The following is a 72,089-nucleotide window of genomic DNA, read 5'->3' on the forward strand; positions in this document are numbered from 1 at the left end:
TCACTAAATTGGTGGTGATTTATTACAGCCCTGCTCCCTCCTCCCCCTTTCTCCCTCTCATTCTTTTATCTCTCAGTCTATATAGAGAAACCTCAAATGGTGAGAACCTCTAGCCTCCTGTCAAAAAACTTGTGAGTGAGCTTGAAAGAGGAATTTCCAGATCCTCCCACTTAATCCTCCCGTCTGCAGTCCTGCCCAACAGGACAACAGTCTGACCACAAACTTGTAAGAGACCCGAGCCAGTAACACAGCTAATATTTGTTGTTTTAAGTGGTTATATTTGGGGATAATTTATTATGTGGTTCTGGATAACTAATTCAATCTTCTTTGGGATAGTAATTTTAGAAGTGCATTATAGCTTCTCAACATATTTTACATGTCACTTTACATCTCCTCGTCTGTTTGGTTAATTCAGCTTCGTTTTCCCGTTTACTCTTCACTTGTATCTATTTTACTCATCCATTAATTTTTTATTTCAAAAAGTATGTGTTTTTAAATTCATTGATTAATATTTGATTCATTTTCTAATTAGCTTTGTCTTTAAAATAGAATCACATTTTCTAATTTTAGTTATTTAAATATACGTGTGTGTGTATATACATATTTGATATCCAATATTCTGCATTTGATTTTTAAATATATGGACTAAATAGGCACTTATCTGGTAATTATTACTGCTGTCTCTCAAACATGGTGGTTTATTTCTTGTTTGTTAGGAATCTTTGTTTGCTGTCTCATTTTTTCTTTACCATAATCATAGGAATCCTAAAGGTCTATGTTGGGGATTTTCTATTCTAGAAAAGATTTTTATTTGCTTGTGATGGGAATCAAGGGTAGTGCCAACCTGGGACCAGCTTAGCCTCCTTTGAAAATCATAGACTTATTGTAAAAACCTCAGACTTAATTCTGCCACTTGCAGATGGTCCTGTTGTCGTGCTGACGTTTCCATTGTCCCTTGAGGTCCCACCACATACATAGTTTATGTGTAGGCGTGTGTGAGGATGGTGATCCTGTACAGATTTCCCTAACTTCTTGAGAGTTCACAAATAGATGAACAGGAATGGTTTATTAAAGATCGACTTGTTTTGTAGCGGGAGGCAGTTCACAGTACATAGTCCACCAAATTGCTGAAAGCAGACATTTTCATGTTCTTAATTACCTCATATTATTCTATCATATGATTTTTGTTGTGTAATTTACATAACAACTCCCCATAGCTGGACACTCAAGTTATTTCTTTTCTTTTTCACTTTTAGGATAACATGAGGTACTCATTTTTGTGCATAACGTAAAATAGATCTCTGATTATTTCCTTGGGCTAGAGCTCTACAAAGTTAATTACTGGATCAAAGTATTCATAATATTTAAAGGTTTGAAAATACGTTGTCAGATTGTATTCCAGAAAGCGCCTACAATTTGTACCCACCATCACCAGCAGTGTATAAGAGTTCATATATTGAATTTTAGCATTATTAATTTATCCAAATTATTTTTCTTTGGTATGTGAACTCTAGTACATAGAATTAATTAATTGCATTGATGACTATGACAAAGAGAAGTTAGGAGGTGTTATTGTACTTCATAAGTAAAACTCTTCAAGGGTGCCTTTTGTTTGATCAGTCTGAGAAGATAATGCAGCACCTGACACAAGGTATATAAAAGAATATGAAAAAAAAATGAGGTCATGAAATTAACTGCAATGAATGAACCATACCAATTTTGAAGATTTGCTGAGAGGTGATTCAGTTTATAAGATAAGAAATCTTAATAAATTAAACATCCTCTAGATCACATACACTTTTTTAAAAAAGGAATGTTATTTTCTTAGTTTCCTAAGAAAAATAATCTATACAGGAATTAATTAAATAACGTAAAAGGGACAAAAAATAGTTTTATTAAGAAAACTACTTTTACGTAACATTTCTGCTGACAAGGCCAAAACCAGTAAAACAAACATGCTAGATTTCAGCTGGCTAAATGATTAACTTGGCAAAAGTCAAAGCTGCTGACACACTAATAAGAAAAGATTTATTTGCAAAAGATTGTTGTTGCCTCTGCAGAAGATTGTGTAACTATATGCCATATTTTTTTTTTCTAAAACAAATCTGTTAACTCTGAAATATCTCCAGAAGATTGGAAGCTTTTAAAAGGACTGAGGGATATGCAAGGAAAATATGTAAGGCAATATTTGTATCTTCTTTCCACCTGCTTTTCTCTAAGCTGTCTATTAAAATGAGATAGTATTCACTTCAAAATCTTTATAAGTGTAAAAACAGTATGTTCCTCATTTCAAATTGGTTTTGACCCACGCACACGTATAAAATGTAGCCTAAACAAATACTCAATATTCTAGAACATATTTCTGATTCTTCTAACTTATTCATGTGATGAGAATCTTCCTTTATTTTTATGCTCTTACAATCTTTGAATTTCAAAGTACTATCATGTCATGAAACAAGTCATAAAGGCACTGATATCTAGCCCAGAATTTAGATGTTTGCTTTACCATCTTTATCTATGATTTTAAAAGTGTATCCTAAGATTAACTGCCTCTAGAAGTAAAGTTCAATTGATAAAAAGTTTGATCCATACTTTTGAAAGTGTCACATATTCCTGCTTTGAAGAAGAATTTTATATCTTAGAGACTCATATTTCCTTGACTGCTATCACCCAACAAAGTTGTTCCCCCTAGATTTTTATCTGAACACACGGCCTAGACACATTGTAAGTGTTTTTTCCTTTGTACCATTTATAGTACTTTAAAAGTACTTTATTATTTTAAAATAAAAAACAAACTAAGCAAGTTGAAAGATCCTAAACAATAAATGCAATTCTTATACCGTGAGTCATGTGACTACATTTGACATTATATTAAAAAACATGAATCTTTCTTAATCTGGGATATTAAAGAGGCATTCTACATTAAGAAAGGAAGAAGAAAAACACAATAAAATATAGTTGTAACCCTGTTGACTAACAAATAGAGCACTTGTTTACAATGTTCCTGAAATCTTCAATTGAATCAAAGTGTGTTGAAATAAGTTTTAAAATGAAAGCTAGAGTAGAGGTCATAATGGAGATTTTTACATACATTTAAGTATATACTGCCTAGAAAAATTTTATTCATACTGTTTGAAAATATCCCTCAGAAAGAAAAGAATCTTCTAAGGTAAAATAATTTTGATATTTTAAACAATAAACTCACTTTTTAGAATGCTCTAACCAACAATTACTTCAATCAGGTAATTGATTACCAGTGTATGGAAAAATAATATTTTATTATATCTCAGTATGAGATATATAAAACAATAGAAGCCATGGGGATTAAAACATCAACAGAAGTAGCAGTACGACTTCGTTATTCCTCTTGGATATATTCCCAGTCTCTCTTCAAATAAAGTTCTCTTGTCCTTTAGGTTTGAAAATAGGTTTGCCTCTATCTCTATCATGGGTCTTAATTAGAATGTCTCACTTTTTTGTATGTATTAACTAAGAATCATAAAGAACAATTTTCCATGAGATTCCATAGTTGATATCAGGTTCTAATTGGTAGACATCTTTTTTTTTTTTTTCACTTGGATCATTTTGTTCAACTACATTGAACAAAAGTTCTGAGAATTTATCACAACCACAGTATATCGCAGTTTTTTAAAAAATAATGACTTAAACCCTAATAAACAAGTTTTTTAGAAAAACGTAAGTCTTATTATATAAATACACAGAGTCTATCAGAGATACAGGTGTCATTGTTTATTATTACATATGTTGAAAGGAGAGAGATATTTGGGTTTTTCATTCCAATTGCTGTATTTTCTACTGAGATCCATGAATTAATAGGAAACAATATAGCTATTGATACACTGTATTATTAAGTTAGAGGCAATTAATCTAACTTTAGTGGACAGAAAATGTTTATATTCACCATATCAAAAAACAATTATCTTTGATGTTCTTCAAGTAAGTATTACAGTATGATTAAAATCATTTAAGTTTCAAGGAATATCTATTGTATCTATTGGATCTGATCTTACGAACAAGTCTACTTCTCATCTTCTGTCTTTAATAACAGTATACAAGTAGATTCTAATTATTTTCTTTCTCTTTACCGTTCAAGATTGAAAGGTACTAATCCTTTATATCATTCTCATAATGCCACCTTCATGATTTCAAATTACTTGTATTACTTAAGCTGCCATTTTCCATAGTTTCTCAAACTCCTAAAATCAATCTTTGAATTATGCAAAATATTCAATTTGTGAATGTAGAACAATCATGTGCAAGAATCACATGAAGATCACTTTTTTCCCCTGAAACGCACTTTTATTTTAATGACCCAAATTATCTTTTCTACACAGAAGCACAAACATCAACAGCTTCAGGGAGTGGTCTAAAAGTTCTTCTATATGTATTTCTTTGATTATGAATGACGCAGATTCCATCAACCTCTCCAAGTATATTTTGGATTATTTTCTCCTAAGTATTCACTTTCACATATCGAAGCCCTTCTGTCTCTTCACTACAAATAAAGCAATTTATTTCTTGATTTGTTGATGGTGGCATTCTCATAGTGGCACATGGACTCAGTCTACCTCTCCTGATAGAATGCTTTCTACACAGTTGAGATAATTACTGTATTATGTTAAGAAGGAAAATGAAAACTGAAAATGACCAAGCAGACTTCACTAGAAAATCAGATTTTGTAATACTTCTTTAAAAGCAGCCTACATGTCACTTGGGGCATCTTTCCTGTGGTATATTGACTTCAGAAGATACAATTGCTCCATTGCCAAAAGTCTGACTGGGTGTATTAGTCAGTTAGGGCTGCCATAACAAAATACACTAGACTGGATGCCTTACAACAGAAACTTATTTTCTCACAGTTCTGGATGCTAGTAGTTCAAGACCAATGTGCTGGAAGGTTTAGTTTCTCTTGAGGCCTTTATTTTTATCTTGCAGAGTGACCTCTTTCTCAGTGTGTCCTCAATGGCCTTTTCTCTGTGTGGCTGTCCCCCACCCCCATGTATCTCTTTCTCCTCTCATAAAGACACTAGTCTTATTCAATTAGAGCCCCATTCTTATGACCACATTTAACCTTAATTATCTCTTAAAGGCCTTATTTCCAAATATAGTCCTATTGTTTTTTTAGTGCTTCAAAATGTAAATTTGGGAGGAACACAAGTTTATAACACTGGGCTTTATCTTCTTTAAAAACAAGAAAGAGAAGGACTCCCAAAGTCCACAGCTATGAGCCATTGCAGGGGAGAAAACCAATATGGCAGAGTAGATAAAAACTGTGCCTGCATCCTTCCATGAACACATTAAAATTACAATTAAATTGCAGAACAATCAACCTAGAGAACCATCTGAGGTCTAGTCAAACAAAAGTCCTATAACTAAAGATGTAAAGAAGCCACGTCGAAAATGGTAGGAGGGGCAGAGATGTGGAACAGGCCCCAAACCTCCCTGTAGTGGCTGAAAATCAGGAGGGATACTTTGGCAATGGAGATTGCCCCCAGAGGAGCAAAGGACTGCTGTCCCCCATACCAAGCTCCCCAGCCCAGAGTATCTGTGTTGTGAAGAGAAACTCCCACAACATCTGGCTGTCAAAAGCAGTAGGAATTTCAACCATTCAGGTGGGCCGGAAGCCTATGGGAAACTCAGACGTTCTCTTAAATGGCTGGCGCTCAGACTCACTCGCTTGCAGGCACTCACCTTGGGCTCCAGCAGAGGGACGGGGTCTCAGGGGCTTTGGAGACATACCGGGGACAAACCGAAGATTGTGGCTCCAAGGGGAGGACTGAAGGATAATCAGAATTTTCCCTTTGAGAGGTCCTTCTCCCATGCAGCTGGCTGGCAAGTGCCAACTTGTCTATGTTGAGCTCAGCCCCACAGGCCAAATCTCAATCTGATTGGTCTGGTGAGCTCCACAGCTCTGTCCTGCTGACTCAGCTGTAACCCAACCTCACCCAACTGGAGCACAGCTGGAGGCACTTTCTCTGGGAGCAGCCAGCCCCTCTCACATTTCACTCTTTCTAGGAAAGCTATCCGATTCCATGGACCACAGGTGGGTGGTAACTAGCCTTGGTGTGCTCTGAGACTTTTGCTGAATCACTCCAGGCTCAGCATTGACACCAAACCAGAGTCTATATTAACCTGGTGACCACAACTCTTCCCACTGTAATGACTCCCTGAGACTCTGACTCACTTAACTTTAGTACTACATGAGGCTTTACCAGTGGCTGAACCTTAAGGGAGCCAGCAGGTGGCAGCAGGCTTCTGGGTGTCCTGGCTTTTTAGGGAGGTATCCCAGGCTTGGTACTAGTGGAAGCCATTCTCGGTAGGCAGCATGGCCTCTCCCAAGCACCTCCACGTTTAGCACAGGCAGCAAACAACTGCAGATCACTTGGTGGCTCTAAGCAGTTAGTCCCCAGGCAGTCACAAGCAGTATGGCTGACCTGGGCCTGCACTGCAGCCCCTCCTAAGAGGCCCCAGAACTAACATACTTGGAGGTTGGCTTCAGACTGTAACAGAGCACTGGCCAATTAGCCCCAGAAGTGGCACACACAGATGATGGACTCAACAGGTACCAGAGCCCACTGGGGCAAATCCCACTCAAAGGAGTAAGCCTTCAGCACAATAGCCCATAAGCTGTGGATGTGGCCAAATTCCACAGTCAGTTAGGCTGAGGGTCAATTCCACCCACTGAGTGCCAATAGCAATCAAGGCTAAACTATAAGAGAAGAGCACACACAACCCACACAAGGGACATTCCTGAAACACCTGGCTCAGGTGATCAGGGAGACTGTGTCACTGGGCCCCCCAGGACACTTACTACCACCCACCAAGACTGGTAGATATAGCAGATCTACCTAATACATAGAAACAAACACAGAGAAGCAGCCAAAATTAGAAAACAAAGAAATGAATCCCAAATGAAAGAACAGGAGGAGAAAAAAGCAGAAAAATGAACTAAACAAAATAGAAGCAATCAACCTACCAGAGACAGAGTTCAAAACAATGGTTATAAGGATACTCAAGGAGCTTAGTGAGAATGTCAACAAAGAAATTGCAAGCATGAAAAAGGACATAGAAGCCATAAAAAGAACCACTCAGAAGTGAAGAATGCAATGACTGAAATGAAGAATGCACTAGAAGGAATCACCAGCAGACTAGATGAAGAAGGAGATAGAATCAGCAATTTGGAAGATAAGGTAGCAGAAAACACCCAATTGGAACAGCACAAAGAAAAAAGAATTAGAAAAAAAAAAAAATGAGGATAGTTTAAGAGATCTCTGGACCTTGATGGATAAACCTGGAACGTGTTGTGCTGAATGAAGTATGTCAGACAGAGAAAGACAGATGCAATGTGATTTCACTTATATGTAGAATCTAAGAACAAAATTTACAAACAAAACACAAACAAATTCAGATACAGAAAACATTTTTATGGTTGCCAGATAGGAGGGTAAATGGGGGTGTGGATGAAAAAAAGGAAGGAATTAAGAAGTACAAATTGGTTGTCACAAAGTATTTATGGGGATGTAGAATATAACATAAGGGATATAGTCAATAATGTTGTAATAACTATGTATGGTGTCAGATGGATACTAGATTTGTTGAGGTGATAGGTGAGAGGGAATTGGAGGCAGGGTGAAAATGTGAAAGGATTAAGAAATACCAGTTGGTTGTTACAAAATAGTCATGGGGATGTAAATTAAAGCATATTGTGATAGCATGGTATGGTGTCAGATGGTTGCTGGACTTATCATGGTTATCACTTCTTAATTGTATAAATGTTGAATTACTATGGTGTACACCTGAAACTAATATAATATTGTATGTTAGCAATATTTTTAATAAAAAAACTTAAAATAAAAAGACCACAGCTATGAAAAAAATTTGACACCAACAATAGCATTGAGACTGGCTCATACTCCCAAGATATATCACTATGTGGCCAACCAACCTATTTCTCTTAAATGCCATTAGAGGACATTTTCCTTATTTCCAGTACATCAGAAATTAATGTAGAAAAGAAGGAAATACTTACTTCTGGAAAAACTTATTTTTTTCTTTGCAATTGAATAATTTATTAGAGCAAGACTGCAGAAGAAAAGAGATGTCACCAGGGTATGCTTTATACAATTGCTTTATTAAGTTTCCTGGGTTAATGGATACCCAAATATATATATATACATATATATATATATATATATATTTGTAAACTCAAGAACTCAAGGTTGCTTTTTCTTCTCAAATACCTCATATGTGTCTTTCTTCCAAGTACTTAAGGGTCATTCTGTATTTACAGAATGGAGATCCACCTTAAAATTTAATTCAGTTGATATTGGCATTTCTAAGAAAAAAAGTCCACAGAATCTCAATTTAAAATATGTTTTCAAATTATTAATATTGGGCTTTGGTGTAGTGAGATCTTATGTTGTCTGTTCTTCAGGAATAGGGCAAAGCAGGTGAATCAGAACAGAGCTTTATAACATGCCTTTCTCATGGTGCCTTGTCTCCTCTAGCATTTTGATTTCATACACAATATAACTTAGTCTGCAAAGCCTAGCAGGAAAATGTAAGTATATGCAGAACTGTCACTCCAAGTTTACTGTGAATTATCAGGGATAAAGAAAGAGAACAGGCAGGTTTTGTTCTATGTGGTTGACCTATATTGGTTTCAAATTTTGTTATTGAAAAAATGATTTGGGGCAAAATTAATAAGCTTCTTTCTGTAACATAAATTAATTGTTTCAAGCATTCATTGTTTTAGAGTGACCAAAAATCTCTTCTAACCTACCAAATGAATTATTACTTTCTCCCTCTCTTTTTACTCCTCCTACTTCCTTCTCTTTCATCTTATTTTGTTTTTATATGTTTATATATTAGACTGTTACCAACATCACTAAAACCATTCAGTGAACAAATTTTCACTATGACTGAGAAGTTCACTGGTTTAGCAAAGCATAAGTGACCTATCTGAGCTATGTGAATTAGAAAAGAATAAACAGTTTGTCTTCAAAATGAAAAGGAGAATTACAAATGGGGACTTTCAAATTATTTTTTTGAAACTAATTCAGGTTCCCAACATAAGCTTTTAATTTTAAAAATCTTCTTAATAAAAGTATTCTGTTAGATTATAAACAATCAAATAATCAAAACTTGCTGTGCAGTGGCAAATAATATAGTTGAATAGGGGATAGAATAAAAATATTATGTTCAAAAAGTATTTTAAACATTTCAACAGAAGTTCAAATCCCTTTCAGAAATACTCTAGTAAGAAAGATTTAGAGCTGATGAAGAAAACAAGGCGGGAAAAGGTGTTAACAGGGCTTTATAAGCTCTTTTGAATAGTAATAAATTATTTTTCCCCCTTGGAGCGTGAGGATGGTCATTCTGTTGAGTCATTGGAAGAAAATAAAGTAAGAAGCTATGCACCCCTGGGAAAGACAAGATAGAAATAAATCATGTACAGGCATCACAAAAGCTAAAAGGATCCATGTTTCACTAAGTCTGGGTTCTTGATAGGTTTTTTTTAAAATGGCCATAGCTTAGTTATTGCTGTGGAAGGGAAGTGGTTAGGAGGAATTTGCAGGCTCATTTTGAAAAGCCAAGCAACTATTTCTTGGTTGTCTTAGGGTTTTCCAAGGATTAGAAACTTTCTTGGGAAGATAAAGAAAAATAGAAGCAAATTGAGAGAGATGAAATCCAGTCAGTGTGAACCAAATATCGCATTCTCTGGTGCTGAATTGACTTTGTACCGTGCATATTATGTCATATTTATGTATGCAATTTTTTTTCATGGAGTAAAGTTCATCCACATTATTCAATATGTTGTTTGTTAATTACTCAATTTTCCATTCAAATTTTGAAGTACTTACTATATGTTTTACCGTAACCAAAAATGCCAGGGAGATAAGCTCTATTTTCATCATTCACCTGCTCAAAAAAATGTTTATGACTTTAGTAGTATTTACAATATCAAGTCATCCTGCGTAACATGGCATTCCACTATTTCTATAATATATGCTTAATCTAGTTCTTAAAATAGTATCTCCTGGGATTACATTCTTAGTCCCCAAATGTTAGTGTCTCAATTGTGCTGCTCCTAATGACAAATTGAAGTTCTAACCCCCAGGAACTCAGAATGTGACTATAATGGAGATAGGGCGCTTAAAAAGTTGATTAAATTAAAATGGAGTCATTCAGATAGGCCTTAATCCAAAAAATTAAGAATTTAGGACACAAACAACACAGATAGAGGAAAGATCATATGAAGACACAGAAAGAAATCAGCCATCTGCAAGCCAAGCAGAGACCTTTGGAAAAAACCAAGTCCGCCAACAGTTTGATCTTGGACTTCTAGCCTCCAAAATTGTGAGAAAATAAATTTATGTTGCTTAAACAACCCAGTCTGTGATACTTTCTAATGGGAGTCCTAGCTGACAAATACATTCAGTTTTAGTTAAATTTCATTAAAATTTTTCCAAAAGAAAGTCTATCGTTTATTGACAATTTATTGAACATTTACTAAATAAATGCCAAATAAATATATGAGGTCAGACAATTAAGTTCGTGAACTCACCCTAGAAAACGTGCCACATATCCCATGGCTGACTATCACTATGGTCTCCTTCAAAGTACTCCCTTTGAGAAACTATGGACTGACGCCAACACCTAGTACACCCTTCAAATTATTTTTGGAACTCTTTTTCTGGAATGGCCATCAGAGCTGTCATATTATCCTTGATGTCCTGAATGTCAGCAAAATGTCTTCCTTTCAATATTTCCTTTATCTTCAAGTAAAGACAGAAGTCATTGGGAGCCAGATCCGGTGAGTAGGGAGGGTATTCCAATACAGTTATTTGTTTAATGGCTAAAAACTCCCTCACAGACAGTGTCGTATGAGCTGGTGCGTTGTCATGATGCAAGAGCCATGAATTGTTGGCGACAAGTTCAGGTAGTCTAACTTTTTTATGCAGCCTTTTCAGCACTTCCAAATAATAAACTTGGTTAAACTGTTTGTCCAGTTGGTACAAATTCATAATGCATAATCCCTCTGATATCAAAAGAGGTTAGCAACATTGTTGCAACAAATTTACGAACTTAATTGTCAGACTTTCATATATATTTATTTCATTTACAGCACAAATAAAAACTGAAAGTGGATTAGTATTACCCTCATTTTAAAGATATTAGTACTTTTCCCCAAACTATATAGTTTCTTACCACTCGTTGCACCATTTGAATTTTGCTCTTACACATTATAATATTCTAATCTCCCCAGTATAAATTTCTTACATCTCTTACTCACACCAGCTTAATTTCATATCTTTTCTGGAGCCCTGGTTTTTGGACTCCTGTTTTTCAGGATTTTGTTCACTATACCAAATTTTCTCTATCTGACAATCCCAATGTCAAAATTGCGATAAATTTAACTGTTAAGTTCAGTACAATGGAATGAGAACAGACATGGATAGGAATCTTGACTCTACCAATAAATAGTTGTATGACGCAAACCCATCTTTCTTTTGTGACACTTATACCTTCATCTGAGGAATGGAGTTACACTTAACATGAGGGCTCGTGTGAGGTTTGATGTAAAGTCTATGCACAAGTGCCTGGCTTATAATAGACTTGTGTGCATCACTCAGATCATAAATAGCCTTTAACATAAAATCTGTGGCTCTGTCATAAGATTTTTTATTTTGTGTGGTCCTATATAACTAGAATTTAAGGTTCTTTTTAAAAATTTAGTACTGCTAAACCTTGACAATTATAAATACATTATTTGCATAGTGATTTCAACTACAGCAAAACAAATGATTCTTTGGATCAGTATTCTCAGCTAAGAATTGTTTTCTCATTAGGTGCTCCTACATAGATAATCATTCATGAAATTACTGAGAGCAAGAGTTGTTGCTAATTTGAGTCAGTAGACAGCATAAGCCAAAGTAAAGAATTATTAAGAAAAAAATTCTACTCTTCATTATTATTTCATTTATTGATTCATGCACTCAACAAATAACTAATGAATGGCTACTGCATGCGAACAGAGATGATACCGAATTTACAAAGATAAATCACGAAGAACATAATTAATAAAAAATACATAAATATGATTAAAACAGGATAAAAAATGAAAATATTTATAATAGAAATGCACAGAAAATCCCAACAGTTTCTAGGTCGAAGACATTATTTTTAACTGATTTGATCAGGGCAGACACTGTAGAAGACATATTGTTTAAACTGGGTTGTAAAAAATGAGTAATATTTAGTGCTTAAGGAAAAAGGAATGTAGAAGAAAAAAACATGTTTCAAGAGAGCTGAGAAATCACAGACACATGCACAAGAACTCAATAGTTCCATTTCACTATAATGTAACTATCCCAATGAAAACTAGTCGAAAATTAGCTTCTAAATCATGAGTGTCTTGAATGACAAATTATGGAATTTTTATTTATTCTGAATGAAAGAGGGATTAATTACAAATTTTTGAGTAAGGCATTACTCAATAAAAGCAGTGACATTTCTTCAAGTTAGCCCCATTCTCCAGTTGACTCCAGCAAGGGGCAATACTGACTTCTTTATCTGTTACAAATCACTATCGCTCTGATCCTGTACCCACTTTGGTAAATGTAGACCTATTAAAATTCCTTTACATCAGGATTTTTAATCTTTTACTTATGCATAGTATTTAAGAATTCCACGAACTAGACATAACCCAAAAAAGTACATCACACACACACACACACACACACACACACACACACAAACACTTTTTTTTTTAATTACTTTTCTATTATTCTGAAAAAAATGTCTATTTGTCTACGGAGAAAATGTTTCAATGCTTTTATAGCTTGGTTGTAAATGGCACAATACACTACTGTTCATACATAACATAATTATAGTTTTTACACCATATTTCAATTAGAATAGTTTCTGGTTGATACAAAGTAATAAAAACACATCTTTTTGCCATTGTTTACCTTGGGAAAAAGTTAAGTTGAAAACTATCAAAAAAAAAGATTAAATGAAAATTAAATTACACCTCCCCACCCCCGGCTACAGACTTGAGACATGCAGTCTGTTTCTGTAATTACTGATTTCAGAAGGCTTCCTCAGTCTTATCAGGCAAACCAAAAAAAGAACTTCTATGAAAATATGTAAATACTATAATTGAATATTATAGAACGTTTTACATCAACTACAGATGTCTTAAGATAGAATTCTCAGAGCTGATCAAAATGGTGGTGTGAGGTGAGCCTCTCTAAGCGCCCCTGAAATTTACAACTAATCAAACAACAATAATTCCACAAAGGACTCGCTGCACAGCACACATCTTCACAGGCAAGATGAAGAGGCCCACTACTGAATTCACCTAAAGGTGGGTGAATTGCGCGAGGGGGGTGCAGGGGGGGAGAAGGGAGAACTGCAGGGATGGAGCCGCGCGGGTGCAGGACACAACCTACCTCAGTGCTCCGAGCTTGCTGCATCCTGGAACTACTGCAGCTGTGGGAGAGGGAAGAATTCAGACTGCTAGGGCTCTGGTTATGGCCCACAGGGCTAAGGGACAGCATATAACATGGCTGAAGCCAATGCTCATGGCAGAGACCTCAGAGAAAAGACTGAGGGAAGAAGGTAAAAATGGTGGTTTAAGCCCTCACTGCCAAGCAGAGAACGGAAGCCTTAGGCACTGAGATTAGCCACACCCTTCTTACCCTCCCAGAACTCGCCCTGCCCCCATCTGCCCAGGGCTAGAAGTGGAACAGTAGCAGTGTCAGATCAAAAGAACAGAATATTTGTTGTTCTGAGAACTGTGGACCGCAGACACAGATTCACAGCCCTAATAGTTCCGGCAAAGGGGAGGGAGCTGAGGAAGCAGGACCTGCTGTGGTGGTGATCTCCGCCATTGCTCTGGGCCACCTCTCACAACATACCCCGCCCCTGGCCCCACCTATCTGCGCGATCCCTGCAGGAGTAAACAGAACTGCTGAAACATATGGGCACTGAATCTGGTGTAGGAAGAGCTTTGCAACTTCAAAAGCTCTCCGCATACCCACATGGACACTATGCCCTGTGACCCAGGAGAACTATTAACAGAGGAGAAGCGTGTATCCCAGGGAATACCCTCTTTGTGTGAGAAGCTGGAATAGTGCAGATAAAACATAGCACTACAGTGTGAGAGAGAAAAAAAAGTCTGCAGTCCGAGAGAAAATAAAACATTCTACAAACAAGTACTGGTAAACAAAAGAAAGACTTCTTCCTATCAACCTGTTGCAGAAGCCACTCCTGTAGACGTCTAGGAAGAGAAATAGTAAATCATCAATTGCCATGAATAACCAAGGCAACAAGACAGCTCGGAAAGAAAGTGAAAAGTCTCCAAAAAAGGAACTTAAAGATATGGAAACATGTGACTTAAATGACAGATATTTCAAGATTGCAGTTCTGAAAAAACACAACGAGATGCAAGAAACACAGAAAGGCAGTTTAATGAACTCAGAAACACAATCAGAGAACAACATGAGAATTTTGCGAAAGAGATTGAAATTTAAAAAAAGAACCAGATAGAATTTCTCGAGATTAAGAACCCAATAGAAGAAATCAAGAATGAAATAACCAGCTTAGGTAATAGAGTTGACCAGATGGAGGAAAGAATCAGTGACATCAAAGATAGAAACCTGGAAATTACACAGATGGAAGAAGAAAGACCTGAGACTTAAAAGAAATGAAAGAACTCTACAAGAACTTTCTGACTCCATCAGAAAGAGCAATATAAGAATAATAGGCAAACCAGAAGGAGAAGAGACAAGGGAACAGAGAATATATTCAAACAAATTGTTGATGAGAACTACCCAAACTTATGGACAGAACTGGATCCTTGAATCCAAGAAGCAAATAGAACACCTAATTACCTCAATCCCAACAGGCCTTCTCCAAGGCACATTGTATTGAAGCTGTCTAAAATCAATGACAAAGAAAGAATCCTCAAGTCAGCCAGGGAAAAGAAGACGGTGACCTACAAAGGAAAGTCCATGAGATTATCATCAGATTTTCCAGCAGAACCTCTACAAGCCAGGAGGGAGTGGAACCAAATATTCAAATTATTGAAAGAGAGAAATTATGAGCCAAGAATAATATATCCAGCAAAAATATCCTTTAGATATAAAGGAGGAATAAAGACCTTTCCAGACATACAGAAGCTGGGGGAATTTTCTAATACACGACCTGCACTACAAGAAATACGAAAGTAAGCTATTTGACTACCATCAACAGGGACAATTTGTGGCAAGCAAAACATAAAAAGGGGGAGAGTAAAGGCTTGAACCAGAATATGGGAATGGAGAAAGTGACCGTGCTGAAGAAAATGGAATATTCTAAATATCAAAATTTCTTTTACCTAAATTTAAGGGTAACCACTCAAAAAAATCCAGAACTGAAATATATACTGTAATAAAAGAAGAAACAGAGGGAAATATCATAGAATACCACCACAGAAATAAAAGACAACAACAAAAAGGCAAAGAAACACTGGAGACACAGCCTTACCAGAAAACTAAAGATAGAATGACAAGAAATTGTCACATATCAATAATTACCGTAATTGTAAATAGACTGAACTTACCAATAAAAAGGCATACAGTAGCACATTGGATCAAAAAACTAAAGCCAACCATATGCTGTCTCCAAGATACACATCTCAGCTACAAGGACAAACATAGACTCAAAGTGAAAGGGTGGAAATTGACACTCCAAGCAAATGGTACCCAGAGAAAATCTGATGTAGCCATAATGATATCAGATGAAACAGACTTCAGGGTGAAAAAGATAACAAGAGACAAAGATGCACATTTCATAATGGTAAAGGGGACTATACAACAAGAAGACATAACAGTCATCAATATTTATGCCCCCAATCAGGGAGCACCAAAATATACCAAGCAATTACTAACTGACCTAAAGAGAGAAATTGACCAAAACACAATTATACTAGGGGACTTAAATACATCATTGACAGCTATGGATAGATCATCCAAACAGAAAATAAATAACGAAATAGCAGCCCTAAATGACACATGAGATGAAATGGACATAGTTGACATATATAGAGCACTTCATCCTAAAACATCAGACTGTACATTCTTTTCTATTGTATATGGAATATTCTCAAGGATAGACCATATATTGGGACATAAAATCAGCATCAGCAAATTTTAGAAGATTGAAATCATACCAACCATATTCTCTGATCACAAGACTTTCAAATAGGATATCAACGGCAAAAAGAAAGCAGAAAAAAACACAAATACATGAACATTAAACAACATACTTTTAAAGAACAACCAGGTCAAAGAAGAAATTAGAGGAGAGATCAAAAGATACATAGAAACAAATGACAATGAAAATACATCCTACCAAAATTTTCGGGATGCAGCGAAAGCAGTTTTAAGAGGGAAATTTATATCATTACAGGCCTATCTCAAGAAATAAGAAAAATCCCAAATAAATAACCTCATGATACACCTTAAAGAACTAGAAAAAGAAGAACAAGTGAAACCCAAGGTCAGCAGAAGAAAGGAAATAACAAAAATCAGAGCAGAGCTAAATGAAATAGAGAACAAAAAGACAATAGAAAAAATTAATGTGACAAAGAGCTGGTTCTTTGAAAAGATTAACAAAATTGAAAAACCCTTGGCTAGACTCACTAAGAGAAGAAGAGAGAAGACACTAATTAACAAAATCAGAAATGAAAAAGGGGAAGTCCTCACGGGCACCACAGAAATACAAAGGATCATGCAAGAATACTATGAAGAACTATATGCCACCAAGTTCAATAACTTAGAAGAAATGGGCAAGTTCTTAGAAACATATAGCCTTCCAAGGCTGAACCATGAAGAACTGGAAAATCTAAACGACCAATCACCAGTAACGAAATGGAATCAGTCATCCAAAACCTTCCCAAAAGCAAAAGTCCGGGACCAGATGGCTTCACCAGTGAATTCTACCAAACCTTCAAAGAGGATCTAATACCAATCCTGCTCAAATTCTTCAAAAAATTGAAGAAGAGACAGTACTCCCTAACACATTTTTTGAGGCCAACATTACCCTGATACCAAAACCTGGTAGGGACAACACAAATAAAGAAATCTACAGACCAATATCTCTGATGAATACAGATGCAAAAATCCTAAACAAAATTCTAGCAAATCAAATACAACAATGCATTAAAAGATTATTAATCACCACCAAGTGGGGTTTATCTTCAGGGCACAAGGGTGGTTCAACATCCACAAATCCATCAATGTGATATATCACATAAACAAAATAAAGAACAAAAATCGTATGATTATATCAATTGATGCAGAAAAAGCATTTGACAAGATACAACATCTATTTATGATAAAAACGCTTAATAAAATACGTATAGAAGGAAAATACCTTAACACAATAAAGGCCATATATATATCTTTGTGATGCTATATATAGAAAACCCTAAAGACTCCACCAAAAAGCTATTATAAACAATCAACGAATACAGTAAAGTTCCTGCCTACAAAATCAACGTACAAAATTCCATTGCATTCCTATATACTAACAATAAAATATCAGAAAAAGAAATACAAAAAACAATTCCTTTTGCAATTACAGCAAAAATAATAAAATACCTAGGAAGGAATAAACTTAACCAAGGTTGCGAAAGACCTATATGCTGGAAACTGTAAGACATTTTTTAAAAAATTGAAGAAGACACAAAGAAATGGAAAGACATTTCGTGCTCATGGATTGGGAGAATCAACATAGTTAAAATGGCCATATTACCAAAAACAATATACAGATTTAATGCAATCCCCATCAAAATCCCAATGGCATTTTTTAAAGAAATAGAACAAAAAATCATCAGATTTGTTTGGAACCACAAAAGACCCTGAATAGCCAAAGCAATCTTAAGAAAAAAGAACAATACTGGAGGTATCACACCCCCTGAATTTAGCTTGTACTACAGGGCTACAATAATCAAAACAGCATGGTATTGGCAGAAAAACAGATACATAGACCAATGGAATAGAATTGAGAACCCAGAAATAAAAACACATAAATATGGACAGATAATTGTTGACAAAGAAGCTGAAAACATACAATGGAGGAAAGACAGCCTCTTCAATAAATGGTGCTGGGAGAATTGGATAGCCCCCTGCAAAAGAATGAAACTGGACTGCTATCTGTCACCATGTACCAAAATTAATTCAAAATGGATCAAAGACTTAAGCATAAGACCTGACACAATAAACTGCATAGAAGAAAACATAGGTACTAAACTTCTGGACCTTGGGTTCAAAGAGCATTTTATGAATTTGACTCCAAAGGCAATGAAAGTAAAAGCTAAAATAAATGAATGGGACTACATGAAACTTAAAAGCTTTTGCACAGCAGAAGAAACCATCGACAAAATAAAGAGGCAACCAACTGAATGGGAGAAAGGTATTGCAAACAGTTCCTCCGATAAGGGGCTAATATTCAAAATATACAAGGAACTCATGAAACTCAACAACAACAAAAAAACAAACAACCCAATTGAAAACTGGGCAGAGGACCTGAAGAGACATTTCTCCAAAGAGGACATACAAATGGCAAATAAACATATTAAAAATCGCTCAACATCACTAATCATCAGAGAAATGCAAATTAAAACCACGATGAAATATCACTTCACCCCAGTCAGAATGGCTATCATCAACAAGACAAATAATAACAAGTGTTGGAGAGGCTGTGGAGAAAAAGGAACCTTCATACACTGTTGGTGGGAATGCAGACTGGTGCAGCCTTTATGGAAGGCAGTGTGGAGGTTCCTCAAAAAATTACGAATAGAATTACCATACGACCCAGCAATCCTCTGCTGGGTATCTACCCAAAAAATCTGAAAATATTTATCCATAAAGACACGTGTGCTCCAATGTTCACTGCAGCTTTGTTTACAGTGGCCAAGACATGGAAACAACCAAAATGTCCTTTGATAGATGAATGGATAAAGAAGTTGTGGTATATATACACAATGGAATAATATTCCGTGGTAAGAAAAGATGATATAGGAACATTTGTGACAACATGGATGGATCTTGAGAGTATAATGCTAAGCAAAATAATTCAGACAGAAAAAGCAGAGAACCATATGATTTCACTGATATGTGGTATATAAACCAAAAACAACAAAAGAACAAGACAAACAAATGAGAAACAAAAACTCATAAACACAGACAATAGTTCAGTGGTTATCAGAGGGTCAGGGGGGTGGGGGTGGGAGATGAGTGTAAGGGGGATCAAACATATGATGATGGAATGAGAACTGACTCTGGGTGGTGAACACACAATGGGATTTATAGATGATGTAATACACTATTGTACACCTGAAATCTATGTCATTTTACTAACAATTGTCCCCCCAATACATTTTTTTAAAAGTAGTTCCTTTTAATTTTAATTGTATTAAAAAACCTGATTTGCCATAGAATAATATCAGCATTAGAGTGGCAAACTTTTTGCCAATAGTACCTAAAGCAATTAAGACTGAAAAAAAATCCCTCCTTAGGTGTGTCCGGCCTGAGAATGTGTCACACACTGTTGGCATTTCTCATGATAAGGTAACTTCATTTAAAGAACCTGGATATTAAGGCTATCCTGAGTTAAACTTTCTCCATGAAGCATCCTATAAAATAAGAGTATTCCCTTTTCCAATTAGGAAATAGACGGGAGAAACTTTGATAGAACCACGTTTCTTCGTCATGAATAAGCTGGTATATAGCTTATAGCTTAGGAAGAAAGTGAAGCAGTACCTGTGACAAATGATACTAGCTATTCTAGAAACATGCATTTGTTTTCTAATATATTAGCGGAGGTTATGAAGAATTAGTGATGCTGTTTCTTCTCATCAGCATGCAGCTACATGAAACTAATTACTTCTCTCTGTGCAACCAACTCCTAGATTTCACCTTATGTGCACTTGGATGACATAGAAAAGAATTATTTTTGGTGAGCTCTTTTTAGAATCCTCAAAATCCCCTGAATTTCCTCCACTACTAAAATCTTTTTAAAAAGTAAATTATTGATCTTCTATTCAGAAATTGGATATCTGCAATGCTTGGTAACACTGTTTTTGCTGTTTGGGTAAAGAATATATGTAAATGAGTCACGATTCATAAAACAGTTGTAAAAAAGCAACCAAAGATTCTGGAAGCAGGCTTGAATTTTTGCTATGAGACACTAACTTCAATGAAACTGCTGAACCCCACTCTTTCTTTAAACATGAGAAAATAACCAAATTTAATTTCATATATATGAATGGAAACCCCACACATATGAGAGTGTCAGAGATATCCCCCCATACATAAGAAGGCCAGAGATAGAAAGGGAAAATGAGGTATATATGACATTCTGAGCTAAGGATGAGATAAAACACCTTGAGGATTCAGAGGGCAAGAAGTTCATTTGCAGGAAGGTAAGAAGAGCAGAAGTATGAGGCCTAAGGCCACTCAGCAAGCATCACAGAGCACATCAAGACCAGCTGCCACCTTCCTGGGGCCTGCCACTGAAACAGTTTTTGGCAGTGTATGAGTTGGGTGGGGTTGGGTCTCAGGGAGTCATCAGGCTGGAAAGATTGGCATTCACCAGATTAATGAAGATTCAGATTTGGCATCAACCTGCACCTGCAGGCCATGTGTAGAGGGGGCTCAACACAGAAAAAATGTTCACCTGTTGGCTGTGTGAGAGGAGCACTCAACACAGGAACAATGGTGGCTGTCTCTCCCGTCCTCACCGTGAAGCCACAGAATTCAGTTTCTCCCTGTATGTCTCTGGTGCCTTTGGAGCTGCTGTCCCTTTGCTGAAGCTTAGGGTGAGTGTTTGTGAGTGAGTGAGCCTGTGCATAGGCCCTTTAAGAGGACATCTGTGTTTTCAGTAACCCTTCATTTAACCCAGCCCAAATCCTTAATAGTTTTCACAGCCAGATGTTACAGAGTCTTCTTCCAGGTACTGGTGCTCCAAGCTGGGGAGCCCAATGTGGGGTTGGGACCCCTTGCTACTCAGAGGGGAATACCACAGCTGAGATATTCCTCCCAATTCTCAACTGCCACACAAGGGTGTGGGCCAAGCCCATTTTGCATTTCCGCCCCTCCTACCAGTCTTGATGTAGCTTCTTCTTTATATCCTTAGTTATAGGACTTATGTTCAGCTAGTCTTCAGATGGTTCTCCAGGTTGACTATTCTATAAATTATTTATAATTTTGATGTAATGCAAGGAGACGTGCACAGTACTTACGTATTCTACAATCTTGATCCAGAGTTCCAGTTGTTTGTCTCATCCACACTCTTTTAAATGTTTTGGACAAGAATTGAAGGTAGAAGATGAGGTTGTTTCCTTATGACCGAAGATTGTTTTCACCTCTCAATAAATAGTTCCTGAAATGCTTAAATGAAATTTATGCACATGTTTTACTATTTCTTGAATGAACAGGGAAGAAAAATAATTGGATAGGAATCTGTTCAATCTAGGATTCCTTCATCTTTAGCAAAATTTTGATATACAATCAGGTCTATTTTTGACTGCTTGATCTCAATGTTCCTGAAAGGAGTATATTGAAATTTTCAATTATATGCAGATGTGGGAGCCATTCCATGTCTCTGCCCCCCTACCAGTCTTGATGTGGTTTCTTCTGTATATTTTTAGTTAGATATGACTCCTGTTCAGCTAGAATTTGAGCAATACTCAATTATGGTTGTTCTGTAGTTTACTTGTAATTCTGATGTGGTCATGGGAAGAGGGAAGCACAGTGTTAACTTACTCTGCCATCTTCACCATAAGCCTCTTCCCACTCTTTGGGGTTTCTCAGCTACTGATTAAAATCTAGTTGAAGACAACTCAAGTAGACAACTCTTAGAGTAGTTGATTGATTCTATAATGTAATTATCTTTGTTTTACATATATATTCTATAGTATATATGTATATATAGGACTTCATGAAGAACAAGTATGAACTTATTTCATGGCTTAAAAAAATGACAGCTTGGGGGAGAAAAATGTTTAGTAAATACATAAATACAAAATTCTTTGAATAACAATGATTGGGTGTATAAGCCAATAGATGGTTTTAAAAAGTGATAAGATATATGAGTGTACTGTGTAATCTGACTATAACTAGCTACATGATGGTCTGGTATAAGTTACTAACCACTCTAACTTTTAATTTTCTTATCTGTAACATAAAGATAATATTAACAATCTTAGATGGCAGGTGGGAATTAGTGAGATAATTTATGTAAGGTGTTTGGCAGTAGTAATACTCAGTAATGTTAGTCATTCTATTCAGTAATTTTACTCATTTCTTGCTCTTGATTTAAATATAGTCTTTATAATAATGTAAGTAGTGGATATATTTAAAAAGTGTGAGGAGATTATTTCTTTCTTCATATCTTTTCAGGAGTCAGCTTTGTTTTCTGTCTTATTACCTTAATTAGAAGAATTGAATCTGTAACCTCTATTATTCTTCCAACACAGTTTACAGTTAATGAATATTGGTATAAAAAGGCATCCAACCAGCTTAACCAAAAATATTGTTTCAGCAGAGGCTCTCAAATGTCAAAAACATCATCCATGAAATCTTTTTCATGGAATTTTTTTCTTTTATTGAGTTATAATTGATATATGACATTGTGTAAATTTAAAGTGTACAATGTGTCAAATTAATACATTTATATATCATAGTATGATTACCAATGATAGATGTGTTAGCTAACACATCTATCACATCACATAATTATCATTTCTTGTTGTGAGAACAATTAAGATCTACTCTCTTAGCAATTTTGAAGTTTATAATACATTATTGTTGACTATAATCACTATGCTTGCTGTGCATTAGATCTCCATGACTTAATTATCTTCAAGTTGCAAGTTTGGACCCTTAATCCACATGTGTTTAATTCTCACTGCTCCCACACCACACAGCCTTGGACGTCCTAGACTCTGGTAATCACCATTCTATTCTCTTTTTATAAGTTAGCTTTTTTTAAGGGTCTACAGATAAGTGAGATCATACAGTATTTGTCTTTCTCTGACTGGCTTATTTCACTAAGCATAATGTCCTCCAGTCTATCCATGTTGTCACAATGTCAAGATTTTCTTCTTTCCCATGACTTAATAATAATCTCTCTCTCTCTCTCTCTCTCTCTCTCTCTCTCTCTCTCCCTCCCTCTTTCTCTGTGTGTGTGTGTGTGTTCTTCATCTATTCATTTGTTGAGAGATACTCAGGTTGTTTCCATATCTTGACTATTGTGAATGAACATGGTGCAATGAACATGGGAATACAGATATCTCTTCAAGATCCTGTTTTCATATTTGCATATACATCCAGAAGTAGAATTTCTGGATCATATGGTAATTCTATTTCTAATTTTTTAAGGAACAGCCATACTGTTTTTTTCATAATGGTGAAACCAACAGTGTGGAGTGTTCCCTTTTATCCACATCATGGAAATATTTTTGTTCTCCAAGAATCTTTTAGAATAATGACAAGATTTAACAAGAGCTTCCTGGATATTTCTAAAAGAGAAATGGTAAAGTATGAAATAAAATGCACCACAGACACTAAACACTGAAAGGCACAGTGAGAATCCCCGGTCAGTGTTTCTAATTCAGATACCAGTAGTAGGCAGACAGGTCAAACAATTGAGTACGTGAGGTAGCAGAAAAGAAGAAAACTAAGGCAAATTTAAAAAAGCACAATCCTTCTAAGAGAGTCAGCTTTTTACTGCTCCATCCAATTGCTGCCACGTGATGTACTGGACCCAACATTGTCATATGTTCATATTTTTTCAAGATAAATGGGGTACTTCAATATTTATGTATATTTTCTCATATTTTAAATGATGTCAACTCATATAGAAATTTCAAGAGTACATCTTTAGCTAGTAATAACCCTTAGACAGCTAGTTTGTGAATTCAGAGCTATCCAACCAGTAAATCTGACAAATGAGAAAGGTGATACTAGGAGAGGTCTCTGATAAATTTCAGTATATATATCAAAAAATGTATGTGTAACAAAAAGTTTAATCTAATAGTTAGAGAAAGGCAAATTTCTTTATTCTATATTAAAATACAAACATGATTTTCTTATACTCTTCCTGTATAAGCCCACGATTCTTATCCTTCTTTATCTATCTTATTATATATTCTGGTCTACTATGCTCTTTCTCATACTATTCCCTTTCTTACACATAAAATCTACCACTCACACCTCTGTGTTTTAAAACCTAGTTGTTCAAGGTCACACACAATGTAAGTTTTCTGAGGGCAGAGACCATGAATCACTTATTCATCATTTTATCCTTCGCACTTTTCACAGTGCCTGAGGCACTAGAAGTGTTCATTAAATGTTTATGGAATGAATGAGTGTATGACTGATTGACTGAGTGAATAATCATTGCAGTCAGAACTGATGTTTGATTCTCTTTAAACTTATAGAATTTTCTATGTTTATAATAACGCTTGTCTTAAATGCCTAGTTATACTCTCTTTTAGTAAACCCAAGAAACTGTTGCCAGCTTTAAAGAGAGTGAGTCTCTTTAAAAAGTAGGATACTTAGGGCTAGTCTACTTAGGATTTGGGCCCTCAGGATTGAATTGTGGGACATCCAGAAAAGTCTCATCCAAATATATATGTATGTATTTGTTTCTTATTTACTCTCTTTACAAGATTTTAAGAAGTTTGCAAGCAGCTGTTATGTTTTACTTTGTCCTCTGTCACCCTTAAACCAATGACTTCCCACATAGTAATCCCTCCATAAAGTGAAATGAATCAAACTTGATAAAGAAATATTTTAACTCCACATTTGCCATTATTTTTCAGTGGTTAATTTTCATCCCACTCTTCATGTGATATATCCAAAATAGTGGAAGGAAGTAGAATACACTTGACAAAATTTGAAATGTCTAATTTTCATTTAAATTCAATTCAAAACTGAGTTATTGTTGTATGATCATGTGTCAAACAGCCTGAGGTGCTGAGAATACAAAAACAAGGAAACACATACATACATAGATACAAAGGGAGGCAGACCTTAGTGATATACTCAATTATGGAAGAATGGTCCAGGTACAGTGGGAGGGCAGAGAAGTGAATAATTCTATCTGCTGGAATACACACAAAGTCCTCTTTTACTAAGGAGCTTTATTTTAATGTATCCCCTACAGTAAAAATAAAATAAATGAATTAAAGACAAAACCCTCCTGAATTTTTGAGCAACTTCATTTTCTCCTACTATCTGTAGGGTACAGATATAAATAGAGATGTGTGTAATGAACTTAGAAGTCATTTTCTTTTGCATTTTCACTGTTGAAATTCCCATATTTGTTTATTTTCAATGGGAAAGAAAGTTGATTTTAATCACCAAATTTTAAAATGTAATTTTGTAACTAGTTATAAAGTAAGTGTCAGGAAGTCACTGATCATTATTGCCATCCCATGTGCTCTGCTGTTTTCTACCCTGGAACCATGCTTATCCAATTTCTGAGGTGACTGAACTCCAGACAGGAGGTTTCTTGTGTAATGTACCTATTGCTGTGTAACAAGTCATCTCATATTTGGCACTTTAAGACAACAAACACTTATTATTTCACAAAATTTCTCAGGGTCAGTAATCTCAGCATAGCTTCACTGTGTGGTTGTGATTCAGGGTCTGTCACCAGCTGCAGTCAAATGGTTGGCTGGGGTTGCAGTCATCTCAAAGCTTCACTGGGATTGAAAAGCCTGTTTCCAAGCTCATTTGTGTGGTTGTTGGTGGGTTTCAATTCCTCACTGGTTGCTGGCTGGATGCTTCAGTTTCTCATCATTTGGACTTTTCCACTGGGCTGCTCATAACAAGACAGCTTCCTTCCTCCAAAGCGAGAGCTCCAAAAGAAAGACAGAGTATGGGCACCTGAGGTGAGTTTGAAGATTTTAAGGATGATCAAGTGAAAAAAAGATCAGGAAATGACAATATTTCACAAGCTTCATGTGGTGCCATTTGAACATGGTTACAGGAAAGAGGAAGTCTCTCACAGCAAGAGACCTTCCAAGGCAGTGCGAGACCAATACCCAGAAGGGGAAGAAAGAAAGCTTGCCTCTGGATGATGTCATTCAGCCAAGGGGTGCGTCTCTAAATCTGTGAGCTCTGAAATGCAGCAGCAGTTTGGTGGCTTTTATGGATCCAGGGTTTGTTTTATCTATGGCTAGCAGGTGTTGCGGGCAGTTTCATGGAGTATACAAAGCAGGCAGGCTCAAAATAGGTAAACATCTCCTTATTTGGGCTATATTTAAAGCAATGGGATGTGTGAGAATATGAGTTTGAAGCCTGCCGGCTGGGCTTTGAACTAATGGTCCAACCCTGCTGTGAAGAAGTAAATAACATATGGGCCCATATACAGGGACCATCTTTGGCCCATGTACGAGAATACAGCAACAACCAGGATGGAAGCTGTAATCCTTAATAACTTAATCCCAGAATTTACATGTCATCGTTTCTGCAATATTAAAATGGCCACAGCCAAATCCTGGTACAATGCAAGAGGGACTTCACAAAGATAAGAAATCCAGGTGGTAAATATTATTGAAAACCATTTTGGAGGCTCTCTACTACATTGACAAGGAATCACACAGCCTATGACGTGTCAGCCGTTGTTCAATACCAACTTTCCTTCTTGTTTCTGGTGCCAAAGGCTTGCCAAGAGTCCATTTCAGACTGAAAATTCAGTTCCTAATATTTTGCTCTCTGTCTCTTAATCCAGCTTTCTATATTTGCCTTAGCTTATTTCCCGTATTCAATCCTTTACTTCTTTGAACCTAAAGTACCTCCCTGCTCTTGTTTTCCTTAGCCAATCTTCTGGTCTTCAACTGTGTAAGTCCTGACTAATTGCACCTATCTCTCTGTGTTTTGTAGAGCTCAACTTATTTTTCCATGTACCACAAATCTTCACTGATCAATTGTCACAAAAACTACATGAGTAAAAACTCTTGAGCACAAAGCTACAATAAATCACCTCCACCTACTTCACATGAAGACAATTAATTATTGTCATATTACCATATATAATAATAGCACAAACAATAATCTTTTCTCAGGCATCAATCATTCTTTTGTGGCTTCTATCTTTCCCCCAGTAAAACCTCTACAGTAAATGAGCAGGTGTCTAGGAAAATGTCTATAATTCCTACTTCAGGAATAAACAGTCTTGACTGTAGACAGGTGTATCTCTTACTCTCTCATAAGCATGGACCTGCTGCCCTTGACTTCATTCATAATAGAAATTCACATTCAGATGGTTCTCTTGAGAGGAAGGAAAGTATGTAACCTTAAACTCTCAGTATCCACATTGTTCTAGAAAAGCTATGATATGGTTGACCTTGAGCATTATTAGAGAATCTAAACAATAATTCTATTTAAATATGAGTTTAGAAATACAAAATTCCTCTTCTATTTCCCGCCTCTTTTTCTGTGACCCCTCACCTTTAAAAAGAAAAAGCAAACTACTTTCTTACACCTGCCAAATGATGCAATTAGTTGTGAAAGTACATTTATTTTAGGAGATGTGTGTCGTGATACTAATTTCATATTCTGGGATCTAGATTTCCTAAAAAGATTTGCTCCCTGCCTTTTTTGCATGTCACGAATGTATTGTTATATTGTGTTCTGTTTTATATTGATATAGGAAATTTCTTTAAGTTGTACTTCATGGTTTTCTAATCTGATGTTCAGATATATTGTAATTTTTAATGTTACTAAACATATAATGAATGAATTGTATGTCAATGAGAAATATGTTTTTGCACCTTAGAATATTTGGAACAATGAAAAGCAGATAAATTCTTCTAATGATGAAAGATGTACATATGCGTGTGTGTGTGTGTCTGTCTGTCTGTCTTTGAAGATACTAGAGAACTGAGGGACTGTTCCTGCCAGTTGGCATATCTGGGGTGCTCATTCTTCTTTGATACCCCAATGTTAAGAAAATGAAGTGTCTTGAGATAGTCAGATTGCTGGGAAGCTAGACTCTCAAATTCTTTCTCCTGGGGTATTACCCACATCATATCTGCCAGTAGCTGTATCCATCCCTAAGGAGCTCACTGGGACTGGGAAACTATCCCTCCTTGGAATTGTGGGAAGTGATTGTCACTCCGTCCTTTGTTTATACTGTATTTTTTAAATATCTGATATAAAAAAAAATTCAATTTCATCACCCTCCATGGTTAAGTTAGAGAAGATTGGAATAAATCATTCTAATCTGTCCTCAATTCTTCTTATTCTGTGAGCAGACATGCAGAACAATCCCTGTCTAGACAGAGCTGATGCTTTTTATGATCACTGAAGGGTAATCGTTGAGTCATATCTTCCTGGAGGTGAAAGAGATACACAAAGGTTTTGATTGAGATTAAAGATGCCTTTGTCGGTTACCTGAGTGTCACACTTAATAGGGTTATTTATGGTTCAAACTGTTTCTCCATAAGAAAAATACATTTAAAATTACTCAGTGCTTATTATTATGTATCAGACTCTGGCATGAAATAGAGAGTAAACAAACAAACAAAAAGATATGGCTTATTTAGCAGGTATCTTAAAGTCCAACTAAAGAAAAAAAAAATCAACAAAATCAACATGTAATAGTATAATTGCAATAAGTCCTGTGATCAGTACAGAGCATTGAGCAAGTATATAGCAGATTCTGATCTTATCTGAAGGGTCAGGAGAAGTTTTTCTAACAAACCGACTTTTGAGCTAAGATTTGAAGGATGTTAAGGACTTAATTAGAAAGAGAGAGGAGAGATGATGAGGAAGGGATATGGAAATGAGGGCTAAAAATAAAGGGATCATGTCACAGTCATAAAAAGAAAGGAAAACAAAGGCAGTGTAAAGAAACAAAGGCAAGAATGGAGATGTGGTTTGGGACCAGATAATGCAGGTTGCTATGTATATGGTGACTACAAAATATTGTCCAAATTATCACCCTTTTGAGAGTAAAAGGGGAGGCTATTAATTTTTCCAGGACACTAGGCATAAATCGGGACTCTCCAAGGCAAATAAGAATGTATGATATTTCTACCCATGTTAAGGGTTTTGGTCTTAATCATAAGAGCAACAGGAACTAATTGAAAAGTAATAATCAAAGGAGAGAGATGATTATATTGGTTCTTTAGAAAAATCTCTCCAGGGGCGGCCGGATAGGTCAGTTGGTTAGAGTGTGGGCTCTTAACAACAAGGTTGCCAGTTCGATTCCCACATGGGCCAGTGGGCTGCACCCGCTCCCCCCCCCCCCCCCGCAACTAGATTGAAAACAACAGCTTGAACTTGGAGCTGAGCCAGCGGTGGGCAGCTGCTTGGCTCAGTGGTTGGAGCGCAGTGCTCATAACACCAAGGTCACTGGTTGGAGTCCCACAGTGAGCTACGACCCCCCCACAGTTAGATTGAAAAAGAATGACTTGACAGCCTGGAAAAACACACTGTTGCCCAATAGTCACCAATTAAAAAAAATCTCTCTAGTTGAAATAAAAATAGAGGATGAGAGGCCTGTTAAAGGCCTACAAATCTTAGCATGTCTAAGTAAGAGATGCTAGAAACTTGGACAAAGATTGCTGCAGGAAGAAAAAAAGATTCAGTCATAGGTTAGATGTGGGAAATGAAAGAATTGGGGTTGAAGATGAATTATAGGCTTCTAATATGCTCAAACTATATAAAAGGCAATAGATCAAGTCTGGCATAGATGTTGCTAAGGGCATTTTTTGGATATCATTTATACCTTCCAACCATAGACCACTAGAAGCACACTTGTAATAGAATAAAGTTGCGTTAATTAACTCTTTACAATGAGAGAGAACACACACCATGGAGAACTTTGCATCATCTCTTACTGAGCATACGAGAAAGGACTTGTAAAAATTGGGCTTTTGTTGGATAATTTGCAGAAGGTGAAAGGAAACAGGGATTGTCTCTGAGTTGGATTCTGTTTGGCTTGTGACTGGGCACTTATAAAATAAATATCTTCTTGGGCACTTCATAAAATGACATTTTATAGAAAGGAAATCTGTGGGTGGAACAAGATATTTGTTAAATCTGACTTTCTACTTGGAGTCTGTTATCAGTTATAGTAGTGGCCTTAGTAATGTCTGCAGCTGACAGAGAAATAAGCATATTTCAAGAGCTGAGAAAAATGTCTTTCATTAGTTGTCAGGACCGTTCACACAAGTAGCATCAGCTAAAATGCTGGAAGGGATTTTCTAGAACCTATCATTCTAATGTTTCATCAAACCCACTCAAAAGTCAGAAAATATTATACCTTGTTGAAGCCATTAAAATATTTAAATCATGATTGTCAAGATGAAATGGAAAAAGGTAAGGCTGTTTTGTAAAAGACCATGTCTTTAATTTAACCTGGACCAGTTTGAAAAGCTCAAGGCAATGTCTTTTAACCCTACTTGAGGCATGATGGAGTGTGCATCAATTTTTTGAATGCAAGTCATTTTTTATGTCACTTTTTCATTAATATGGAGAAAGCCAGGCACAGCTCCACTGATCACCAGCAACCACAATGTTGTCAGCCATTTTTCTGAGATCATTCTTCCTTACAAAAAAATAAAGAAAAAAAGAAGATATCTAAAAGTTGTATGGAAAGATACCAAGTTGAATCAGCTGTTTACATACAAACCACATTATCTGTCATATTCCAAACATTACAATTAAATGCAAAAGGAATTATGGAAGGTAGCTGTTTAGGAATTTCATGTGGGGTTTGAGGTAAATAGGTTCAGATTGCTTGGCACAATTTGTCTGATTAATTATGTATTACTTACAGCATTTGGTTTATAATATTGTTGCAGAATCTCTTCCCAAAATTCAGGTTCATGTGCTTGATGTGCTAGTAAGCCAAAACATTGAGCTACTGGTGCTTGGAGATAAAGGTTTATTTGATTTGACCAAAGAAAGAGGATGGGACCACAAGATGGCCTCAGGGTTTTTTGAAAATTAATTTGGGGAACGTATTCAATAATGACGTAAAGATTTTGTTGGGTATCCAATGGACATGTGTCCTATTTGGGAGACCACCTCAGGGATATTGTGGATGCCTGATCATGGCATTGTACACCAGAAGCTAAACATTAATGAATGCCAACTATACTTTTATATATATAATGTGATGGCTCAGTGCGAGGTCGGAGGGATAGTGGATGGGGGGAGGGGGGTTCACAGTGTGAGGGATATAAATGATGAACGTCTAAGTATTACCTTGTCTGGTACACCTGAAACTAATAATAATAAAAAAAAGAAGATGGGAGAGCAAGATCTCTCAAATCCATCTCCCCCAAAAAGCAAAAACAGGGATTTTTTTCTTTGCAACTAGGGAGTACAGGAGGGGGAGTTTCAGGGAACTGAGAGAGAAATCTGAATTTATTTAATCATAGACAATGCTTTTTCATATCAGACTCCTGGGCATCAGCAGCTGGTCACAGCTACCGTAAAAACATTTTTTTTTTTCCTTTTGGCAAAAATAAATGCATTAAGTTCTCTTTGTGGCCCTGGAGTTCCTCTTCCTGCTTCGCAAAGGAACAGTACATCAGCAACACAAAATTATATTGTAAAAACAATTAGGTTAAAAAAACAAGATTCTGAAAAATGTTTTATCATTGTGCATCAGTGACATTATCTTTAAAGTGAAAAGCAGAAGAAACTAGACATGCTGTGACTATTGCCATTGATAAGCTATCATTGTCTTGTGCTTAGCTAGTTATATTTTTCTATGACCTCAAGCAAAGTATAGTTTTAAACATTTTTCCTGACTTGCTTTATAATCAGTTGTTCAGAATATGACTAATATACTTTCTTAATCTTTGACTATAAACTATGTGACAACCAAAGCAATTAAAACATTTAGTTAATGTCTATACTTATAATCTAATTAATAATTAAATTACTTAATTCTAGCTGCCAAAAATACTGTGGGGATTAAAATCACAAGGGGCTCGGCTATAATATCTATTATAATTTTATATGTTTTGCAACTTATCTGCTATGTATACTGAAAGATGTTTTCCACAGGAAATTATTTTATACTTGAAAGATTTTGTGACAGATCCAGCATAGTTTTGTGGGTTTTTTTTTTTTTTGTAATATTGTGTATAGAAAAGTGTAGAGATGCAGTGATAAGAGCAATTCTAGTCTGGAATCCTAGTTTTGCTACTATGTGATCTTGGGTAGCTTGGATTAGGTTGGGTTGGGTTGGGCAGGTTATTCCTTTAAACTGAGCCTGAGTTTTCTCATATGCAAAATGGACACCGACTTTGCAGGATTGCTGTGAGAATCTACCATGAGTACTCAAAAAAAATCCACTTTTACAATTTGTTTCATAAGTTTTATGACTTAGAGTCATAAAACTGACTTAGAGTATAATATTTTCATAAGACATTGAGAAACATTGAAATTTTAAAAAGAGACTTCTATAGGCAGAAGCAGGCTACCTTGCCTTTTATTTTTTTAAATGATCGCTGATCTTCTGCTTGAATTCCAGAGCTCAGAATATATTATATCAGTCTCATATAGCATTTTTAAAGAACATTCCAAAATTTGAATCTCTTTGCAATGAGATTCTTTTTTACATCTTGAGATAAACAAAAGTTCAATACCAAAATTCAGGGATTGAGTTCTCACTGCTGGTAATAGATGCGAATCCTTCCCAAATATAGGAAATTCCTCTCACTGGGCCCAAGGATTTGATGACTCATTTATGTTAGGAAATAGGAAGAGTCTCATATGTTTTTCACCTGTTTTAGTGAATCAAGTTCCATGAAAGGATATTCCATGACTTCTGAGTAAAAGCAGGTATACTCTGAAGCACATAGCTGGGTAAAATCTTCCATTCAGCAGAAGGTAACATTCTAGGTACCAAGGTTATATCTTTGTCTGAGGTAGAGAAATTTTAAAGATGAGCAGATTCACTCCACAGTGTCACAGTCAGTGAAGAAGGCTCTTTTCGAATTGGCAGAGGTAGATATATCACAAAGCAATTGAAGTTGAAGGTTTTGAGCTCTTTGTTCAGTTCCAAGACCATGGGAAAGTTCTCAGACATGTGTTCTCATAGGCATGTGTTTTATCAATATGCAAAGTAAGACATTTCAACTGCAAGCAGTTCAGACAGCTGTCTCTTTTCCCTCTGAGGTTCCCTTGGCTGCATTTTTCCTCATGTCATGTGGCATTAGAATTAATGTCATTTCAGTTGGGGATTTCATTGAGGAGAAGAAGTTGAATTGGGAATACAATTGGCCGGATTCTATGGCATATATTTGCTTGTCATGCTGTTAGTTATATGTATAGGTAAGTTGGTACTAGCGTCCAGGCATATTACTATTTGCCACATGTTATCTTGGCAAGAAGGTGCAGGGCCAGAGGTAATTTAATATGAGAATATGCCCTACAGTGTCCTACAGCATCTAGCATGGAAAGTAAATGGAGAAAAGGAACAGGTTTTGGAGACAGAAGCTGCCTGCCGAAAATTTGTCCTATCATCCTACATAAAATTTTAGCAGGAGATTTGGCTCTTTTCAATGCCTTGTCAAAATGGAAATTCTTTCCAATCAGAAATATACCTCATAGCATAGCATATGCAATTATAAATGTGCTATACCTCTTTTATTCCCCCTTTTTTGATAGAATCACACTAGATAGAGTTTATAGAGAACACATTTGGAGCAAGGCTACACATACCAATCACTTCTGTCTAAGTCACATGTTATTAATTCTAGCATATATGGTCATATTAGCACATCTAATGCATCTTGCCCTAATGGAGTATGGGGGATCCAGAGAAAATTGCGTGCAGCTCACACTCAGAGTGGTCATTCATTAAGGGGAAGAAAGCATTTTTGATCCAAAGTAATGAAATAGTTTCCTGGATCATTTGATAATCCAGCTAATGAAAATGACTCTATCATGAGGATATTTGTGGAAAATATCAAGTTTGGTGCTGATTTGACAAGAAACCTTACAATCAATAAATAACACAAATTTATTATGTGCTTATGGGAGGCAGAACAATGCCCTCTCCAAAGATGTCTACCTCCTAAACCCTAGCACCTGTGCTATGTTACCTTACACGGCAAAAACAAATGTAATTGCAGATGTAATTCAATTAAAGACCTTGAGACAAGGATATTATCTTAGAGTATCCTGAATTATCCCTCTGGCCCTAGTTTAATCATATTTCCAAAAAAACAGCTAATTTTTCTCAGTTATGGTCAGAGGGAGGCGTGACTAAGGACGAAGTGTCAGAGAGATACAACCTTGCTGGCTTTGAAAATGGAGGACAGGAGTCATGAGCCAAGGTATTGTACCAGTCTCTAGAAGCTAAAAGAGGCAAGGAATTAGGTTGTTCTTAGAGTTTCCACAGAGGAATGCGGAAGGCTGACATCTTTATTTTAGCCCCATGAGACCTATGTCGGACTTATGACACAGAACTGCAAGGTAATAAATGTATGTTGTTTTTAGCCACCAAGTTTGTGGTAATTTGATATAGCAGCAGTAAAAAACAAATACAATGTCACTATAATCATGTTCACGTGTATGGCTAATTAGAAGAATACTTGATTAGTTCTTATACTAGAAAATTTGACATGTTCTTAAATATTAAAAGGTCAGATATCAAAGCAATTTAAGGTGGCCCTATGTCACAGATGTTTAGGATATGCAGGTTTATACCTATAGTTCCAGTGCAATTGGAAATTAGTGACACACTCGTTTTACACTCAAAGGTTTGGTTAATAAATGATATAGCTACCCTAGAGAAATGGAGTTTTTCCAAAATTAATAACAACTTCCAAATTTATGTGAACATTACAAATAAGGAGTTGTGAAGTTAAAAGAAAAATTCCTAAACCAAGAGTTGGTTTAGACTGATTTGATCCGTGGATCAAACGCGGCCCAGCACCTCTGTTTGTATTATTGCCCACAAACTAAGAATGATTTTTGCATTTTACATGGTTAATTTTAAATGGTTATATAAGCACCTAGATAGTAATATTGTCAATTTTTGTCTGTTGGCCCACAAAGACTGAAATCTCCGCCATCTGACCCTTTAAGAGAAAGTTTGCCTACCACTGTTTTAAACTATTAATAATAAAAACCAAGTTATGATCAGTCATGTTAGAATAAAGATGGAATTCTCCCATCTCTCTACAGAAAATGATTATACAAAATTGTTGTTCTGTGAGGAGATGATGAAAAAGTGTGCAACCAGAAAATGTGGGGAAAAGAATAAAAACTATGTGTAAGAAAACCAATTAATTTTTTTAGAATGCTCTTTCCTTCAACTGGTATGACATTTGTGGATGTGTCCAAATTCAAAATTTATCGTGTCTTGTTTTCTCATTCAAAATCAATATTTACTTTCAAACTGAATTGCATATTTGTAATTTTTCTTATAGAGAACCCTCAAAACAACAAGCCTTAGGCCTCCCTAACCTAGGTATGGCTCTGCACATTGGACACGTTTCTAAAAGTCAATGTCCTCTCAATTCTTTCGCGCGGATTCTTCCATGGGGCACGAGACATCCAGGTCGTCGGGTCCGTGCAGGTTTTGATCTGCACCGCCTCACCAGCAGGTGAAGTTTCCAGCCCCAGTGGAAAGGGTCCCCCACCCCTGCCCGGGACTGAGGTACTGCTTGTGTGCAGCACGGCTCATGGACTGCAGGGCTACAACTGGTGAGAAACTGAGCCTGCAAGCAGGCTCAACGGCCTGTGAGGCCAGGCTGCTCAGAGGGTGGCATTATGGCCAATAAGGGGTCTCTGAAGGCCAGACTGCCTTCCTCTGCAGTTCCCCAAGTGGCCACTAGAACCTCTCCCGGTTGCATTTGTATTGGAGGAGGGGTAACGCTCAGGAATCTATGCAGTTGAAAGTGCCCTGGCAGGCCACAGACCCACCGCATATATAGCTCTTAGTTCACAAACACAGGGGTGAGTCCTTACTGGAAGTCTGGGTCTGACCAGCGATCACTTGCCCTAAATGCAGCCCCACAGTCACTGCCTTCAGAACGCAGCAAGCCCAAAGGCCCTGTTTCAATCTAGTCCTATGTGAAATTATTTCAGAGGGTCTCACAGAGACCTCATCACAGCAGAGCGCTCTGTTCTTCCAGCGCGTCACGCACACTCCTGCCTCAACATTACACTTGCTTTTTTTCTCTGCCTGTGACTCACTTTGCCCTCCTACAATGCGACCTCCTCGAGAGGCTTTTCCTGACAATCCTGAGGAGCTGCTATCACTCTTTACAACCTCACTCCAGTTCATTATTCATGGCACTTCACACAACCTGATATTTTTAGCTCATATCCAGTTTATTTTTTTTCTTTCTGACTGGTAAATTTCACAGTTGTAGTGACTTTGTCTATTGGGCTCTCTGCTGTATTCCCAATACCTAAAACAGTGTTTGGCACATGGAAGAACTCAAATTATGTACTTACTAAGTAAATGATTGAACAAGTTATGCTTTTCTTGCTGACCAAGGAGCTAGCAATTAACACATTCATATAATTTGAGACACCCTCCTACACATTGATCTTGAGTATGTGTGAGAGTATTTGACAGCTTTTTTCACTGGAGAAAATAATAATTGATTTTGTCAGGCTACTGACCAAATTTGTTCTTGGAGAGAGTGGTCCAATGTATGTGTTTTCCTAAAGAAAGCAGAATTTTAGAAGATATGTATTTATTTCTAGGTATCTCAGTGTCATGGAAATCATGGGCATTATATTTGTAAGGCAACATTAAGGGTGCTTATTAAAACAAGGAGAAAAAAATACCAAAGAGAGAAATTACTATATATTTTGCCTGAAGTTGGAATAATAATATCAAAATAAGGAAAAATAAAATATTGTTTTTCTTTGTTTGCTTGCTTGCTTATTTTGTGTTTTATTGTGCAGTCCAATGATTAAATTTTCAACTAATAATATACCTATGGAAATAAACAAAGAAAGTACAAAGTTTTGATGGATATGGAAATTTTATGAATACTACACAAGAAATGATGCCCACAATTTATTTTTCCTGTGATTTATCAGAAGTCTCCAATCTTTTGGCAACTAAAATTGGATAGTAGAATAGAAGTGATTGTAGGAGAGGAAATTATTTGTCATTCTGGCTGTTTCTATGCAGATACAAAAAGCTGCTACTTTACAGAAGCTCAGCAGAGTAACACCTTCAGCAGAGGCCAACGAATCAATATTTCACTTTATAGCACCAGCTTTCCTGAGGAACTGTAGTAACACTTATGTAGCCCTCATCACAAATCCTAAGTGACATCAGGAGAAGGGCAGCTAGATTCACATTCCAGGAAGACATAGGAGCTACTAGTCAAATGAATCAGAAGCTCAACATAGACTCTGAGTTTATAGATCAATAAACTAAACCTAAGAAATCTGGGCTACAGACTCACTATTTACACTGGTAATAACCTCCCAAAATATTCTGATGTACCCTGTTTTGAGAAGCATTAAGATGTGCATTAACCATAAAACCAATCAATCAACAAATACACTTAAGTACCTATTATGTATCAGTAGTGTGCTAGGCATGATGGGAAAGATGAGGAAGTTTGAGAGTTCCTACATCTGAATCCTCAAGACACTGATAATTGACTTGGAAGACACAGACAAGAAACAGATACCCAGCATGATTTAAGTGACTGATGCGTGCTGCTGAAGATGAAAGATATAGATTCCTTACTGAAACTCAGGGCAATCAGGTAAGATGGCTTTGAAGAATGGAGAGTCCCAGTCGAGAGGAAAAAGGAAGAGGAGGCGTTGCTGTCAGGGCTGAAAATTGTTCAGTGAAGAGGAATTCGAAAAAATTGGTAGAAACAGAGAACGCACATTGAGAAGTAGTGGTGTAAGATATAAAAGGAAATTTTGTAGGTCCTGGAAAGACAAGTAATTTGTCATGTCTTTGAGCAGCTTCTCATCAGTATTAGATACAAAACTCTACTTTTACAGCACATATTTTGTGATGACACCTTTATTAGTATCCTGAAGTAAATGATAAGCATTTCAAAAATATAAATAAAATGTCTTAATTGTAATAAAAAGGAAAATATACAGCCATATGACAGTTAACAATGGAGATCCATTATAAGAAATGGGTCATTAGGCAATTTCATCATTGTGTGAACATCACAGAGGGCACTTACACAAACCTAGGTGTACAGCCCACTACATACCCAGGCTGGATGTATATTATATACCTATGGCTCTTCAGCCACCAACCTGTGCAGCATGTACTGTACAATTGTAACACAATGGTATTTGTGTATCTAAATATATCTAAACATTGAAAAGGTACGGTAAAAATGCAGTATAAAAAATATAAAATGTTACACCAGGATAGGGTACTTACCATGAATGGAGCTTGCAGGACTGGAAGCTGCTCTGGGTGAATCAGTGAGTGAGTGGCGAGTGAATATGAAGGCCGAGGATATTGCTGAATGCTGTTGTAGACTTTATAAACACTGTCACACAAGCCCTCCCCTTCCTTTCTTCTGACACCCTCAGAAATAGAACATCAAAGCTGTCAGTGCTGCTCCATGAACAGGGATCTGGGCTGGACTGACTGAAAACATCGAGGAGAAACTGGCTGGGCAAGGCGTAAGTCACCATAACAGTGACTGCCCAGAGGGAGTGAAAGGTGGCCTGAGAAGCACTAGAAATAAGAAATCAAGATGGAGAGATAAAGATACATAAGGTATTGGCATAATAATGTGGTTTTGGCTATTGCATGTTGAAGCAGTGGTCGGATTACAGAACTTTGTGGTATTCATTTAAAACAAGGGTGTTTAATATGTAGAGGGTGTAGAATGAAGGACTCAATATTTTGATTTGGGAAATTTGTTTTTGGTTCCATTGACCCTGTCTGGCACAAAAGAGCCTCTCTGGCATCGGACTGGTAGAAGAAATAAAACTTATCTATGTTTTGCATCATTACAACCTGAACATATTTCCAAAGAACAGGGACAGGCTGGTTTCATACTACCACTGAAAGCTTTCTGAAGTGGTAGTAGCACTTAAAACTTATTAAAGTGACTCTTGTGGACTTGTGTCCTTATACAGGATCATAGATCCTCAACAAAGAATTTAAAGCAATTTACTGTGAAAACCATTAAGCTAGATCTGGGAGGGCTGTAACCCCTTCTAAATATGTAGCACTGGGGGGACAGGTTCCTCTGTGCTGAAACAGGTCACTGGCTGACTGGCTGAGATGTAATCTGCACACTGAAAATTGAGGTGCTGTGAGACAGAATTTATATCCAAGCCCCACAGATATTGCTCCTGTCAGAGCAAAAAAAAAAAAAAAAAAATTCTCCTCATCCACATATCCTTCCATTTCTTAAAGGAAATTAAGCTCCATTATAATTGTATGGGACCCACTGTTGTATTTGTGGTCCATTGTTTGACCGAAACGTTGTTATGTGGTACATGACTATATGGAAAGTAATTTATAAGAAAATAATATGTATTTCAATCTGCAAACGCTTAGACCTGACTACACTAGAACACATAATGAAGTTCAATAGCATCTATATGCAGAATCACCATGAATGAATAAGTGTGTAATAAATTGTTTAGTATTTGTGTTTTAAAAACCACATGTATTAGTGTTAATGATGTAATTTTCAGAAATATTAAATAACTCTTTATCAAGTTATAAAACAGTCTTCTTTCCAGATGAATGTTTGGTGGCATCTTGGAAAATTCATTATATATTAAAATGTATAGAATATGTTATGTTCTTATGAAAAATGGGGGTAGTTTCTAGATTGTTGACCAAATGATGAAAATTGTGCAAGATGCCAGAAAATTTTTGTCTGAGGCTGCCCCACATATTGCAGTCTGGGAAGTTTGGACCGAGGACCCTTGATTATGTCAGTAGTGTTTTGTCAATTACAGTGAAAAACATTTTGCCCACAAAATTCCAAAATTCTCCTTAGGGTACAGTATCACCCTGACTAAGAAACACTGGCATGGACAATCAGGAATTGTGAAAATGTTTAGAAAAGAAAAGAGAGTACTAAACCTGGTGGTGATGAATTAAGGTTATGTATTCCTGTCAGTGGTTAGAGAAATTAGACTTTGCAGTAGTCCTGTTGGAATGGAGCATAACTTGAAATATGAAAATGACAGCGGGAATATAGAAGAAAATGCAACAGTACAAGAAACACAAAGGGAGAAACAACAGAAAGTGATGATTGATCTGGTGTGAAACATAAAAGAGAGGGAAAGCCAGAGAAGTTTTTTTCCCTCCCTTTTTTTTTTTTTGAAGTTGCAAATCATCATTGCTTGTTATGATGGCTGCCATTTTTAGAGTAACAACTATATTTTTAGGCATTTTCTTTTCACGTACCCTTGGGTTTCTCACCTTTAAACAGTGTGCCTTTAATTAAAGTAATGAAGTGAACATAGTTGATGGAGATCAGCTAGTATCATTTTGGATGATACTTAATAAAAGCTAATGGATACTCACTCCCCGTACTCCCCAAATAATCAAGGCATCCTACTTCAGTGATGGACAGATATTCCATGCTATGTGCTACACCTGAGATACAACAGCACGACACACTAACGAAAGCGCCCTAAAGGCATCCTGCAGACCTAAGTAATTTTCTGTTTAAATATAACCACAGCCAACTCTTTTCCATTTTGATTAACATTCAGCATTTGCAGTGAGGATCATACTGAAGAGTAAAAAGGAGATGGATATGTAATCAAAACACATCAAAAATGTCACATAACTTTTGGAAAATAATGGGACTATTGATTGAAACAGAAAGTTATTGTCTTATGGAAAACTGGTGTTGGGAATTAAAGGGAGAATTTGATGTTATAAATGTTGGTTTTAAGGAGATGATTTATTATAAATAAAAGCATAAAATCTCCTTACAAACTTTGTGTCTCTGGGAATTGATGAAACCCCATGTATATAAAAGAGATTTTTTTTGCTATATTAACGGAAAAATTTTTCTGCATTTAGTAAACACATTATTAGTTTGTGAATTTCTGCATAAATGTGTGCTACCTCTGTGAGAGAGTCACACTTCACAATGTGTTTTCAATTCATTTTAATATACATAGTTATTAACTTGGATGGGATCTGTAGTTGTCACAATACTCTTTCTCAATTATTTTTGGTTATTACCTCTTCTGAACATATAGTAGAATTACATTAAGATGTGATCTGATTGAGTCAGGACACGTGATGAGTTCTAGCCAATGAAGTATAAATGGAAGTGACAGATATTTCATCTAGGCTCAGCCTCAACTGGCAGCTTGAAGTACCCCAGAGCTCATATTTCCTTCTTATATATCAATCCAGAAATGTATTAGATGGAGGCTGCTCCTCCAGCTGGGATCCTAAATGACAGCAATGAAAGGAGCCCCTTTCCAGTGCATTATTGAGCATACAGAAGTGTTTATTGTTTTAGGCCAATGCACAGTGGATGGTTTACTCTGGTCTGTCTTGACTCAGACAAATTGATGAATGGACATCCAGAAATCTCTTGGAATTATATGTAAAAATTGTACATAAAATTGTATATCCATCATCTTCAAAGGTTTTGGACATAAACTATATGTATTTGTATTCCAACACTAAAACTCAATAGCTGTACGACTTTAGACAATTTACATAGAATTTCTGTTCCTTTATTTTTTTTTATCTGTATAATATGGACAAAAAACAGAGCCTCTATGAAGTATCATTAATGCTATTCTCAAATACTCCAGTTTTCTCTTCTTCCGGGCACTCTGCAGAATTGTGTGTGCCACCTCCCACTTGAATTTAGGAGAGTCCATGTGGCATGCTATGGCCAAAAAAATGTGAGCAAAAGCAACAAGTATCCCTTCTGGCCAGAAGTTTTAAGAGCCAGTGTATGCTTCACCACTTTATTTCTCTCTACTGTGATGATGAGCAACGTTACAGATGATGAGCAACTTTACATGGCCGCTCCCTCATCCCAGATCTTGGATTGAAAATGAATCAGTACAGAACCCCCAGTCAACTTTGAATGGACATGTTGTGAGATATTATGCCTGGGATTACTTATTATTGCAGCATAACCTAATCACCAGGGTTGGTTCTTTCTAGAGGCTATCAGGGAAAATCTGTTCCATGCTTTTCTTCTAACTTTGGGTGGTTGCTGGCAATTCTTAGCATTCTTTCGATGGTAGCTCTATCACTTCATTCTCTTTTTCCATCTTCACATAGCCTTCTTCCCTGTGTGTGTATGTGTATCCTCTCCCCTATTTAACTTGTAGTTCTTTGACCATAACAAGTGTTAGTTTATCAGGAATTCACTTAGGCATAATTCCACTAATATGAAGTCTACTAAAGCAATTACATAGCACAAGGACACAAAAAGCACATTTTTTCTTCTCAGGTGTCTTTTCCTCTCTTCTTCCCTCCTTTCATTTCAATAATATGTGTCTACTGAAGTTCAGGGCAGAATGCACCCAGGTATGTAAGGGAAATAGTGCCAATAAGAGGAATTATCCTGTCAGATCCACAACTAATTAGGTTCATCTTTGCAGCTTGATGGTGAAAATGTATAAGTTTAACTAAGAAGAGATTGAGCACAGCCTAAGTTTAAAGATCATTAATTTTTTAAAGTTGCTACACATAAATGCAGAAAGAATAATACCTATCACTGTGACTGACACGTTGTAGTTGCCCAATAAATATTTTGTCAAATGAATTAACTACTTAGTGTTTGTGACAGAGATAAAGTTCCTCTGGTACCTCTCTGCCTCAGGAAAGGAAATGAATTGGCATTCCTTTGATGCTTCTATCCCATTTTTCTGTACTTAGATGCCTGAAGTAAGTGCTCCAACCTGATTAGGATTTGTAAAGCACTCCTCTGTTTTTTCAAAACACAATTATGTTCTCAGTTTCCTACTGTTTCCATTTCCCACGTGGCCTGCCCCCAATATACAATTTCTTGTAAACTCATGTAAACATACAAGTCTTTTAAAGACAATGTTTCTTGTTATTCTGTGGCAGGAGGCTAAAAAAAAAAAAAAAACCCACCGGTTTGCTCCTAAAATGAGAAGCTTGTTATGTTAAAACTGTTGAACGCTCATACCAGGAGGTATAGCTAACAAGGACAGCAGATCCTCTTCATGGTTATTGTGAAATCCTCCACAATAAGGCTTTTAAGCCCCTCTCCAATCTCATCTTGTACCACTCACTGGCCTCCTAATTGAACAGCTTATAGCTCATGGCATATGGCTTGCAGCTCACAGCATACTCAGTAAACCCTTTGTCCCTTTATTCACACCATTCTCCTGCCTGAACTGCAATCTCCTCCTCTGAGGGGTGTTAATTCTTTCTTGTCTGTCAGTCACAACTTCTGAGGTAGGAAGTCTTCTCTGACTTGCCCAGGTAGGAGCAAGTGGTCCACTTCTATATTTCCATAGCACCTCACATATACCCAGTCACCATCTTCTCTTAAATATTACCCTCTCAGAAAGATCTTCCTGAAGTTCCACTGCCCTCTCAGTCATATTACTCTCTGTCTCAGTCCCTTACATATGGCCTAGGAACACATACTATAATTATTTAGGCATTTGTTTGTGTACTGACATGTGTCTATCTCCCTTACTGAAATGAAGGCTCCAGGAGGAAGCAACATTTCTCTCTTGCTCACCGCTGTGCCCTGGAGTGTAGAACAGTGTTTGGTATAGAATGGATAGTCAATAAGTAGTTGTTGAGCAAATGAATGACTGATGGATGCATTAATTTTAATTTATATTTTTACTTTCTAAAAGGGACAGTAGATATGTAAAGGACAGCTGTATACAAAGGGCTTAGAACATGATAGAGAAGCAATAGATGTTAGCAAAGAGTTGAATTTGAATGACACTATCAATCTATAGTGTCAATATGGAAAGGAGTATTGCCATCATTTAAACCCAGTTAAATACTTTTGTTTTCACAATTATAAGCTGTCAAACGTGTCTGACAATTAATTCTCTCTTATATGTTTTCAATGGCCATACTTTCTTCTTTAGAGCGAAAACCTGTAGCTAATTTAAAGCAAGAAGGAGGTGGAGGGTAAAGAGGGTCAAATGTATACGGTGACAGCAGGAGATTTGATTTTGTGTGGTAAGCACACAATGCAATATATGAATGATGATGTATCGTAGAATTGTACACTTGAAACCTATAGTAGTAATTTTTTAACCAATGTCACCCCAATAACTTTAATAAAAAACAAAACAAGGACCTTGCTATTACAAGAACTGAAAGAGACTAAAAAAGTCCAACCCCAATTATACATCAAATGGTCTGACCCTAATGCATATCAAATTGTATGAAAATATGAATAGAAAGCCATGTTGGTTATCAAGCAGCTGTTTTCCTCATTTGCTTTTAAACATACGGCCACGATTCCCAAAATCCTCAAATAAAGTGAAAGGGTGCTCACAACTCAATAAGGCTCCAGCAACTAATTAAGGAATTGTGCTTTATGGAATAAAGCTTAGTGAGAAAGCATCCAATTCTAATTTTTTGTTGTCTTCTAGGAAACCCTAAAAATTACTCAAAATTCAGAAACTTGTCTCCCACTGTTTCTTTGATTCAAGAAATTCCCAGGACTGAACTATAAATTTTATAGTCAAGAAAAAATAGACATTAATTTTTTACCAAGACTTTTCATAAAGCATTTTATCATCTCCTTTAGGAGAACTGAAATTGTTCAGTCCCCATTTAGAAAAGATGTTGTTATCTTCAGGCATGTATCTTCAGGCATATGAGAGACTTGTGAGGTTGGATACCATGATGCTTTTCACAGATCAAATGTTTTAAAATATTCTATTTAAAATCTCTCTCCATTTCCTATTTGCTTTTTTGTCCTATCTTGTCTTTTTTATCTCTACCCTTTTTCTATCCTTTTCCCTCCATCAACAAATATTGGTTTTCCCATAGCTGTCTTTTCTTTTGACAAAGATTTAATGATACAATTCACATTAAGGTTGTAATGATTGAGGGCAGCTTAATATGTACAATGAGGAGTATTTCTCTTTGCTAGACAACAAAATATATTGTAAAGGGATATATTTTTTGCACAAAGCAGGAGTTTTTTGAAGCTTTGTATTAATGGAACCAAGAAGAATATTAGAAGCAAAGGATCATCAGTGAGAATATCTAAGAGAGACAGAAAGCATGTTCTGAAGAAAATCTTGGAAAATTCCAATATACAAAAGATTAAAAACTCACTACATAGTATATTTCACATCACAAATTATGTCCAGGTACATTTTTCAATCTAATTCATTAGAGCCTTTGCAGTTTGATTCAATGTGAAACATAATACATCCCACTAATAAAAAGTATAAAAATCATGACCCAAATTTGAATGAATTCTCTCTCATTATAGAATTCTTGGGGAAAAGCAAAAGTACTAAAATTGAATTGCTTTCCAAGTTAAATTCTAAAGAATTGAAAGCCCAAATTTTATCCTCCCTAGTATCTCATCTTAATAGTCTCAGCAGGAGGGCTTGTGGGACTCAAACTGACAAATTTGGTCTTGGCCACTTCAACCCTTATATATTTTCCCACATACAATGTACTGTATCACTGTTTATCTGGATTTTAACAGCAACTATTAATTTCAAAGAAACATGTGTATTGCTTAATTTATCTCTGCTAGCTGTTGTCTTACAAACTAATGTTTCCATGGATGTATTGGAAAGCAGATAGATAATTGATAGTAGTTTCTGAGACCTTATGAAAGCCCCTTTAACAATCTGCCCTCACTACACACTCAGTAGCGACTACATGTAATACCTGTCATCTGATTTCTGAAAAAGGAGTTGGATAGATAATACCTTAAACTATGGCCTCTGGATAACATCAAAATCTTCGGAACACAAATAAATATCTCTCTAAAAGTAGACTAAGTTAAATTATGACATAAAGTGAAAAAATGTTTTGCTAGATGTGGGAAACTTACCTGATATTCATAAATCACTCTGCCCACTGATATATATGAGCCTGTTTGTAGATCCCAGGGCTTCAGAAATTTAATATTCACTATTTCAACAATTTGTGAACTATCCAGAGGGTCATCACATGAGAGTTCTCATTTTCCTGAGGTATGAATTGGAATAATAAAAGTAGAAAAGCTAATAAGAGGGGAAGAGACAGTTAATACATTCATGAGGACAACCAGGGGGAACAAGTTGGTCCTTGATACAATCAAGGTTAGAGGATCTCATCAGATAAGGGCTGTGAGGGAAGTGATCTTGATCACTCACTAAATTTGTCTGGAAAACTGGAAGTGGATCTTGACAGGCAACAAACCCCAGTTGTATACTAGGAATAAACATTGCCTACGCTTTCATGAGTCTCGCATTTGGGGAAGGTGAAGCTTCACAGTTCTAAATGGGCTGCCTATTTGAAACCCATGGCAATCAACACGTGGGGGTGAAGGACAAGGTTTAACTCCCATAGAAATAAGAGTTTGCAGTAACTAGGGAGACTATCAACTCCACTAAGTCTCCATTCAAATTACAATAGAATGCTTATCAAGAAATAAGAATAAAGCATGGCCATAGAGAAAGAGCCAGTAGAGCATTCCAGGGCAGGTGATAACTCACTGGGTAGGAGGAGGCCTATGCTCAACCCTAGTTGATATGATACATGGTAACATATTTAAATCAAACACTGCTGGAGGAGGTAAGACATGCACTCAGAACTGATTCGGAAACTTAGCTGTGTGTACCTGCAGGTGAGAAGCATCAATGGCCTCAGTTGAATAGGGCTGAAGATAGGAAGGAATGATATAACCCAAGATGCCTTGTGACTATCAAAAAGTGATGTATTGTCGCAATTAAAATTTCCAGAAGCATAATAAGTAAGGTCAGGTTATAAGGAAATCCTATTTGTTAATAGATAAAAATGTAAACTATTAAGAAAATATGCCATACAATTACTGAACATCTCTTCTGCTTATTACATTCTGTACACTAGTTTAATTATTAATTTAGTTTTATTATTTGCTGTAGTTTTCCCTTCTCTCATAAGTTAACCTTTTTAGAATGTCCTTGATGTTCTTGAAGTTTGTTTTTCCATGTGAACTTTAGAATCCATTTACCCTATTGTTTTCAGACCACACTAAGTATATAGATTAAGATAAATGACATATTTATAATATTGAATCTTCTTATGAAACTAATTTATTCCAAACTTATTTTCGGTCTCCATAGCAGTTTAAAGTTTCATTCACATAGATCTCACACAGTTGTTATTAAGTTTATTCCTAGTAATGTCATTATTTTGCTGCTTCTGCTATTTTTTCATTATGTTTTTAACAGATGATTCCTATCTACTGAAAAAATGTTTCAATCATTTGTGTACTTAGAGACTGAAATAATTTACTAAAGTTTTGGGAAAGTGTATGAGGGTGATGGAGTGAGGAGTGACCTTGGAAGCTTGGATTTTACCCTATAGGCAATGGAAAGTCTTGAAATCACTTTAAATAGAAGAATGGTATGCTTAGATTTGTATTTTTGAATACTGTACCTTGTCATCATGAAGAATTGTTTACTGGGGCAAGACTGAAAATGGGAAGACTTCAGAGATATATGTTATATGTGAGGAATGAGAAGGAACTGGACTAAGAAAGTTAGATTAGGAAATGAGAAAGGGGACACACTTTGTTTCCTTATAAGAAAGAAAATTAACAATCTTCTGTTACAGATTGGATAGGTGATAGGGGAGGAAGAGAGAAGACTCTGTAGAGGAAAGAAGAAACGAGCTGGAGTTGAATAGAGTTTCTATATAAATCCCTAGAAGGACGATATCAGTGATGACCTAAAATACAACAAATATGAGAAAGATCATTTGGAGTGCCATTGAATTATTAATGACAGTAAGGTGGCCTCTAATTACAGACCTTTAGACATGTCTATAAATGGACACAGATTGCAACAAACTGAGGAACAAAGGATGGCAGGAAAAGAGAATAAGATAATACAGAGCCATGGTTCCATGACGTGTGATGATAGGACATAAATAATAGAATAACATCCTAGGGGTTACCTAAGTCCAAGGAAATAGAGCTTTTTTGTTTTTGTTTTTGTACAACATGACACTCAAAGTCATATGTTTTTGTGTGAACTCAGAGTAAAAATAGTTTGTGTATACTTTCAAGTTTCCGAACACAAGAGCAAGGCAAATGCTGGTGGAGTTGCAAAGTTGGTACTAGAAACATAAGTACAGGCAGAAAAGACTGGTTGTATGATTGGTTGTGCTTTCTGGAAGTAAAACAATACAGATAAAATCTGGAATAAAATGAACTTAATTTACTCATGGTTTGCAAGGCTTAAACTATATCACTCCTGTCAACTAAAATCATAATTCCTGTTAATATTTAGTCATGAATTTATTATTTTTGTATAGGAAAATTATTATTTCTACGTTATTCCCTTTTCTTTCCTATTTACCAAATAAAACAAACAAAAAAGCAAATTCGGGAATTCACACAGCAAAGTTATTATCTCCAATTATGTTAGAATATGCTGTTAACATTTGAGACAGGTTTCATTTATGCCATTCTGAAATAACAGCAAAGGAAAATATTGTTAATTGAAAAATCTCATATTTATTTATTTAAAAAAGTAATGATGGTTAAGTTTAATACTAGCTAAAACATCTGTCATAAAGACTAGGCTCTCAAACCTTTAATTATCTTTTAATTCTGTGTAATACACAGTAGGCTCTTAAGCCACCTCTCTTTCATATATGGTTTTGGATTTTGTTGTTGTTGTTGCTGTTGTTGTTGTTTGAGAAATACTCTCAGGCCTTGCTACTGAATGTGTGATCCATGGACCTGAAACATCAGTATAATCTGGAAACTTGTTAGAAATGCAGAACCTCACTCTCCACCCAGACCTACTGATTCAGAATTTGCATTTTAACAAGATCCCCTGGTAGTTTATATGCCATAACTCTCTTAAAGCTGAGAGGCACTGATCAAAAATAAAATACTCATTATTTAGTGCAATACTGTACTGAATATATGACAAAAAATAGAAGGAAACTCTACTGAACCTTCCATAGTTCTCCACATAGATTTAGAAAGATGCGTGGCTTCTAAAATTGTAATCTTGATGTGATATTGTTAAATAACAATGTAATAATTCAGTTAAGATTTCAGAAGCTTTGATAGGAAAATGTGTTACTCACTTTTCACATCATATTGAATACAAATTCCCACAAAACCACCGCTTTGTGGACATTTGACTTTGAAATAAAATTTGAAATTATCATCACTGGATCAATTCTCCCTTTAGAAATGTAATATTCTTACAATTAAATATTAGAAAATAGATTTTTTTAAAAGCCAAAAACAAGAGGTAATGAGTTAACATGTGAAACGTGTGGTGAATGAGGATCTAGTCTAGTGTATTCACACAATCTTTAATTTGTACAATATTTAATTTGTACAGTGTAGTCAAAGAAGTTTGTTAAGGCAACATATTAATTCTCCTGACTCATCTGTACAAATTCTGCAATTTTAAAAAGATGAAAAACGATTCCTGCTAAAAATAGTTTGAGAACTGTATTAGTCACATTTTGCTAAATAACAAACAATGTCAAAATCTCAGTGGCTTACAATAAATATGTATTGTCATGCTCCCTGGCATGCAGGTTGGCTATATTTCTACAGATCTAAGTTGGGTTCGTCTGGGTCAGGCTAGACTGCAGGCTTTCTCTCAGGTGCAGGCCTCCTCCATTTATCTTCATTCTGGGACTCAGACTGCAACAGCTATGGTTGAGGGCTCTTTTATTCATGGATCACAGGAGCATGGGAGTTTATGAAGAAAGAGAGAATGCTCTTTCAGGCTTCTGCTGACAACTTATACTCTGTTACTTCCACCCATGTTTCATTGACAAACATCAGTCATTTTACCCATCCCAAAGTCAACAGAGAAGAAAATATACCCCACCCATAGGAAAAGGCACTGTGAAGTTACATGGCAAGGAGCGTGGATCCATAATTCCAATACATGGAGAAAGGGATCCCATCTCTGCTAGAATAATTAGCTTCAAATTTTTATTGTTTTTGACGTGGCTTATGTGCCCTGCTTGACTGTAAGCTTTTACAAAGAAGATGAAAATGCAAGTAATCAGTTCTAACCCCCTCAAAAAGTAGAAAGCATATATGTTTTGCTGAATACATTTGAGAAATTAATTTAAATATAAATAAATGGATTGGTGAATTCTTCAAACAACTAAGATTGGAACATTAAGCTTAAAGCTTCCATGTTTAACCTTCAGGCTAAATAATCATCTACAGTACAAGTGGCCCCCAATCCATTTTCCATTCATTTCAATGTTCTCCATAAACATTTCTATGCATGCAGAATGTTTTTCCCTAATTATTTTGAGAATTTGTATCAATCTACCCACCTAAAATGGGAAAATTCCAACTACTACTTCTTTATATCTCATAAAGCTGTTGGTAGGATTAAACAAGATTATATAAGTAAAGAATTTAGTATAGTGCATGGTACATAACAAATGCTGAAAAAACATCATTCGTCCCTCCTTTTCCAAAGTTCATGTTTTGTTTTTATTTAACAATATTAGCTATGGAACAGTAAGGTATTTGTTCAGTAGGATTCTGGCATTATTTCTGGCTAGCTTGTATATAGTCTTTATGTTTTCAAATTGGAAGACACTTTATCTAATTTAAGTATATCATTTTACCGATGAAGACGTTTATACCAGAAAAGGGCAAAGTATTGTTTAAAATCCTGAAAATAAACATCAGGACTAGGACAAGAGGCCCTCAAACTGCCAGTTCAGCGTGTTCTTTCTATTAGGCTGTGTGGACGGTACATGTATGTTGTTACCATCCCCAAGCTCCCCAAGCTCATAACCAAGGTGCCAAAGAATAGGCCTAATTCTCTAATACTTTCATTTCTTATTCCCCAAATGCAAACCTAATAAAAACAAACCCATTCCAGACCCTATTCTTTGGGGATGCACTCTTTATAGGTTCTACTCTAGATTTCTCATAGGGCAGTGAGTGAATCTGAGTTTTCATTGAGGTCTGGATGTGTGTTAATGGCTTCTCTTCATCAGTGTGATGTCTCAGGCCTGACAGAGCAGGGTATGTTTGACAGTGTAGTGCTTAGCTTCTCCTATTTTGCTTAATTGTGAAGAAACACTGTGGAAAATTTTTGTTTGTTGGCAGCAATATAAGAAATTAGAGGGTGTTTTGGGTAATTTTCCTTTATCTTTGTTTAAATGAATGAAAATAAATAGACCTTCACACAACCTAATACATCTGTTTGGCAAGTATTCTCGAAGACATTTCTCTTAAATATTAGTTCAACTTGAGCATTCGTTTGCCCCAAGGGGTTTATAATTGTAAAATTTCCATCTATAACTTAATATTTTAAAATTACAGGTACTTCCTAATACTTCTGATGTTCATTTAATTCCTTCTTTCAGATATCCATACTACTGAACACGTGTTCACTTCCTAAGAATGATCATTTAGAGTATTGCATACATGATAGTGATTTAACTCATTGAAATCTCAGGGTAAAATCTATTTAATCTCATATTAGTGCTGGTTAATGAAAACATATTTTTAAATATTTAAAATTCAAATTTCTTTAGATTGCCTGCAGATAAGTCAAAAGCAGTGCATTGGGGCAGATTCAATAGGAGAGTATTGTCTTTATATAAAATTTATAGATTTATAGATTTCATATAAAGCATCAATTCTAACAATAATTAGATTTTTTTTAACATGACAAAAACACTCATAACAGACTGTCTGAACTGAAGATGCACTTTCACCTCACGATTTTGGCAATGATTATAACAAAGCCGTTTGTACAGAAAAGTTAGGAAGTCTGAATTTTGTGGTATATAATTTTACCTAATTTTATGAATTATACAGTTTAGTAAGCAGCATCATTGTCACCTTTTCTTTGTACGATATAGCTAACGCTTAATAAAATCTGGAATAAAAGTGGTCCACTGTTTTCTTGTATAGAGATTCTGTGTGAAGAGGTGGGGTGGTATTTACCAGCACTATGTTAGTTTTAATTTTAACTTCCTACTTAATATAGTATTTGACATTCACCACTACTTTCGACTTGTCATACACAAAAAGAGAATCACTCCTGTGCCACCCTGGGCAATGCACCATACAACTGGTGCGACTCAAGGTGGTGGTTCTGCAAACACATATCATACGTTACTTTGATATCAAACAGAGGGCATGCAAAGAAATAAATTAACTAAAGCAGAATATAAGACTTGAGTGTGAGTGTGCGTGCATCTGTGCATGGGTGTGGTAGACTAGAAAAATGTATAACTATCGTTAGAGAAAAGGATGCGAAAAAACAGAGTGATTTTTTTTTTGGCTAAATATTTTCTCCTGTAGGCCAGAGAAAAAAACAAGAATGAAGACAGATCCTGGCATGCTTGCCTGTTTCTAGTTGGCCCTTCAGAATAAAGCTAAAATTCCTTAACAAGACTCTAAATTTAACTCTCTGGTCCTAACCAGCTCTAATCCCCTAGCACACTTTAATCTCTGCAGGTAAACTGAATGTCAGGCCTGATGATCTTGTTTGTTTTTATGGGATTATTCCCTTAATCTATGCATGCTGATTTGATTCTGACCCAGAAGAGTCCCAGATCTTAATATACCATCCCTTTTCTTTTTTGCACAGAGATCAAATCACACTCAGAAGTTTGGCTTAACTACAGTGTACACACACACACACACACACACACACACACACACACACACACCACATACACGCGTGCACACACAGAGATTACATCCCCACAGAGCCCTTCACCTTTTCTCTGGCTCCATTACACAGTTACCTCCAGTTTCTCTGTGCTCTAGACTTTGCTTTCCTCTCAGCCATGCTCCAGTCACTTACTCCTTGGGAGGTCACCCCACCTTTACAGTTTGCCTTCCCCAGCTATCCTGGAATTTTATTCATAACAACTTTTCATCATATTACAGCATTTCCTTGTATGATCTCCTGCCCTTCTTAACCCACGAATCCCATAGGACACAGTTGTGTCTGATGATCCCTAATCAATCTGTGCTCTCTTGTTTTCCTTTGTTCCAGCTATTTTTTCTTCTTCTGAAGGAAGAAATCTCTGACCGCCCACTTTCAGACACAGACACACACTCACACTGTTCTCCATCAGACAAAATCCTATTCAAACTAAAAAATGTGGTATGGATTTTGACTCTTAATTAGGGCATCTACCTGTATGCTACCCCTAAACCCTTCAACAGAATGACTTCCTCCTTTACATTCTTTTAGTATTTTGTTTCTGCTATTAATGGAATACTTATTAAGTACTTATCCATCTCTGTATTTCTAGTTCTTTGTTATAAATAAGGAATTTGATAAATACTGTTGAAATTATTGATTTACTTCTTCCATAACCCTGTAAATTCAGCAAAGTTTGAGCTTCAACTCCTGTTTCTACATGTAAATAGTTTCTACATCATTTAATGTAGTGCTTTAGACAAAATTTTAAAGTTAGTGAAAACTAAGTCGTGATTTTATATCCTGACCAATATTACCTCCTATTATTCTGAATCATTTTCTTCTTTAGAACTTCAAAAGGAAAAGTGTATGGGCCCTTCTTTTACCCACTTGCTTTCTAATGGTTTTGAAATCTTAGTATATATATATATCCAGAGTTCTAGGTAAAGCCCTAAAGGTAAATATGTATCTTCCCTTACAATTAAGGGTCATAACAACTATTTAACTCCTTCTCTCTCTTAACTATCAAGAAAAATCCAGGGGAGACTGAAGGAAGAGAAAGACAAATAATTTTTCTTTTCCTTTATTCATGATCAGATTCTTATTTAATCCTGAATTTTTATTTAATGTTTTCATTTTATGTTTGCTCATTTTATTATGAATCAATCAAGTATGAGGCATCCCTTTCCTGCAGGAATTTTTACCACCTTATATCTGAAACCTCACACTTTGCTTTTTCTTGGTATTTTAAAATTCTAATCTCATGTGCTATCTCCAATTTTTTTTACTCATTTTGCTTTTGGAATATATATGTATATCTCTATTATATAATATAATATTTTATATTTACCTGCTTGATATCTTGACATTAACTCATTAACTCACTGCTACCTTTCTGATAGAGTTCAGTTTACTGTATATTACCGAAATCTGCTTTAGCTAAACAGAGTATCTCTTTTTGACAGTACCCTGCCATGAGCAATACTGTTACCCAATTCCTAATCTGTCTGTTTATCAGAACCAGTTCCCTAAGATTCCTCCTGCATGAACAAAACAAAAACAAAATAATAAGCAAATTACGCTATTGTACCACACTTAGCAAAGGAAGTTCTGAACATCTCTCTCCATTTTCCTTTCACGCCTCAAATCAAAAGGGGCTAGTTTTCCCCTCACCTTCCTAACCTGAAGCTACTTATCTCCAACTATAACTTTATGAACTCCCGATCTACAGCAAGTTACCTCTGCTTTTACATAAAATATTTAACTTTTCAAAATTCTTGTGATGAGCAAAAGAAGGCTTATATAGTCCCTTAGTTAATTGGGTGGAGCCTTTACAGAGAACTAAATTTGAGAACTAATTTAACTCAAATTTAACTCAAAATTAAACTCAAAATTTAACTCAAAATTTTGTGTTTTATCAGAGGGTCACAGATAAAAATTCCATGTATCCATAATTCTGACTTCTCTTGAAAACATTAACATGTTCTGAATGCATTTCAATTGATTTAGGAAGTTATTAAGAAGAGCAATACAAAAATTAATGTACAAATCTACATCTAAGAAATCCTCATCTAAGAAATCCTCTTCTACCAGGAAAGATGACATCAAGCTGTACCATTCCCCCAGGGGTTGTTTTGATGTCAATTACAGCTCAGAGGGCCAGGTGTTTATTGAGGTGTTTTGGCCATTCAGGAAAGTTTGCTCTTATGCCACTCCAGGCACAGCTTCCTGTGGTGCTGTAATTCTCAGAAAATGCTTTTCTCTTTTCTCATGTGAATTTCTCCTTTGACACTCAAACCCAAACATAATGCAGTACTGCTGCAGTGTTGTCTCAGTAACATGAGCACGTTCTGATCTTCACAAGTTTGTTCCTCTTAGGTACGTGGCAGTTGTGACATTGAAATGTGCCTGAACTTACTGGACTTCCCTGAAGTCTTAGAAATGACAATAAACAACAGGAACAATGGTGGAAAACTATTCTTGTAGGTTTTTATCTGACACTGGTACAGATTTTTCCTCTCCCTCTTTTACCAGACACATTTTTCTGAGCCTGCAGGATTGTTACTAGGGCACCTTGCCATTTGTAGGACATTTGGCTTCTGTGCTTTAATACCTGAGCAAATGTTCAATGTGAAACAACACTTTTGTTTCCCTTAGGGAAATTTTATCCTTGAAAGTGTTTCCAGTTTTCATTTTAGAATATCAAAACAGTTTCCATTATATAATTCTTCATGAAAATGAACAAGAATTTAGACCTAGATTTATCCTTGAAGCTCTTAAGTCTATTCCATAAAAGTATTAAGTTATATTTCTACTCTGACAAAAAAAAAATAACTTATCCATCACCAGAATAGGGGCAAACTATATACTTATTTTCTGCTACATTAGTATCAAGTGATGTTTTTAGAACTATACCTGTTTTCTTGGACTACACTATTCTCAGTCAATTCTAGGACATATTCTAGTGCAGAGTTTACAAGTTATACCAAATCTAATATGGTTCAGATATGCATCAACTTTTATAATTTTGCTTATCTAATGTTAAAATATACATTCTAAAAACACAACAGAATGCAATTTGGAAGCAAGTAGATAATAGGCTTGATATTTACTCAAATGTGAATTAAGTGAAAATTCTTTAATAAATTTTTGGAGTTCTCCAATTTTATTTTATTTAGCTTGCAGACAGATTCTGATAATGAATATTTTTTTTCCTTAGAGTCAGTCTTTGACTAGCCAATTTCTCTTTCCACATCAACACTTCACCTTGCTGAAAAAAAATTTTATTGAAGAGGTTTGCATAAGAATATATTGTTTACTCTCTTTGTTCTAATATGCGCATCATACACACTATTTCATTTAGCCTAAGAACAGCACTTGAAGTTAAAGACAATTTTGTGTGTGTGTTGGTAGTATACGATCAGCCTAATCTATCACTATATTCTATTCCATCTCATTGAAAGGAGATAAAGCAGCATCATGCGAGTCCTTTTAGAATTAAAGTGTCTGAGAAAACATACACGTAAGCCTTATAAACAGTTATATGGAGACACAGTTCACAAGAGACAACATGGTATAATTTTTAAGAACATATGTGCATTGGAGCCAGAATCTCTGAGCTGTAATCCCAGTTCCACAGTTGATAGCTATGTAATCTTAGCTAAATTACTAGCCATTTTGTATCACCATCTCCTTATCTATAAAATGGGAATGATGATAAGGCTGCCTGACACATAGTAATCACTCAACAATATTGCTATCAACTTTACTGTCATTTATATTATAATTCAGGTATTTATGGCACAGCCAAGACAGAAGAAATATTTTTCCTAAAAATGTGAGGCACAAGAAAAAATTTGAATATAATTTAAAAATGTTGATTCACCTAAAGGGAAGGGGAAAGTTTAAGTACACAGAAAGTTTTAGAGTATGCTTGGACAAAATAAATTATTGCACACAGAAAAAAAAAATGCATCTGTCACCCAGAGAAAGTACTTATATTCTTTCTGTAAAATATACAAACTCAAAGATAAATAAAAATAAGGCTAACTAGAGTTTAAGACAACTGTTAATGTATCTAATTGAATCTGGAATGATGGATATTGCCAACCCAGGTAAGCATCTTCCTAAGATACAGAATACAGGTAATTCAAATTTTCCAGGGAAAAACCTCAAGCCTCTTGTATGTTTAGTATATTAAACATTACAAATCGGTTTTGAGGGGGAGGGTAGGAGATTCTAAGGTGTCTATAAGTTGGGCCAGTATATTTGTACTATATTACATTACTTCCTAAATAATCAATGAAGTAAAATATTTAGCTTTTAGTACAAATTCACGCTATCTTTAGCAATGAAATATTTCAACATTTTGTTGAAACTAACTATATTGGGACAACAGCATTTGGAAAAGTATGATATATAGACTGAAGCATACGTAAGCACTGGTTTATGGATATTTAATTTCAGATTGATCTATGAAAACAATAACTAGCATATTTATTTAAGTTTATTAAATGCATTGTAACTGAATTATTTTATTTAATACTAATATAGCCTGATAAGGTAGACACCGTGGGTCTCTTAAAAAGGCCCAATAACTTACACACTGCTTTCCAAGTTCTGAACATATTAAAAAATTATAAGAAGAGAATGAAGTAGGAAAACTGAAACATCACATTGAAAAGAGGTCAAGTTGGAATATGTGGATTTAAGTCTGATAAGCAAGTATGCTGGAGCGAACTGGAAATACCCTTATGTGTCTAAGCAAGGCTGAATCTGGGCAGGACTTTTTCCACATAAGCACCATTTGATTTTAAGAGGAAGAAAGAAAGAGTGAGTGATGTTCACCATGACATTTAAGTTTCTCCAACTCATCAACAATTCACTTTTGTCCTCATTGGGGAGAGCGAGTAAAGAAAGCCCAGGTGTTTTGTTAAAATGAGTTCAAGCCACAGAAAAGGAAACATAAAGGTAAGGATTAAGCATTCCCCCCAAAGTAAACAACATTATTACTCCCTATTTAAAAATGAGAAAATCATACCTTAAAGATACTTAGTATTATGTTTGGGTCACACAGTAAATGGAAGAGATTAAGACTCAAATCAAGTTTTTTCTTTTTTATTCTGTTTTTTTTTTTTTTTTTTTCCTTCTGATCCAAATAAAAACATTAAGTACTATGCTCTCTTTCCCTCTTGGACACAAACAATTTTTAAAGGCCACCTATAGGAATACAATTTCCTAGAAAATGTGAATGTTCTAAAGATATGCATCAAGTACTACTTCTTTGCGCCAGAAATTTACAGTCACATAAGGGTTGAAGGACTAAAAAAGGTACACTGGGTTTTTGCAGATTTGTAAAGAATAATAGTTAGCAGAATTACCCATGCTCCAAAACTTCAATAGGTATCTACCCTTCAATTCCATAAGTAGGAATCACAACCATAGCATTAATGTCCTCCTGATTGGAATAAAGGCTCAGAAAATAAGTGTTGGTTTTTGTGTTTTTTTTTTAACATTTAACATAGTCCTTTACGTCATTTTGGTATACTTAGGATAGCCATAGTGGGTGGTTTATTCCTGAAATACGAACAACATATATAACTTTGATTCAAAAAAACAAAACAACAAAAAATCTATTTTATGAGTATCAACTTGTGCAGGATTCTCAACCTGGCAATATCACCACCTGTCTCTTCTAAGATCAGGAACTTTGTTTCCCAGAATCTGCTCCCTTGTACATGTTTAAGTTAGAGCTTGTCATTGTAAAAACTTTCATGAGATTGGAGGCTCAGCAGAGCAGAGGCCATTATTATCAGAGGCCAGGGTCGTCAGACGCAGCAAGCTTTCAGATCGTCACTATCTCCTACTTTGAGTTCATGATGGCTAAGAGTTCTGCAACATCATGATGGCACAAGTGCTTCTTGTAATATTTAGATTTCTTATTCTGCTTCAGACCTGCTTAAGGCTAGATGCAAGGGTGACTCTTTCTGCAACTGTACAGACACAGGTTTTCAGATACGGAGTCCCCCCACTCTTCTCTTTGATAAATATAGGTGTAGAAACTCCTATATTAAGTCCCAAATTAATATACTACTTGGAAAGGCCCTGTTTTCCTGACTAGAGACTGATACACCATCCACCAGAATTAACTCTGAAATAAACAAATATTGAGACAAAAAGAAAGAAAAAGCTACTAAGATTGCAGTATGATCCTCACTTAGTATACCAATATATAGCATACATTCAATGTATATATTTTATAAGTAAGAATACATTGCTTAATTAATGTGTATAAATTGATCTGTATTTCATATATTTATTCTCAGCAATGTAAATCTCCTCAATGTGAGCATATTAGAAATGTCAATGTAAATATAATACTATTTTTTTAATATTATAGATACCTATAATATTATTAAATTATAGATATTATATATTATAGATATATATAATATATAAATTATAGATAATATTATATAATATTATAGATATCTATTATATAATATTATAGATATCTATAATACAATTATATAATAGTATTTTTCTTTAATATTATCGATATCTTCCAAAGGAAAACAACCATTTCCTTCAAGTTATTGCAAACTTGATATATATAAAAAGACCTTCAATAAAGCGATCATTTTCCCCCAAATTGATCATAATTTTAATTTATAAGGCCTAGTTCTAAAATATCATTCTTTGCTTATAGATAGACTCAGTATGCATTACATGACTACATTTTCATGAACAAAGATTATTATACTTTTATTTACAAATGTATAAAGTTACTTATTTTCTTTTTCTTCTAGTTTCTCCATATCCACTTTCAGACATTAGTGGAAAATTTCTTTGGAATACTTTACAATATTCACAGTCTGACTAAAAAATCTCGTTTACCAACTAAACTTCATTTAGTACAACTTAATATCTATTTTCAGTCTTGCTTAAATTGCAAGGTTGAGAAGTTATTATTAGTCATCACAACTATATACTTAATGTTTATTTGTAAGTCAGAACATACTCATTGATTTTTAATGCAAATTATTTAATCATAAATTACTCATAAATGCCACTTATGCCTATGAACTTTTAAGAACACAGATGTTAGCATGTAGGTAATCTGCTTCACTTTATCTTGAAGATCTAAATTCTTTATAAGTCTCTTTGCTTTTTTTGACTCATCATTAATAAACAGAAGTCATATCTAACAGCTGGAATCCTTTATTCCCTAGTGTTCTTTAGAAAGTGATAATTTGAATAACCACAATAAAACCCAGTATGCAGATATGCACATTAAATAATGAACTAATGGCTTTAATGTATGTAATTGATTCCTATTTTGCTTCAGAGACCTCCTTAGATACTGCATTTGAGTATCTTTGATGGCGCTGCCAAAACCATACGGATATATCAAGAAATTTGCATAATACCAAACTTTGTATGTTCAGTGAGTTCAAGAAAGCCAAGCCAAAAAACTATCTAATATATAATAACTGGCAGCCCACAAGCTGTCATTTTCTATCAAATCCTTTTTAGCATGAAAGCAGTTTCAAGTTACATCCTGGCAAAACTTACCTATTAAAATATACTGTTTTTAACATCACTGAATTTGATCAATTTTTCTTTCTGTTACTTCCAATAAGGTTTGGCTACTCTTTTTCACCCTAATTTGTTTATACTGTGAAATGATGAACAGATTGATTCTGACCAAAAAGTCAGGTCAGTAAATTATATTCAGCAGTCTATCTGAGTCTTGCTTAGGGCTGTCAGCTGGAATTTAAATATAAGGGGCAGAAAGAAATTGAAAATATATTTGTAAATATTTTCAAACATTGCATTGAAGAGTTTATTTAAAGACCTAATTAAATATATTTCTCAGTTTTTATTTCATTAAAGGTATGTCTTTAAAAAATAATACATTATATAATTACATGGAATAGGTTACACCTAGCTTTCATCTGCTTTCATCTGAAAGCCAATGAGTTTAATTATACTGACCTTTGATGTGTATAGAACTATATTTTAAAGCTGTGATTAGAGGACAAGGTCAATCTGTTCATTAGGTCTTTAATGGGAACGAGATAGTAGACATGTATAATGGGGAAAGATTTCAAAATCCAAATTTAAGCAGATTTATAGTATAGTAAGGTTAATTGCTACATTTTGAGCAAGACCTTTAATATCGTAGTCTAAAAACCCTATGTATTTTGTAGCTTTTTATAATTTACAAAATGCTTTAACATATTTTTCTTCACATCAACCTCACAATTGAGTAAACTAACAGAACACTGTTTAGCCATATTCTGCTGAGAAGAAAACGTCAATGAAATGAGCAAGTCACTTAAGATTCCTCCTGTCAATGTTTGGAACCTCAATTACCATGCTATGTGCTGTGTCTCTCTTCCAGACTATGGACAAATTCACATGTACAGATGCATGCATTCAGCTATGTACTATGTACCTAATTGTATAAATTGCAAGGAACAAAAATAATATGTTTTTAAAATAAAGAAAGCTTTATTCTTGCTCAGAAGGAAGTCATTACATGAGTTGAAAGTAAATTTAAATTAGCATTTTATTATTAAATGATAATTTGCGTGTGCTTCTTCTCCATCATACATAATTACCAGTGTATGGAAAACATGACGTACAATGTAAAATGAGCTTCTCATCTTGGCCTCTATTAACATGAAACTATTCTAAAAGGAAGCCTCCCTGGTTTTGAAAAGAGCTCTGAGTTTCTGGGTTTAAATCAACTTCAGAAGCTTCAGAGACAGGTGGGGCTGTGGTTCTCCAGGTTTGAAAATACAATATAGAGTTGTGTCAATCCACTTGATTGGTATTTAAAAACTTAGACTGATAATGATTTTCTTTCTTTCTTTTTCTTTCTTTCTTTCTTTCTTTCTTTCTTTCTTTCTTTCTTTCTTTCTTTCTTTTTCTTTTTTTTTTTTTTAATGAGGGCGCTAATAGTTGAAATCTGCAGGTGTTTGATTTTTCCTGGAGTCTGAGTGAGTGAATGCATTGGATATATGTATGTATAAAATGTTTTTCCCAAAATAAGGTAACTTTTTTCAAAAAGTCTATAAGTCATCCTAAATATTTCTGCACTATCATTACTCAACAATTTATATCCAGTCAATGTCTGCTTTCATCAACTGGAAAGAGAAAAGAAAAAAAAAGAAAAAGCAAATCCCTCTCATTCCTCTTTACTCTAAAAAGTACACAAAAGGAAATGTCAGGATGAGGGCTTTTTTCTCTGTCAATATTGACCAATTCAATATGGAAGCACAAATACCAGTTCTAATTAATTCTCTAATAAAATCCTCAGACAGAACCTAATTAGCTACATTTTAAAAACCCAAAGGAAACCAAACACTTACTGAAGAATATTATTTACTTTATGTCTACATAGAAATATCAAGTTAAAAGTAGCAGCTCCAAGTGGTTCTGGAAGTCTACCAAAGCTATGATTTCCTTCGCTGTTATCTTCTGCACAATGCTGTTTTCTGAACTCAAGAAGTAGACGGGCACGCACACACACAAACACACATCACAAATATTTTAACACAGCCTAAAATCTTTCAACCCACAAAAAACTAAGTTACTTCAACTTTCTCCCAATGTCTTTCCAGGGCTCTCTGACAAAGCCATAGTATCTATAACTCATTGGCCTGTTTGAGTGGCTTACATTGTGCTCAGTGCTTATCACAAGACTGTGTCTAACTATTACATTGTTTTGTACACCTGAAACTAATAAAAAAAAGGCTATTCAAGTGACAACTATCTCCTTTTAATCCTGTTAATATGACAACAGGGAATCTACCTTCTATGTGAATATCCTTCAATATTTACTTTCTCAGAGAATGCCTGTGTCCCAATGAATGAGTTTAAGGTGAAAATTATAAGCGCCAAGGCTGATAGTGAATCACTTAGGAACAGGTCCTAGGATGTTTGTCACTCATACTAGGACTATAGAGCTAGAAGGGCCTCGGAAATATGTTTGCCTACCGTCCTTATTTTCAAGATAAGGAAACTAAAGTTCAGTAAGATTTAATGCATTATTTAAAAATACACAAATTAATCTGTTTATAGGTGTTGAGTGATTTAGAATAGGACTTCACCTTAACCTTTACCTGTGCGGGTTAACTGTCAGTTGATCTAGCTCATACCTGTTACCTGTCTATAGAAATAATTCAATTCCCCGTACATGTCGTACAAAGTGCTTCACAGATTAACCCCAAATTATTTTGCCAGCCTCACCTCTCATCCCTGGGTAGCAACCAAATCTGTTTTATAACCCATGGAAAACATCTCATATTTTCTAGACACAACAAGCTCTTCTACCATTTATGTTTTTACAGAGTCAGCTACTCCCTTTATACTTCTGAATCTGGGCATTTCTACATTCCACCTCTTCTGTAAAACTTATTCCAACCCTGGAAGCTACTGTGCTTGTTTGCCATGCTGCTCCCATAAAGCCTGGAACAAATCTTTATTACAGCATAAGTCACACTGAATTGGGATAAACTCCTTGCTTGCTTGTCTCTCTCGTTTTACCAGAGGATTCTGACAGTAAAGCCCACTCATGTTTATATCCATAGTGTCTAGCATATTGTTTGGCACCTAGTAGGCCTTCGTTAATGCCCAGAACCAACAAATAAATGAAATGAGGAGTAAAATCCATGTGTTTATAATCTAAATCTGAAAAGCTTCTCTACTATGTTGTACTGACTTGATTAATATAGTCTTTCCCCGAAAATAAGACCAGGTCTTATATTAATTTTTGCTCCAAAAGACACATTAGGGCTTATGGTCCATGGAGGTCATCCTAAAAAATCATGCTAGGACTTATTTTCTGGTTAGGTTTTATTTTCGGGGAAACACGGTACTAAAATCCTATCTCTTAGTTTCTGGGTGTCTTCCCTATGCCAACCACTACTGTGCCTGAGGCCAGTTCAGCCTCGGTTTAAATTTCCATTAAACTCAAATGGCATGACTCCAAACCTTCATTCACTTCAATTGAAAAGTTTGCTTTGTGTTAAAATAGCTTCATTCATTCATTCATTCATTTATTCATTTGTTCTACACATACTTCAGTTCCCACTAAGCTCGTTTGAGACAGGAGCGGCTATCTCAGTGGCACTTTCTGTTCCAGTTCCATTTCACTGCTTCACATACACATAGCTTTAGAGAACTACTGAATGGGCATTCCAGACAAACCTGCTTGGCTCCCCATCATTTTTTCCAATAGTTACTGTTTTTACATATTTAGTAGGCTAGTGTAACCATAGCCTAAATACAGGATGAACTTTTTTCCTATGGACAATATTTACTCAATTATCACAAGTTTCATTACTTAGAGTTATTTTCTGTAACTTTAGAAGTATAGATTACTAAATTGTAGAGTATTAACTAAGTAATAGCTTGCAATGCTACCATGAATAAAGATACTTATTTGTTAATTTCAATAATAAAATAAAATCATTTAATCAAGTCCCATTGAGGATTCTGATGGAATTACAAAATTTTCTATTCCAAGGAGCATATCTCCATGAATTTTTAAATAACTAGATATGTTGCAGATATGGTGTTTTTATCTCCAGTATGTCATTGAAACCTAATCCATATCATAATTCCCTCATTCCAGGAAACTGAAAAAATTTAAAGGAAATAGTAGAACAAGCCAGACAGGATTCATAACATGAAGAAATTAACAGCCAGAGCCAATTTTCTAGCAGAAACCAAAATTAAAACAAAAACAAACAAAAAAATGAGTGGACATATGGCTTGGAGACATATGGCACGTCATTTTGACTAGACAACCTAGATAACGGGAAGAAGAATTGTTTCAGCTCTTCAATTGTCCCTCTAATTTCAATGAAATATATACATATGGGAGTAAGAGATTTAAATTATTTATCTTTTTAACTGTCTGTGGTGAAAACAGTTTAACGTGACAAATTTGATCAATCTTTTCTCAAACTCTATTCATTTCAAACATGGGTAGTATTTTATCCTGAACCTGGCAAATAAAGAACTTGGACTTTCTCCTTGGGTAACAGACTGCAAGCTGGCTGCTTCTCTGAGGCCCTGTTTCAAGGTGTTCTGATAAACAAGAAAGATCTATCTTTACAGAATCATCAATAGTTCTGCCTTCCCATCTGGAATTACCCAAAAATAATATATTTTATCCGGTGTAAATCAGCAATTTTTACTTTGATAAGAAATTTCAGAATGTATTCAGACTTGAGGCTAGCCTAGAAAAAAACTTAATGAAATTCTCATTGTAGAAACAACAGCTTTTCAAAGATCTACATGTAATAAATAAGTAAACCAACCACCTTCACCATGGTAGCAGGAATTATCACCAAATAAAAATAGCTTTGAAGAGACCCAAGATGGTGGAGTAGATAAACACTGTACCTGCTCCCTTCCATGAACACACTAAAATTAGAAATAAATTACAGAATAATCAACTTGGAGAACCATCTGAAGTATGGCTGAACAGAAGTTCTATGCTAAGGATATAAAGAAGACGCCACGTCTAGACTGGTAGGAGGGGTGGAGATGCAAAACTGTCTGGTCCAAACCTCTTGTGTGGCAGATGAAAATCAGGAGGGATACCTCTGCTTTGGTCGTACCCCCTGGAGGAGTGAAGGGTCCCAGACCCACTCCAGATTCCCCAGCCCAGAGTACTGGTGCCAAGAAGAGGAGCCTCCACAACATCTGGCTGTGAAAAACAGTGGGGATTCCAATCATCTGGGTGGGACGGAAGGCTGTAGGAACATCAGATATCCTTTTAAAGTACCCACGCATAGACTTACTCATTAGCAAACACTCACCATGAGCTCCAATAGAGGGATGGTGACTCTGGGGGCAGGCATCAGAGGCATATGGGGCACAGACTGAGGTGCGTGGCTTCAAGACCAGAGCTGGAGGACAGTCCCTTTTTCCCTGTAATGGGGTCCATCTCCCTTGCAGCCAGCAAGCAGCTGCCATTTTTAGTGTGTTGGCCCGCCCCCTATGGTTACCATCAAATCTGAATCTGATTGGTCTGGTGAACTCTGAAGCTCTGCCATGCTGACTCACTGAAATCCTGCCACATCCAACACCCCAATGTGGGAGGCACTTTCTCCTCGAGCAGCCAGCCCCTCCCACATTGCACTTTCTTGGAAAACAATTGTATTCCATGGGCCCCAGGTGGGAAGCAACTGGCCTCGGTGTGTTCTGAGACTTTTCCTGAGTAGCTGGAGGCTCAGCATTGGCTCCAAAGCAGAGTCTACATTAACCTGGTGACCATAACACTTCTGTGGGGACAGATTCCCAGAAAGCAGTTTCTAGGCTCTCAGCCTCACATAGAAATGTGCTGGCTCGGGTAGTAAATAGCCATCAACTGTGATCAGATGGCCATCAGCTGTGGCTAGTTGGCCGTCAGCTATAACCCGTAAGCCATTGGCCACTAATATAACTGCTGTGGCTACGCTAGCAGAAGAAATGGGGGCTAGCAAGAGCGATTGCAGAGAGGCGGATGCCTCCAGCGATAATATAATAGTATGACTCCCCTACCTATGGCTCCGTGGATGTTCCTTTTTGGCCTCACCATGTCCTGCGTTCTTATGTGGGGAGCGGGACCAGAGACCCCACAGGCCACACTGCACAACAAATGGCGCAGCGAGCAGGGTCCCCGCATGACAACTTCCCACTATAGTGACTCCCGCAGGCCCTACTTCACCCAATTTGCAGACCCGATGAGGCTTTATCAGTGGCTGAACTTTAAGGAAGCAGGCAGGTTGCAGCATTACTTGGGGCATCTTGGCTGTTTGCAGAGCTACCCCAGGCCTGGTAATGGTGGCAGCTGTCCTGGGTTACCAGCATGGCCTCTCCCATGTGCTTCCAGTGTTAGCACAAGCAGTGAACAACTGCAGATCACTTTATAACTTCTACTAGGTAGTCTCCCATTGGTCACAGGCAGTGGGTCACCTGGGCCTGCACCAGAGCCCCTCCCAAGAGGCCCCAGAATAAATATACTTGGAGATTGGTTTCAGACCACTTCTGAGCACCACCCAATTAGCCCCACAAGCAGCACACACAAAGGGCAGTCTCAACAGGCAATAGAGCCAGCTGGGACAAATCCCACTTAATGGGGTAAGCCCCCTGCACAGCAGCTTGTTAGTTGTGGATGTGGCCAAACTCCACAGCCAGTTACCCAGAGGGTCAATTCCGCCTACCGACATGCCAATGGCAATCAAAGCTCAACTATAAAAGGATGTCAGACACAATCCTCACAAGGGACACTCCTGGAGCACCCAGCTCAGCTTATCAGGGAGACTGTGCCAGGGACCCACAGGGCAGCTACTACATAAGGCCAACCGGCCAAGTCTGGGAGACATAGGAGATCACCCAATATATAGAAACAAACACAGAGAGGCAGCCAAAATGAGAAAACAAAGAAATATACCCAAATGAAAGAACATACAAAACTCCAGAAACAGAACTAAACAAAATGGAGGCAAGCAACCTAGTAGATATGAGGTTCAAAGCAATAGTTATAAGACTGTTCAAGGAACTTAGTGAGAACTTCAACAAAGAGATAGCAAGTATAAAAAGGACATAGAAACCATAAAAAAGAACCAGTCAGAAGTGAAGAATACGATAACTGAAATAAAGAATGCACTAGAAGGAATCACCAGCAAACTAGATGAAGCAGAGGATTGAATCAGTGATTTGGAAGACAAGGTAGCAGAAAACCTCCAATTGGAACAGCAAAAAGAAAAAAGAATAAAAAAAAATAAGGATCATTTAAGAGACCTCTGGGAAAACATCAAACACAACAACATTTGCTTCATAGGGGCACCAGAAGGAGAATAGTGAAAACAAGGGATTGCAAACCTATTTGAAGTAATAATAACTGAAAACTTTCCTAACCTGGTGAAGGAAATAGACATACAAGCCCAGGAAGCGCAGAGTCCCAAATAAGATGAATCCAAACAGGCCCACACCAAGACACATTATAATTAGGATGGCAAAGGTTAAAGACAAAGAAAGAATCCTAAAAGCAACAAAAGAAAGGCAACTAGTAACTTATAAGGAAGCTCCCATAAGAGTGTCAGCTGATTTCTCAACAGAATCTTTGCAGGCCAGAAGGGATTGGCACAAAATATTCAATATGATGAAAAGTAAGGACCTATAACGAAGGGTGTTCTACCCTGCAAGGCTATCATTTAAAATTAAAAAACAGATAAAGAACTTCCCAGACAAGAAACAGCTAAAGATTTTCATCACCACCAAACCAGTATTACAAGGAATGTTAGAGAGACTTTGTCAAGACGGAAAAAAAAAAAAAAATGAATAATAAAATGGCAATAGCTACATATCTATCAACAATTACTTCCAATGTAAATGGATTAAATGCTCCAATCAAAAATATAGGAGGATTGAATGGATAAGAAAACAAAACCCTTACATATGCTACCTGCAAGAGCATCACTAAAGACTGAAAGATACAAATACAGATGAAAAGTAAAAAGATGGAAAAAATATTTCATGAAAATAGAAAAGAAAAAAAAAAGCTGAAGTAACCAAACTTAGATAAAACAGACTTTAAAACAAAGGCTATATATAACAAGAGACAAAGAAGCACCCAGTAATCCCACTTCTGGGTATTTATCCAAAGAAACCCATAAATGTTACTTTGAAGGGACATGTGCATTCATATGTTCATTGCAGCATTGTTTACAATGGCCAAGATGTGGAGGCAGCCTGGGTGTCCATCGATAGATGAGGGGATAAAAAAGGGGTGGTACATATAAATGCAATGGAATATTGCTCGGCCATAGAGGGAATGGGTTCTTGCCATCTGCAGCAGCATGGGTGGACCTATTGCGCTGAGTGGAGTATGTCAGACAGAGAAAGACGGACGCAATGTGATTGCGCTTATATGTGGAATCTAATGAACAGACTAAAAAAACTTAAAAATCAGAAACAAACTCATAGATACAGAGAACATTTTGATGGTTGCCAGATGGGAGTGGGTTGGGAGTGTGGGTAACAAATTGGTTGTTACAAAATAGTCATGGGGATGTAGGTTATAGCATTAGGCATATAGTCAATAATATTGTAATAAGTATGTATGGTGTCAGAAGGGTACGAGCTTTGTTGGGGTGATAGTTGGGAGGGGGTTGGAAGCCAGAGTGAAAAAGGTGAAGGGATTAAGAAGTATAAATTGGTAGTTACAAAATTGTCATGGGGATGTAAAGTAAAGCACAGGGAATATAATCAATAATATGGTAATAACTATGTATAGTGTCAGGTGTGTACTAGAGCAGTCCTAGGGATCACTTCTTAAATTAAACAAATGTCTAACCACTAAGCAGTACCCCTGAAATTAATGTAAAATAATATTGAATGTTAACTGTAATTGAAAAATTAAAAGGGGTAGAGAAAACTGAAAGGCAATAAGCGGTCCAAATTTTCACGTATAAAACAAATAAGTCATGATGATATAATGTATAGCATAGGGAATATAGTCAATAATATTGTGATAGCATGGTATGGTGTCAGATGGTTTCTGGACTTATCATGGCAATCATTTCTTTAGGTATATGAATGTTGAACAACTGTGGTATACTCCTGAAACTCATTAATATTGCATGTTAGCTATATTTTTAATAAAAACATTAAAAATAAAATATAAAAAAAATAGTTTTGAGCCATAATCAGGCTCTATAAACTGTTAGGATTCTTTGCTGTTTTGTATCCAGAAATTCAGCCTAATCAAATCACTGAGAAGAAATTCACAATGAGCTTGACGACAGTAGCAATTTTATTGCAGTTAAATTGCTAAAGGAATTGAAATAGTTTTCTCTCATTGCCCCTCCCCCAAGAAAACACATTGGATTAACCTTTGATTTTCTGCTTTTCCTCCTCCAGAATGCCTTCTTTCCATCATCTTTACTGTTTAAGGTTCACATGGATTTCAATGCATAATAATGTTCCATCCTTGCAGTGAAACTATAACATATCTGAGAGATAATTCTCTTTCTCAGCACTTGGGGACACTTATTCTTCCTTAAATTATTCATGCTCTTTATAGACCTCCTACTTGCCTAAATATAGATCAAACTGGCTTATTCTACTTTATATGCACAGTACTCAGAACAGAATCCTACACAAAGTAGATGATTATGAACAATACTTTTTCAACAATTCCGCTTGTAGGCAGTATTGCATGATGGTTAACAGCAGAGCTCTGAAATCCTATTGCCTAATTTTGAAAACTGGGACACTAGCTACTCACTGTGTGACCTTGGACAAATTACTTAATTGTCATGTACCTTGGTTTCCTCATCTATAAAAAATGTATGATAATCATAGATTCCTCTGAGAGTTGTTGCTAGAATGAAATGAGTTAATATGTATGTAGTGTCCAGTAAATGTTCTGCAAGTGTTAGAAATTACTAAAGAAAGGAAGAGCTTCTATATGAAGCTCTGATATGTGCCAGACACTGTATGAAGTCTTAAACGTGCTACCTCATATAATTTCTGGAAACATATGATGAGGCAGATATTTTCAATATTCTTAAGGTAAAGAAGATGATGATCAGAGAAAACAAAAAATAAGGGAATATATAGTAAAAGAGTGAGTGAATCCAGATATGTTCATCCACAAAGCACAGACCCTTTTGTCTATACGCATGAATACCTCCGAGTGTATATCAGACGCTTAGAACCTTTCACGTATAGGAGGTCTGACAATTAAGTCCGCAAACTTGTTGCAATGATGTTGCTAACCTTTTCTGATATCAGAGGGATTATTCATTATGAATTTGTACCAACTGGACAAACAGTTAACCAAGTTTACTATTTGGAAGTGCTGAAAAGGCTGCATGAAAAAGTTAGAGGACTTGAACTTTTTGCCAACAACTCATGGCTTTTGCATCACGACAATGCACCAGCTCACACGGCACTGTCTGTGAGGGAGTTTTTAGCCAGTAAACAAATAACTGTACTGGAACACCCTCCCTACTCACCTGTTCTGGCCCCAAATGAATTATTTCTTTACCCAAAGATAAAGGAAATATTGAAAGGAAGACATTTTGATGACATTCAGGACATCAAGGGTAATACGACGACAGCTTTGATGGCCATTCCAGAAAAAGAGTTCCAAAATTGCTTTGAAGGGTGGACTAGGTGCTAGTGCCGGTGCATAGCTTCCCAAGGGGAGTACTTGGAAGGTGACCATAGTGATATTCAGCAATGAGGTATGTAGCACTTTTTCTAGGATGAGTTCGTGACTTAATTGTCCCACCTGGTATCATGTCATGTGATCTTAAAAGTGATCTTTGCATAGTCAGAGGTATTATTCTTGTTTTACTCATGAGAAAACTGATGCTTGTAAAAATTAGTTCATCTATGTTCAAAAGTCAAGTAATGTGTTTCTGAGACAAGATTGTGAACGGAGTCTCTCAACTCCCAAGCTAGTGCTCTTTCTGCCACATGAGGTGTAATGAGAGTTCTTCTCTGTACATTATTCATGAACATGCTTTACTAGTTCATTTAGCGACAGTGAGCTCCTTACATTTCCCTTGAAAATATGAGCATACTTGCCTGAACTGTGCAATGTTCCCAGCAATAACTGATTTTCTTCTCTTAGATCACATGGAGCCAAACTCTCACCATAGTGTTTTGTGTTGTATGTTCCAGAGCTCCTTAATTAACTTCCCCTGGAAGGCATACTGTGACTTGCCTCATCAGTCACCATTTTAAAAGCCTGTCACAGGCTTTTGTGAATAACAGAAGACCTGAAACATTTGTGCAAGAATGATCATCTGTTTCTTTGTACGTGCACACAGTGCTGGTTTTGCAGCCAGATCACATTGTCAGAAGCTGCAGTCAGTTGCCAACTTCATTAAACATGCCTATATACTAATTATAGAACTGTGAGATGGACCGATGTGGTTAAGAACCAAGCAAAGTTATAATTTAAAAACTGTAAGTTATAAACAAGAGTCACATGACGAAATTCTTGTGTTATTTAGAAATTTTAAAAGCAGGAATAGAACAAATTTTATATTAGTAACTGAAAATCTATTTGAAGTAATAATTAATCATGGCTGATAAGAATAAAGTAGTTTAGAGAAATAATCCTTTAATGTTATATGCATACATGTTTCTCCCAACAAAAATGATTCTGAGAAAGTACTATTTGTTTAGCTTATTAAT

The sequence above is a fragment of the Rhinolophus hipposideros genome, assembly GCF_964194185.1.
Source record: "Rhinolophus hipposideros genome assembly, chromosome: 1".
In the NCBI taxonomy this organism is placed as follows: Eukaryota; Metazoa; Chordata; class Mammalia; order Chiroptera; family Rhinolophidae; genus Rhinolophus; species Rhinolophus hipposideros.